The 72,089-nt window shown below is 35.2% G+C and overlaps 3 protein-coding genes and 1 pseudogene across 4 annotated transcripts in view; all 4 read left to right on the forward strand.

The window, feature by feature from the left end:
* Positions 1-3,588, forward strand: part of LOC115963751 (histone deacetylase 14-like) — a 22,301-nt gene extending 18,713 nt beyond the window's left edge. For both annotated transcript variants that reach the window (XM_031082892.1, XM_031082891.1), the window contains 4 exons: positions 410-466; positions 646-897; positions 1,611-1,792; positions 3,104-3,588. In XM_031082892.1, the coding sequence (XP_030938752.1) occupies positions 410-466; positions 646-897; positions 1,611-1,792; positions 3,104-3,404 (792 nt within the window). In that variant the 3' untranslated portion in view covers positions 3,405-3,588. The remainder of the gene's footprint in view (positions 1-409; positions 467-645; positions 898-1,610; positions 1,793-3,103) is intronic.
* Positions 3,589-7,468: 3,880 nt separating this feature from the next.
* Positions 7,469-11,098, forward strand: LOC115963748 (receptor kinase-like protein Xa21). Its single transcript, XM_031082885.1, has 3 exons — positions 7,469-10,186; positions 10,311-10,709; positions 10,813-11,098. The coding sequence occupies exons 1-2, from the start codon at positions 7,531-7,533 to the stop codon at positions 10,682-10,684; spliced, it is 3,030 nt and encodes a 1,009-aa protein (XP_030938745.1). The 5' UTR covers positions 7,469-7,530; the 3' UTR covers positions 10,685-10,709; positions 10,813-11,098.
* A 16,929-nt stretch (positions 11,099-28,027) lies between these two features.
* LOC115963750 lies at positions 28,028-59,688 on the forward strand (annotated as a pseudogene).
* Positions 48,382-52,965, forward strand: LOC115963747 (probable LRR receptor-like serine/threonine-protein kinase At3g47570). Its single transcript, XM_031082884.1, has 5 exons — positions 48,382-49,077; positions 49,222-51,273; positions 51,398-51,796; positions 51,899-52,826; positions 52,919-52,965. The coding sequence occupies exons 1-3, from the start codon at positions 48,402-48,404 to the stop codon at positions 51,769-51,771; spliced, it is 3,102 nt and encodes a 1,033-aa protein (XP_030938744.1). The 5' UTR covers positions 48,382-48,401; the 3' UTR covers positions 51,772-51,796; positions 51,899-52,826; positions 52,919-52,965.
* Positions 59,689-72,089: the final 12,401 nt, after the last annotated feature.

Below are 72,089 nucleotides of genomic sequence, written 5' to 3' on the forward strand. Positions count from 1 at the left end.
TCTTAGTGTGCTCCAATGGATATATATTCAGCTGATGAAAAGAAACGCACATATTGTTAAACCTTTGCATAGAAGGGGTATGTGACCCAGAAAACATTTTTTTTGATTCCGACATTCTAATTGAGGACATTGTTAATGTCAATGTTTCTACAACTAGTTGAGTCATGTATGTATTAGTTTAACTGACTGGTAAAGAAAGGTTTTCCAGTTGATCTGAATGTAAATATGGGGCATGTCTCTCATTTTTATTGTCCTTTTATTGAATTTGAAATGTGATATCAATGGTTTTATGTGATTTTTATCTTACCATATACTCATATAGTGTATGTTTGAGTTGGATCTTGATGCTTCAATTTGCAAGCTATATCTTGTACATTCCACTCTTTCTTATCATGGGATATTGATGCAGACATTTCATGAGTCACTAGTTGCAGCTGGAGCAGGAATCACCTTAGTTGATTCAGTGGTGATGTCTCGACCTAGCACGTCAGTCTCTTATGATTATTCTTATTTGTCATATTTTATGTGCTGTGCTGAAACAATTTCATTTCTTTTTTGACACCGCTAAATGTTCATAATTGCACTGAATTTGGTAGAAGTAGATTCTAGTTTATATTATCCAACATTTTCTACTTTGTATTTCAGGTTGCAGCATCAAAAAATTGCCTGGATCCACCTGTGGGCTTTGCTTTGATAAGACCTCCAGGACATCATGCTATTCCAAAGGGGCCTATGGGGTTCTGTGTTTTTGGAAATGTGGCCATTGCAGCTCGTTATGCCCAACGTGTACATGGGTTGAAGCGTGTGTTTATCATTGATTTTGATGTTCACCATGGAAATGGGACAAACGACGCTTTTTATGATGATCCAGATATATTTTTCCTTTCAACTCACCAAGTATTAATTTGGTCCAGTCCTGTCTTATATGTTTTACCTTGCAATTTAATCAAAAACTTTTTATCCAGCTTAATATTCAAGGCCTTAATCTCTCTCATCAATTATATGAATTTTATCTTCTCCTGCATTTAAAGAATGTTAGATATGACTTAAAAGTGTGAATATACATACATACATACATACTTACGTGTATAAGGGATCATTGTCTGGTACTCTATTGCAATGGTAAAGTCTTGGGTTGTCAAGTGCAAATGTGTTGGAAAAGGACCATATCTAAGCCACCTCTTCTAGGACCTTATTTAGGTGGAACCAAATGCTGTCGCCAAGTAATGACCCATATATATGTATGTATGTATGTATAGGTGAGAATCAGGAATTCAGTGTCAAGTTCTTGTTTGACCTAGATTGAAAAGGAACATACCTCTACTTTTCAAATTATTATTTTTAAATATTTTTATTTAGTTGAGGCAAGATGATGTGCAATTGTATGTGATCTTATGGTGTACTCTAGCTGTTGTAGTATCTAGAATCTAGATGCCAATAAGCATGCGTAAAGATGTTCTATTATCAATAGTCCAGTATCTTTTTTCTAATAACTGATTTGTCCAACTGATTTGTCCGGTTTATTGTTTTTGATCACTGCATGAATGTTCATCTTAGAAGTTCATTTTGCAGCAATCAATCTGATGCTATTTAGTCTTCTTTTGAATTAGGATGGAAGCTACCCTGGTACTGGTAAAGTTGATGAGGTAGGTCATGGAGATGGTGAAGGAACAACATTAAATTTGCCTCTACCTGGAGGATCAGGTGATATTGCCATGACAGCTGTGTTTGATGAAGTTATTGTACCCTGTGCTCAAAGTTTTAAGCCGGATATAATTCTTGTTTCTGCTGGGTGAGTATCCCATTTCTATAAATGGCATTGCATACATTCTTGCCATGACAATGTTTGCTGAATTAATTAGCTTCACTGTGCAATTTATTTCTGTCTCTGGTGAGAGTTTTAGAATTCTATTTGTAAGTCCGTGAATATCTTAATTATTTCATAGATTGTAAAATAAAATCACATGTAGGTATATATAGGACTAGGAGTAATCCCAAGTGAGGCTCCTATGGGTGGAGCTAGAATTTTTATTGGCAGAGAGAGAGAGAGAAAAAAAGGGGAGGGGGATGTATGTAAATAGCAACAGATCATCGCCCAACTTATAATTACAATGTATGGATGCAATATTAAGAATACTGACCATGACATAAAATACTGAGAATACTATACTAATTAAGAAAAGGTTAAAGGAAAATGATTTTACCATGACTGTATAGAGCTTTTAAATATAAGTTGTCATGAAGAAGGATGAAAATAATGAAACTGAAAAGTTATTTTATAAGGGTTGCAGCTCAATTGTTTTATGGGGTCATCCAATTCCAAGTTGTATGGTTGTGTTGCATCTGCAATTTAACTGCAAATTTTTCTTTCAATAACAGTAAGCACATCTGTCATTTATTAGCTTATTTTTCAAAATATAGCATTTTCTTTCCCTGTTCTTTCTTTTTGAGTTTGCTATTTCTGGGAGGTAGAAATGAATGCAAGGGTTCAACATGGATAGACATTTTAGTGTTTCTCCAGTATTGAAATTTAAATTTGAATTAATCAAATTAACAGACTTATCTATCACATGATTTCAATAATTTAGATATTACTTCGTATGTAAACAAAATTTTGAATATTTAACCCGAAGGGACAACATCATCTGCTGCCAAATGAAACTATGGCATAAAGACATCCTCTATGGGACTGAGGGCAATTCTGCCTCCCACCCCTGGATTTAGATTGCCTTCATCTTTAAGTAGCTTAAAAAATATTATCATTGTCAATCTAGTTATTCAAACGCAAAGAAACATTTTATATTTAACTTTCATCGTCTTTGACCTTAAGATAGGCTCCTGTCAATATTTGGTAATGCTTCCAAATTTCAACAACCAGAAGCGGCAACATCATCTGCTGCCAAATGACTATGGCACAAAGACATCCTCTATGGGTCTGAGGGCAATTCTGCCCCTGCCCCTGCCCCTGCCCCTGGGTTTAGATTGTCTTGATCTTTAAGTAGCTTATAACAAATTATCATTGCCAATCTAGTCATTCACCCACTTGCTCTCTCTCTCTCTCTCTCTCTCTCATACTTTCATATCTTGCAAATGAATGTGTTAGGTATGATGGTCATGTATTGGATCCACTAGCCAGTCTGCAGTTCACAACGGGAACATACTACACGCTAGCGTCCAATATTAAACAACTTGCCAAAGATCTATGTGGGGGTCGATGTGTGTTTTTCTTAGAAGGGGGATACAATCTCGATTCTCTTTCAAACTCAGTGGCAGATTCATTTCGTGCTTTTCTTGGGGAGAGGAGTTTGGCATCTGAGTTTGACAACCCTGCCATTTTGTATGATGAACCATCAACCAAGGTTAAGCAAGTGATTCAGAGGGTGAAGCACATACATTCCCTATGAAGATGTCTAAACCTGTAGTTGTATGTATCAGTAAGTTTTAAGTAGTTCACTTGATTCCATGTACATTTGGAAGTTTTCTATATGCATAACTCCTACAGATATGTCATATGTCCCACTTCAACACAAAATTGGATTTCCAATTAAAAAAAAAAAGTATAGTATGGTTAAGAATTTATGAGTTAAAGTACTTTGTCCAAATATGTAGAACTTTCAAAGTCTCTTTCTTCCTCACATCTTTGACATCACTATGTGTTGCTTGTAAGCTGGAGTTTTATTGGGTCATTTCGGCCTTTGGACCCTTCTTGAACTTTCGGAATTCACAAAATGATTTGTCCCAAAAATATTAAATAGTGGTAAAAGTATCCTTCTCATCGAATTAATTTGTGTCATTTAGATGTTTAAAACCATAAGGGGTGTCCAACTAATTAGGAGGTGCATGAAAAACTGTAAAATTAGTTTAGAATGACCCTAAAATATTACTTTAATTTTGAACCATTTCTGGTTTGTGTAAAATTTGCAGTAATCGATGGATGGTAAATATATGAAGAATAGCAAAGTAAAAGGAAGGAAAAGATAATCGTTTTACTTTAGTGTGTTTGAAAAGGCGATAGAAAAAATGGAAGAATATAGAAACTTAAGGGTCAATTACAAAAACTTTTGTGGAATGTTTCTCCACCCCAAAAGTTCAAGAGAATGACACTTTTCCTTGAGATTTGGAGAAAATTAACATATTAACCATTCCGTTAATAAGAGAAACAAAGTATTTCAAAATTTTGAAAAGTTGGTAAAGTATGTGTGATATTGGAAGAATTGTAAAGGGAAAGAGAGATTACTAGGGGTGTGTTTGGATAGAACTTATTTTGCTGAAATTGAAAACTGAAAACTGAAAACACTATAGCAAAATAATTTTTAAATGTGTGAATAGTACCGTGAGACCCATTTTTAATGAAAAAATTGATAAAAAATGAAATTTGTGGGTCCGTGAACAGTGCATGGATGCACTGTTCACGTAAAATTGGTCAAATGTTGTGGCTACTGTTCATGTACAGTACATGAATAGTAGCCGCTTGTGAGGGGGAAAATGCGTGAAAAAAAAAAGGAAAAAAAAAAAAGGAGAAAACGTAGAAACTGAAACGCAATGCAGCAAACGCCAACCCAAACACACACTAGATATAGCTAGATTTATGGATTTGCCTGGAGTTGCTGTTTGAGGTGCTTTTTCTTTTTTTAGACGTTTGATGAGAAAGACCAATAATATTTAGTGTGCGTTTGGATGTAGATTAAAATTATAAATTATTTAACTATTCAGCTTATTTTTGTTACTATTTTTGGACCTCACTGTACTTTTTGGCACTATTCATGGGGCTCACTATATTATTTTAACTAACTTTTTCCTTTATCTATAGTACTTTCTGCAATAACTTTTCAATTTTAACAAAATAAGTGGTATCCAAACAGACCCTTAACCTAAAAAGTTTTTACTAATCATGATTAGGCCTTCCTTTATCAGTGCTACTAGAATTTGTAAGAAGCTACCTCATCATGGTCTTCATAAACTTAGTCCCTTTGGAGTATGGTGAGGGCCCAACATATATATACTGAAAATTCGAATCAAACGTCCAAGTAAGTGAGCGTTTGGTTTCAGCTGAAACCAACGTTCACGTTTTCATTTCATGTTTCCGTCTCTTTTTTTTTTTTTTTTTTTCCAGCATATGAACAGTAAATTTATTGTGCAGAGACAAAAATTACTGTTCATGCACTGTAGCAGTACTGTTCACATACTATAGCAGTACTGTTCATGCATTAAATATATTAAAAATGGGTCCCACGGTACTTTTCATATATTTAAAAATTATTTTGCTACAGTGTTTTCAGTTTTTAGTTTTCAATTTTCAGTTTCAGTAACAATAAGTTCAATCCAAACGGACCCTAAGTTTTCCAGCTTATGCCAAAGCTAATTCAAATGGAAAAAAGGACAGTTTGACTCTAAATATGTTTGTAGCTTTGGGCTCCAACCACTAATAAGAATATGACATTAGTTCTTGTTATGTGCATATGACTCACTTAATCTTAAAAAATGAGATGCAATCAAGAGTTAAGATATAAATATTTTCTAGGTAATGACACTTTTTTTTAAAATTATTTACTTATTTATGAAAGACGATGACACATTCATATAGCTGGGTTCAGTTTATTCTTGTTCAACTCTCTGTTTTGTGGGAAATGATGAGAGAAATTTCCCAAGAATACCAAAAATATTTCAAGTCAAATGGCCACATGCAAGATGTTACTAATCAACCACTGTCTCTATCATGGGGCACAAACTTCTTTTATACTTCAGAAGACCTGTCTCTATCATGGGTCACAAACTTCTTTTATACTTCAGAAGACCTGTTAACAAGTCTTCTGAAGTATAAAAGAAGTTTTTAGAAGACCTGTTAACAAGTCTTCTGAAGTATAAAAGAAGTTTGAAGCAAGACCAATTTACTAGCATTAAATTGACTCCATGGCAAAGCTGGATCAGCCATTTAGAAAAACCCTTTTTTTTTTTTTTGGTAAGTAGAAAAAAACCCACTTATACTTACACTAATACCATTGAGTCACTGTCAAAAAAAAAAAAAAAAAAACCATCGAGTCATTTCTTCCTTTTCATTCTCACAATCTGTCCTTTTTTCATTGCCCCAGTTTATTTATTTATTAAAAGCAATGAATAAAATAACATCCATGTCTTTTATTTTTTAAAATAAATAAATTTTCTTGAAAATTCGGAACCTGTTGAATAAAATTTGCAATGTCATCTTTCAATGGAAATGTAAGAGAGTTGCTTAATAAGAATCCTTCAAGGAAATTTCAAATCCTTGGTTGTCAAGGTGATCAATCCTATGCTAATAAATTGTTTCATCTTGTTTAGGCATATTGTGAATAACTTCCTCCATCAGTATGTTAGTGTGATAAGTTCTACAATCTTTGCTCCTTTTCAATAATCTCTTTCTATCTAAACATAGGGTAAAAATGAAACAAACCATGAAGCTTTAATAGGTCCAAACTTGAATAGAAAAACAAAATCGCATATAATTACATCTTTATTCTTTGTAGAATCTGAATCAAACAGTAGACGGTTAATAATAATAATAATAATATATAATCTACTAACTTTCATACAATTATCTACTTTCTAGTCACCTACACCTCCACTTTAGTACAAGAAGGATCATGGTTTCTATACAAGATTTGAGGAGGATTAGATTATGTTATTATCAACTCTAGAAAATAGAACTAATTCACTATTGTAGAAAGCATTGAAAAGAGTTGCATATTCTTTTAACTTTTTTTTTTTTTTTTTTTTTGAGAAATAAACTCACACACACACAAGAAGAAGGACATGAATTCTAACAAAAAGACATACAGCAAAATCTATTCAAAAGCCATACATATTCTCATAACCTAGTGATTTTAGAAAATGACATTATATATTGAACAATTACCTACTCATATGATTAGCTGATATACTATTACTTTGACATAGACCAATTATTTATTTTTCTGGTGCAATTCTGAATTTTGAATTCTGTACCATGCAATTGTATACTTCCAAAATCGAAATGTTCTGAATGCACAATGAATTAGTTTTATTTCCATGGGAATCCTAGTGCACCCAATTCCTAATGAATTAATTAGTTAATTATCATCAATAAAACTAGTTACCTACTAAGATTGGAAGAAAATTTTAATAAAAATGGCGATTGCAATTCAACCTCAACAGCTACCTTCAAGATCGGTAATTAACGGCACATGGGTAACAAAATTAGTCATCAGCCAAATACCGCCAAAAGAAGTCTTGGTCTTTGTCTCGTTAGGGGAAAAAATGTATAATTAATTGGTTACCCACAAAGAATAATTGCAGCTCAGCCTCAAAAGTTGACTTCAAGGTCATTATCAACAGCCCAAGGACGAGACTATCTTGTATGTCGTCACAAGTAAGGCATCAACCATACCCACACAAAAAAAGTCTAGGTCTTTGTAGGATTGACACCTATTTTGTCGTCATCAAGAGGCTGGTGCACCCATATTTCTACTTTATAGACGCCTTATTTTGTTAGGCAAACGTAAATTTTGCATATTGGAAATGAAAATGCAAGCAATGAATCTGAGATTATTGTGCTCAATTCAATTCCAAACCATCCTTCTCTTGTTGGTTGTACTTCTACATATTAAAACTCTTTCTGTTTCTGGTAGTAGTATTGCCACCTCAACTTATTTCGGTGGGAATGAGACTGATCATCAAGCTTTGTTGGCCTTCAAGAGACAGATAACACGTGACCCTGAAAACGTTTTCAGCTCTTGGAATGATTCCCTCCATTTCTGCGAGTGGGAAGGTGTTACTTGTGGCCGTAAGCATAGAAGAGTCACTGTATTAGATCTGAGTACCAGAGGTTTGGTGGGTTCCTTGTCTCCATACATAGGCAACCTCAGCTTCATTAGGGAAATCGTGCTGGTAAACAACACCATTGGAGGCAAAATCCCTGATGAAGTTGGCCGTCTATTCAGGTTGCGTGTATTGTGGTTGTCTAATAACTCCTTCCAAGGGGAAATTCCTGCAAACCTTTCCCATTGCTCCAACATTAAGATTCTTAGAGTCGGAATCAATGACCTTTCGGGGTCAATCCCAAAGGAGCTTGCTTCTTTATCAAAGCTGGAGTTTCTAGCCCTTCGCACTAACAATCTCATGGGAGGAATCCCACCTTTCATTGGGAACTTTAGCTCTCTCCAAGTTTTATCTGCGGGCGAAAATAAACTTTCTGGTTTGATCCCTCCATCTTTATATAATCTTTCATCTATTATTCATTTTGCACTGTACAAAAATAAGCTTAGTGGAAGTCTTCCTACAAACTTATTCCTCACCCTTCCGCATCTCCAGTGGTTTCTAATCTTTGAAAACCAATTAACCGGATCTCTTCCAGTCTCATTATCTAATGCTTCAGAGCTACAATACTTAGAAGTTGGCATGAACAATTTTACGGGAAAAATTTCAGACAATTTTGGAGGCCTGCACCGTTTGGAGTTATTATTAATTGAAGATAATAATTTAGGGAGTGGAGATGATGATGATGAAATGAATTTCTTTCAATCTCTAGTCAATTGTAGCAGTTTACGGAAAATAAATCTTTCACAGAATCAACTCAAAGGTACGTTGCCTAATGTTTTAGGTAATCTTTCAACCCAGCTTACCTATTTTTCAATTCACAAAAATCTTATTTTTGGAGAGATCCCTAAAGGGATGGGTAATTTGGTCAACTTGACAGCCTTATTTATGTCTAAGAACAAATTGTCAGGTACAATCCCAGATGATTTTGGCAATCTTCAAAAGTTACAGCGATTATATTTAAATAACAACAGACTCTCTGGAAGGTTACCAATTATCCTTGGAAACCTAACATGGTTAGAAAAACTTCATTTAGGAAGTAACAAATTGCAAGGAACTATCCCAACAAGTATAGAAAATTGCCAAAATTTGCTGTTGTTAGATCTTTCTAAAAACAATCTAAGTGGCATCATTCCAAAGCAACTCTTTGCAATTTCCATGTTGTCAATTGGACTTTATTTAGGTCAAAACCTTTTCGTGGGATCACTACCTTCTGAGGTCGGCAATCTTGTCCATTTAAAAGAGTTAGACTTATCTGAAAACAAGTTGTTTGGTGAAATTCCAAACAGCCTAGCCCTTTGCACAAGCCTTGAGTACCTTTGCCTGGAGGGTAATTTATTTCAAGGAGAAATTCCAACATCCTTGAGTTCTTCGAGGGGTATTCAAGTCATGGATCTTTCTCGAAACAACTTCTCTAGTCAAATTCCAAATTTCTTGGAGAAACTCTCCCTCAAGAATTTGAATTTATCCTTCAATGATTTTCAGGGAGAGGTTCCAACAAAAGGGGTTTTCACAAATGCTAGCACAATATCACTCATTGGAAATAGTAGATTGTGTGGGGGCATATTAGAACTAAAGTTGCCAAGGTGCTTAATAAAAGAAGAGAAGAAAATAAAGTGGCCTTTTGTAGTTAAAGAGGTAATCTCAATGGCATGTTTGATTTCGGTAATAACCATAGTGTCATTTTTCTTATTTTATTGGTGCAAAAATAAAAGAAATGATAATTCTTCAAAATCTTCCTTGAAGCAATCATTTTTTAGTGTGTCTTACCAAATGCTCTTTAAAGCAACTGATGGATTTTCGTTAGCAAATTTGGTTGGTGTTGGTAGTTTTGGCTCAGTGTACAAAGGCATCCTTGGTGAGGATAAATCAATTGGTGCCATTAAGGTACTAAATATTCAACGTCAAGGAGCTTCTAGGAGCTTTATCTCCGAGTGTGAAGCCTTGAAAAATATTCGTCACCGAAATCTTGTGAAGATCATAACTTCTTGCTCAAGTGTGGATTTTCGTGGCAATGATTTTAGGGCTCTAGTTTACGAGTTCATGCCAAATGGAAGTCTAGAAAATTGGTTGCATATGGATCTAGAAACAAATATGATGCAGGTAGAGATACGAAATCTGACCATTCTTCAAAGAACAAACATTGCCATTGATGTTGCTTGCGCACTCGATTACCTACACCACCATTGCCTAATGCCAGTTGTTCATTGTGATATAAAGCCAAGCAACATTCTTTTCGATTGTGATATGATTGCTCATGTTGGAGATTTTGGGCTTGCGAAGTTTCTTTTAAGACATACCAATTCGAAAGAAAGTAGTTCGATTGGAATAAGAGGAACAATTGGGTACACCCCTCCAGGTAAACATGATTTACTGTACTTTTTAATTGTTAACATATGCTTTCCCATATTTACAATGATTTTTTTTGAGCTCCCAAAATATAATGTGAAGACATTATCTATATTAAATATTCTTAATGACAGAGTACGGTCTAGGAAGTGAGGTGTCAACCAAAGGAGATGTGTATAGCTATGGAATTTTATTGTTGGAGATGATAACGGGAAAGAGACCAACAGACAGTGTGTTTGAGGGAGGCCTTAACCTTCACAACTATGCTAGCATGGCCATACCAGACGGTGTAATGGAAGTTATGGATCCAAAACTTTCAAATAATGTTGATGAAGTTCTTGGAAATCACAATGGTTGCCTTGCAAATAAAATAAAGGAGTGTTTGATATCCATGGTCAAGGTCGGAGTGGCATGCTCTATGGAGTTGCCACAAGAACGATGGGACATTAGCAAGGCCATCTCTGAGTTGCATTTGGTTAGGGACATTATTCTTGGTGCTAGGATTTAGCACATCTTGCTTGGCTATATGGAAGGTAAAAATCAAATTTTATCTTTTCTCCATCTTAATGTTGGTATTATGTTGTTTACTTATTTTGATCTTTTCTCTTAATGTTGTTTTCTACTAACTATTCGTAGGTCCAAAAAGTCTTGTGCTCCTTCAAAGTGTTACATTGGATGGAAGACTTTTCTAGCATTCTAGATAGGCTTGCCTATGGTTATTCATTGAATAAGAAGTATTTTTCATGTTTCATGTACCTTGTCTTCTATATGTTTCTTTTATACACGTGAGTAGCTCAAATAATTTCCTACAATCTTGTATTAGTGTATTAAATCTATTGTTATATATTATGCTTGGACAATTAAATACCAACTTTATTTGTAGATGTAAAATAATTTTCTACAAATAATAAGAATTATTTTTCCCTTGCTAATTCCCATTCTTCAAAGCTTGAGCTCATAAAATAGAGGGATGGTCGATTTGGCTTATCAATGTAAATTACATAACATGCTATGTTTGCCTAATTTATGATGATCATGCTTGACAAGATAGGGCACATAGTAGATACCATGCACATAATTTCAAGATCATGTTGGCTAGTCAACTTTATTATGAATTTAATTCTTTTATAAAAGTCGAGCTATAATTGTTAAGATGAAACTAAAAAATTTGGAGTCACCTAATCGTGTTGAAGAACAATAAAATTAAAAAGACAGTTTATTAATTATACAAGACTTATTTTAGAAGCTCCATAAGTAATCAATGCTCTTGTTGGTCAGCTAAGATGGGTTCGTGTTTGACATTGACGAGTACAAAATCATATCGGGTATGGGGTGGTTTTAGAGTATTGTCCCTTGGACCAAATACTTACTGACAGAGATGTGGGTCAAGTCGTCATTCCCATTATTGCTTTCATAGAGGGGAGGAATGACACTTCCCATGGGTAGGACAACCAGGAATTACCTGATTAACCACAAACTAACTCCCCATCAGTGCGCCCCCAATCTATTTAGGGTCCTGGGTTGCGTAGACGCTCTTAACTAGTAGATGGGCTTGGGGCTCACATGGCATGATGTGGTTCACATGTACGAGTGCCACAAGCTCAACAGCGTGGGATACTATCTCAAGTCCCAGTTCGACGTCGTCAGAATGATATCGTGTCTTCCTAAATCAAACAAGGGCAAGAAGGACGACTTCCTTATTGTCTTCGGGGAAAAGAGTGACAGTCTTCATTGCCTAACTCGGGTGGGAGATCCAAGTGGGGTACCCTAGGAGTAGGTCCTTTCGTAAGGATTTCAGTCCTTTCTCATACTATACGTTTTTTATAACTATTTTAACATTTCGTCTTCTCGGATTATAGTTTTTATTTTTCTAACCATAATTTCATCCTCGAATATTTTTGCAGATAAAAATCACGTCGCTCTGAGACTTAGCTATGTTAACGTACTGAGTCTTAACAAACTACTGAGGTCCGAGGTATTCATCAGCGAGGACGAACAATTACGAGCTGCCCATCTAATTTTGGACTACGAACCCTTGTCTCGCATATTCCAAGACGCTGGCTAGGCAATAAGGGTTGGTGACTCTAGGCTGAACCAAATAGACATATCTAAGCCAAGATTTTTAATTCAAAAAAATCTCCCACCCATTGAATTGCCTATTCAACGCGCTCTTCCTCAGGTAGCGGCTTCGAGAGAGGAGTCAACCTCTTCTCGTCACACTCTTGACATTGAGATTGACCAGTTCCGCTTTGAAGAGGTAGAAGGAGCACCAGAAAGACCTGTAGAGCTCTCGGATTTTGAACACAAGTCCAACAGACTCTCTACAGCCCATCCTCCGAAGCTAATCGTAGCTCAAGTTGACACTAGCTCAGAAATCGAAGAAGAAGGAATGGATTTGAAGCCAAGGTCCGACTTAAAGGGGTTACTGACAAACAAGAACAAAAGGTCCACGTTGAAGGAAGTTCCTAAGACCCAAGTTCCTCCCAGTCTTCCTCTTCCTCCTCCTCCTCCTCCTCCACCTACAGACCTCGGATTGAAGGCCATTCCAAACTTGAGGAAGAAGAGGCCAATTGAAGACCTATAAGAAGGAGAGGTGGAGCCTCAAAAGGAGGCCAAGCAACAAAAGAAGGGTAAGGATCCTAAGGACAAAAGGGCCAAATTGGTGGAGAGCTGGGATGAGGCTGAAGTACGTCGAGGGCAATGCTTCTGGGCCCCTCGGCTAAAGGTGGAGGGTGCTCCTATTCCTTGGGATGCCACAATCTGGGAAGCCCAAAGGGGGTACACCACTGTCCTTGTCGAGACTCTAGAGCAACCCCTACTTCTCCCTCGAGATATGGAGGGCCTTAGGTGTACTAGGCAACCCGACCTCTTCATGTCATTAAAGAGTGACCTTGCCATGGTAAGTCAGTCAACACTCTCCTGAGTTTAACGCTGGGATTTTTATTTATTCATATGCATATATTTGACTATTATGCTATTGTCATATAGCTTAGTCAGCAGGTTTACATGGCCAAGGAGTGGGTCAGGAACGCTTATGACAAAGTCAAAGTTGAGGCCCACTCCTGCCTTGAATTTAAGAAGGCCCTCAGGGCCCTTAAAGAAGAATATGCCCAATTGTCTGAGAAATTAAAGGAGGCGAACAAGGCTCACCTAAGCGCTGAGGCGAGCCTAAAAACCATGGAGAGGCAAATAGAGGACCAGCGCCAGCAATTGCATATAACTGAGATAAACCTGGCCACTGAAAAGTAACACGTTTTGGATCTTAAGGCTGAGCTACAGAAAGCTAAAGATGTTGCTCGAGTGTCCAGGGAAGCCGCTGAGGCCACGATGGCCGCATTTTATGAACGTGGGGTGCTAGACACGGAGGCCCGCTTGGCAGAGGAGGTGGCTGCAGTGTCCAGGGACTACTGCACCAAGTCTTGGGGAGTAGCAATGGACTAGGCAGGAGTCCTTGTAGACTTCGAGCTAAGGAGGGCCGAGAGTATCTTCTTCCCAGAGGATATTTGAGAAATTCCGAGTACGGTTCCTCCTTCTGAGCAACTCCCCACCACCCATGCTCCCCATCCTGAAGCTGAAATTTCTAAAGGGTTGGGGTGGGTGAGGAGGCTCAGCCTCCGGTGAAGGCCAGCCCCTCCGAGGATGCCCTTATGATCAGGGATGTGGTCTCCTAAACTAAGGATGCAGAGGCTAAGTCTAAAGCTGATGATGTCCACTATGAGGCTATTGATCCCCAAAAAGACCCTTCTCAAGCCAAGGCATAGGATCTAAGATATAGGACTTTCTTTTATAGTAGTTTGTTTGTTTTTTTTTTTTTTTTAACTTTTTGTAATGGCGTTTTGCCCTTTGACAATGTATTCCCTCTTTTGTTTAATGAAAAATACTTTTCTCTCTTATCTCTCGTACCTTTACCTTTATGTGCTTTGAAATTTATGACTGTCATAAATAGTATTGCACTGTTGCTGTGCTAACTTTAATAAAAACTGTAAACAATTGTGTATTAGTAACAAAGAGATTTTTACCCTATACTTGCGCTGCGAAATGACTTAACACTTGTATAAATAATCAAGGTCATTAATCTGAGGAGTTGTGCATAACCCTGGATCTATTTTAACACTTAGCGAGGATCAAATATTGAATGTTACTTTTGCCCAAGTATGTGGCCTGAGAGACCTGTCATAACGTAGGATCTGTACACTTAAAAAGATGTCATAGTGTGTTAACTTCCCCAAAGTATTTGGTCCGAGGACCCAAACATGACTAAGGTTCTGTTGAAACACTTAAATAGATGTCATAGTATGTTAATTTCCCCAAAGCATTTGGTTCGAGGACCCAGGCATGACTAAGGTTCTGTTTAAACACTTAAATAAATGTCATAGTGTGTTAATTTTACCTAAGTATGTGGTAACATAATTTAGGATCTGTTTAACACTTATATAAAAAAAAGAACAAATAATGGGAAGTGTCATGCCTTTATACAACAAATGAACATATTGATAAAAGAAACTTTCATTAATAATAATACCTTTTCAGGTTGTTTATATTCCAAGAGTGCGATATTACATGTTCATCTAAGTCTTCTAGAAAATATGCTCCTATACCAGCCACCGAGGTGATGCGATATGGTTCTTCCCAATTAGGCCCTAGCTTTCCCCATGCTAGGTTTTTTGTAGTACCCAGAACTTTTCTTGATACCAAGTCACCAGGTACTAATGGCCTCTGCTTTACGTTGGCATCATAACCTTACTTGAGTTTGTGTTGGTAGTATGCCAACTGAACCATTGCACTTTCTATTCTTTCTTCAATAAAATATAAGCTCTTCTAGTAACTCATTGTTACTGCTCGGATTGAATGAGCTAGTCTTTAGCGTTGGGAAACCAGTTTCTAAAGGAATGACAACCTCTGCTCCATAAGTCATTGAAAAGGGGGTCTCCCTTGTTGATCTCCGAGGTGTGGTTTGATATGTCCACAAGACATGTGGCAGTTCTTCCACCCATTTTCCCTTCACATCATCCAACCTCTTCTTGAGTCCGTTCACTATGACCTTGTTCATAGCCTCAGCTTGTCCATTCCCTTGAGGATAAGCCGATGTAGAATATCTGTTCATAATTCCCAAATCACAGCAGTATCTTTTGAAAGATTTGCTATCAAATTAAAGGCCATTGTCCGAGATGAGGGTGCAAGGGACCCCAAACCGAGGAACAATATTTTTCCCTACAAATTTCTTGGCGTCCATGTCTCTGATATTCGTTAAGGGCTCAGTTTCAACCCATTTAGTAAAGTAGTTCGTGCCGACCAGTAAGTGTCTCTTGTTCCCTACGGCCTTGGGGAATGGACCGACAATATCTAAGCCCCACTAAGCAAAAGGCCAGGGGTTGGATAGGGGGTTAAGGATTCCTCTTGATTGATGTATATTTGGTGCAAATCTTTGGCATTGACTACACTTCCTCAAAAAATTCCAAGACTTCCACAATCTATAAGAAGTGTATGTGAAAAGAATTGTTGGTCATTGGATCCACTATCATCGAGTACATTATTGAGTCAAGTTTCTCTCTTTTTCTCTCTCTTTAAGTTATAAAGAAACAAATTTTGTTGTCTTCTCTATTAGGACATATGTGTTTCACATGTTTAGAACATATGTCACAATTTTATGTAATTGGCTAATCCTTTAACAAAACACACTTTACTTGTATTTGGGTAGATCTATGATGTGTTTAATACTTCAAGAAACCTTGTTTCAAGATCAAGCGTTAAAACCATGCAAGTCTTTCTAAGATTCAAGCTGAGAAAATGCCTATCATTAAAGCTCGACAGCTAGCATCTATCAAGCTTTAAGAGCTGTTCCAGCCCCGTGGCTCGACAGCAGCTCGACAGATAGCTATCTGTCGAGGTTTATGAAAAACAGATTTTCAGTTCTATTTTGACTTCAATATGTGATTATGTATTTGGGCTTTCTTTTCTCACAACCCTAGACATATAAAATGATTATTTTAAGGGCCGTCAAAGGTGACATAAATTGCACAAGTGTTGAGCAAAGTTTGTTCAAGCAAATTGTGATCGGAGACAGAATTTGTCCTAGTTCATCTCTCTTATGAAGAAGCTGCTATGTTTATGCACCGTAGGGTTTTGTAACCAAGGAACTTTTCGATCTTCATCGTTTGGATGAACTGAAGAACTTTGTAGCTAACAACCTTCTCTAGTTGGTGATTGAAGTCGCGTACTAGGATCCGCGCAATTGGTTAGTCACGTACTGGGAGCCGTGCATCAAAAGGAGAGATTGTCACCACAAAACAAGTCCAATTAGGTATTGGGGTAAGAGTTCAACTGTAGGTTGGTATAAGGTACTAGGATTCCTTTACTTGTAACTGCTTGTTTTGATAATAGTTGATTCTCAAGAGTGGTAACATTTAAATCACCCGATGGGGTTTTTGCCATGTTGGTTTTCCTTATTCGTAAACAAATCACCGTGTCAATTTAATTTTTGCTGCACTTAGTTTAATTGGTGATTTGTTTGTACTACCATGCGCTTTGCATGTTAATTTGATTAATTAATAAACTTGTCTAATTAATCAATTGATTAATTAATAAACTTGGCCTATCACAAATACTACATTACTATATTTCCTAATGCAGGTTGGGGAAATTATAGGGAATTTGCCAAATAAAGAATGTGAAGGTGCAAAAGGAGACATATTAATGGATATAGGGCCATCAACTCGATTTTCACATCAAGTTCTCTCTCCCTCATTCTCATCATATGAGGATGATGATTGTGAAATTATAGTACTGGGAATTGAGATTCCAAGTTGGTTCAACTTCAACCATTAGAGTGAAAATTCAATATTGTTTTGGGTTGGCTGCGAAATTCCAAAAATTACCATCAGTATTGCTTTTGGACCAGAGGAGGCACATAGAAGTGGACTTTATTATCAGGTTTACCTTTCCATCAATGGTTGTGAAAAGAAACACCATAAGTCAATTTCTAAAGAACAAATTAATGATCATCTATGGTTGTTTTCTATATCTACTCAGAAATTGCAGGAGCAATTGAATAACTCAAATTCGTCTAAACAAAATCACATTGTGGTTACTTGTGAAACCCATCATTGGATTAGTACCCCTTAGGTTATATGTGCGACGATATTGAAATCTAAAAGATCTAGACGTGGGACTGATGCAGCACGTGTTAAAGTTCCCCATATCATAAAAAGGTGGGGGATTCATGTAGAATGCATATGTTGCCCTACGAAATCTGGTGTTATTTGCTTCCCCTTTCCGAGCGCTAGGTGTGGTGGTTGTTCTTCCTCGGTCACTTATGACACTAACTCCCTGCCTTTTCAATCTTTTTTCCCCACTTCTTGTGGCTTGAATATGTATCATGATATTACCAACAATGAAGGAGTTTAGTGGCCTTCAATGGAAAAAACAAAGAACGAGTTTGAATCTGGATTGAAGGGCTTTCATGGTGATTTAAATCTATCATTATCGGTCCCTAATGACCCTGAGCTCCTGCCTTTAATACGTCTTCCTTATGACTCAAATATGGATCATGAGGTTTCTAACACCGTAAGTGATTTGGGGCATCTGAGTTTGTTAGCAAATGTCTCAGAAGCAAAAAAACGTGAGCCTCCTCTGGTCCCTGATATAGCAAATGAGTCTAACTTTGGCTTTGGTCAGCCTGGTTTGGCATTTGGCTTATCCATTAGTGGTGGATTTTATTTGGGTTCATCTTCAATGACCCGTACCTGCAACGAAGCAAATGAGGACATCTTGATCATCTTCAAAGAATTATGCTCCAACTCCAAGTTATCCCCCTTCACTTTTAAGTACTACAACTCCAAACCTTTTTTTTTTCCTTGGGAATTTGAATGGTATTGTTTTTAATATACAATCAGTGCTTGGTCTGTTTCTTGACATATATACATAAATGAAGTGTTTCAGCTTGTGTTATTGAAGTTTTTGTTATGTTGCGAATGCTTGGATTTTGTAGTCACGGCCCTTGTAGTCATGTGCTAATTGTTTTCCATAAAAAACATTTTATCAAGTAGCCTGTGCTGGTTATGTCTGTTTAATTAAGTAATAGCAATAGAAACATTTCCAAAAGCGAATATATATCTCCACAGTGCATAATATGATTATTCATTGATGAAAGCACTAGCAGATCATCCTCTGTTGATGATGAAGATGATGTTCCTACAGTAAAGCCCAAAACGCTGTCGTCCAAGCAATTGGTGAAACGCAGATTTTTTTTTTTTAAATAACTATAAAATCTTTGCTATTTTATTAGTTAGCTAAGGTTTGAAACTATTTTGGTATCTAACAAATCGAGTCCAAAGGAGTCGATTTTGGTGTATAAATCGAGTATATTGCACTCGATTTCCCATTGCACAGCAGCTGAGCTGGATACACTGTCAACGTAGGCTGGAAATCGAGTAGAAAGGACTTGCTTTTCCTCCATGAAAATCGAGCTCAAATGACTCGGTTTTGTTTAATGGAAACTGAGCCCTCTGAACTTGATTTTAGTTCAGCCAAAACATGGATTTTTTTTCTATCTTCCTTTCCTTTCTCTCCAAATGCCATCCCACTCCACTTCCAAGCCCCACAAACCCATGAACAAATCAAATCCAAAACAAAGAATCAAACCCACTCTCCAACGTGTTCTTCTCCTCCACTGGAGCGGCGGCGAGAAACCGTGTGTCCGATCTGATTTCCATCACTTGAGTTTGGTAATTGGCGAGAAACCACCTGGGTTTGGTACTCGGTGCCTGGGTTTTTGCATTGTTGCTTCTTTCTTCCACTGGAGCGGCAGCGAGGAACCACATAGTTGCTGGGTTGCTTCTTTCTTCTACTGGGTTTTTGCTTGGTTGCTGGGTTTGGTAATCGGCACCTAGTTTTGCTTGCTTCTTTCTTCTTGTTCATCGCGTTTTGATCTCTGTTTTTGCGTTACTAAATCGAGTCCATAGGACTTGATTTAAATGTATAAAAACTGAGTCCAATGGACTCGGTTTCCAATGAACTCATTTTCTAGGCTTAGAAACCGAGTCCGTTGGACTCGATTTCTCGCCTACGTGGACATTCTGGCCACCTCAGCTGCTGGCAAAATAATAAATAACAAACCCAGAAATCGAGTTCTCTGAACTCGAATTGCTAGATACCAAATTAGTTTGAAACGTTTCCTAACTAATGATATTGTTTGGGTTTTGTAGTTATTTTCTAAAAAATCCCGTGAAACGCGTGTCTAAGAATAAGAAGAACAGCACCGTTTTTCTCATTAAACAGAATGGTGACGTTTTGATGAACAATGCAGCTGTGCGCTTTAGAGTGTGCCGTGTTAATGAATGGAGTTTGTTATTCTTTAAACTCGCATGTGTATAGGTTAGTTAGATTTTAGCATAACAAACTCATATATATTAGGCTAACAGATTTAGATATTTTCTAATCTCACTCTTTGGTGTGTATATATTGTAACAGATTACACTTTGTAATTAAGTTGATGAATTCCAGTTTTTGTTCATAGTCTTTCTCTCTTTTTCTCTCTCTATTGTATGAGATTTTACAATTGAGGTACCTGTGTTATGTAATTAAATTCTGCAGATTGAAAGACCTTTCACCAAAAACAATATCAAATACTGGAGGACTTCATCAGATGCCTGGTCTGCGTGACTATGGACTTGCAGCTGTAGCAAGGGATTCTTTTCAATACTTCTCGGATGTTTAAAGTCTATTTCAAAATATTTTTTTGATTAATTTGTAAATGTTTATAAATTTAATTGTGTTATTTCAGTTTAAACCTGTAGAATACATGGAAATGTGAACTTCCATGAGGGCAAGCATACGGTGAATCAAATTGTGAGATGGCTTGATGCGCGTGGCCCATAAATAAAGCCCAGTAAGAAATTATAGAGACAGGTTGCAGAGCAAATAGACAGCTAGACTGACTTCTCTTGTAAATCTTGATCACATGCAGAGCTATAGTCTTCAAATTTCTAAATTTTTCTGGGCAATCTTGATCACATGCATTTTCTGCACAGTATAGTGTTACTCATTATTATAGTCTCTGCTGTTTTCTTCAATAGCAATCAAGTCAGATATTTCATATTTCACATACAACGGACTTACAATGACCTCGTCCGTATATTTCTCACTAATAAACTATCATTTGTCCAAAAAGTTAAAGGTAAATTAAATATTTGGCTATCATTATAAATTCACAATGAAAAAAAATGGCCAAGATTGGAATATAATGGAGTGGACTTACTTTTAGAATAGAGAAAAATTGGGTTGGCAAGAACTCATCGGATATGTAAGCATAGTTCCTTTATGTTTAATTTGGCCAATATGGTGGGAACAATCCACGAACTCAAGGTGAGGAAACGCTCTCAGTTTATTTGGAATATGTCTCTGGTGGCTCAATCCATAAATTATTTCAAGAATATTAAAAATTACAACAGGCAGACTGTTTCTGGACTCGCCTAGTTATGTGAAAGGAATACAATGCACAGGTGTAAAAGGAAGAACTGAACTTATACAACCAATGGCCGAATGGCCTTACTTTATATTTCTTTATCCTTTTCTTCCTTCAACGTGTCTCACAAGCTTGACATCACATCTTTGCGACTTGACTTTTGTACATCCCTTTATAAATGTTGCAAGACTTTTGTAGAGCATTAGCATTGGAAAATGCTAATGCTATATCTAAGGGAAATATAGCATTTATAAGCTTAAAACCATCTACATCAGAAAATGGTAAAGGCAAGTATTGTAAATTTTTTACAATACTTGCTACAGTGCAATTCTATCTTTAGAATTGCACTGTAGCAGAATTGTATAAAAAAAATAGTATTTTATCTCTACTCTCTCTCCTCTGTCTCTCATTTCTTTCATTTTGTCTGTGCCCCTCTCTCTCTCGTCTCTGCTCTCCGTCTTCTCTCTCATTTCTGCGCTCTCATCTCTCTCATTTTTTTTTAATGGATTTGGTCCGATGGCTCCAGTGATGTTTTTTTTGAAATGGGTTTGCTCCGGTGGCTCCGGTGATGATGTTTTTTGAATGGGTTTGCTCTCTCATCTCTGCTCTCCATCTTCTCTCTCATCTCTGCTCTCTCATCTCTCTCATTTTTTTGAATGGATTTTCTCCGATGGCTTTGGTGATGATTTTATTGGATGGGTTTGCTCTGGTGGCTCCGGTGATGATGTTTTTTTGAATAGGTTTGAATGGGTTTGCTCCGGTAATGATTTTATTTGAATGGGTTTGAATGGGTTTGCTCCGGTGATGATTTTTTTGAATGGGTTTGCTCCGGTGATGATTTTTTTGAATGGGTTTGCTCCGGTGATGATGTTTTTTGAATGGGTTTGAATGGGTTTACTCCGGTGATGTTTTTTTTTTTTAATGGGTTTGCTTCGGTTTTTGATCGGTGGCTTGGGTTTCAAATCGGCTGTGTGGATTGGTTGATCGACGGCATGGATCGGTGGCCTGGCCTGGGTTTTTGATCGGTGGCCTGGTTTTTGAATGGGTTTGTGTTTGTGTGTGTGGCTTGGCTTTGTTGCTGGGTTGTGTTTGTGTGTGGCTTTGTTGCTGGGTTGTGTTTGTGCGTGGCTTTGTTGCTGGTTTGATGTTTGTGTTTGTGTGTGTGTGGGTGTGATGATGGGTTTGGATAGGTTGATCGTTGTATAATGGGTGTGTGTTGTGTGTTGAATCGGTGCTGGGAGAGAGGAATAAAAATGGCTGTTGAAAAGCCCAGGAAAATAAGCTGAACGGTTGGGAAGAAATAATAAAAAATGGGTTAAAAAATAATATTTTAATAAAAATAGAGTTTTGGGATGTAGAGGAATTGTAAAATGGTATAGTATATTGATAAAGTGGTGTTTTAGAATGGTAAAATAGAATAGCATTAGAATTTTTCAATGCTAATGCTCTAAAGGTTGCTGGACTTTTGTACATAAAGAAAAAAGGATCACTTCAATTATTCTTTTTGGAAAGGCGAAAAAAGGATCACTTTTGGTTAAATTACCTTTTTTTTAAAAAAAAATTATAAAAAGTTAAAACCCTTCAAAGGCCTAAGGGTAAAAACGTAATAATAGGCCCTCATTATGACCCAGCAGAAATGCGTTTACTCGACAAAATTTTTCTTTACAAAAGCACTGTTTAAACCTCCATTTGCACTTATTTATATATATATATATATATATATATATATATATATTCCCTTGAGAAGATTGCACATTTTATGTAGACTAATAGATTTTGTGTAAAATATATTGAAATGCCATGAAAAAAAAGAAAGAAAAAAAAAAGGATAAACACTTGAAAAATTAAAATTTTCGTGAATGGTAAAAAGGTGAAAACTTGGACAAGATAAAAGAATACTAAAGGTGAGTTTGGTTCAAATTTTTGATATTGTACTTTTTGAAAAGTGACGGTTTTAAAATTTACGATATAAAATTGGATTATTTTAAAAAGTTAAGAGTTTGATAAGAACGGTTAAAAATTGCTTTTTGAAAAAATTGAGTGTTTTAAAAATACGTATTAAAATTGTAGTTTTAGGTGTAAATTATTAAAAATGACAAAACATATATATATAAGATAAACTTTCACCTTCTTATCAGTAATAATGTTAGAGATATATATTGGACATATTAGCCCAATGTAATAGGCCCAAGCCCAGTCTTGCTTGTACTAGTAGTCTAGGGTTTTGTCGCCTATATATACTTATGTTATGGTTCATTGTAATACAAGTTATTGTACTACACTCTTATACATAATAAAGATGTAGCCCTTAAGAGATTCCTCCGTGGATGTAGGCCGATAAGGCTGAACCACGTAACCTTCGTGTTCTCAGTATTCCTATCCTATGTTTCTCCTTTCGCATCCACTCTAGCATACACAACATGGTATAACACATCGCATTGCTAATATTCATACATTTAACATTGTATCAGAGCCAAAATTCGTTCTTGGCATCAAACAAAATATCTCTAGCAAGCAAAGAAGAATATCACGTACACACCATCATCAGAAGTCACACATGCTTCTCTGCTGGATCTTGACTCCACAGCATCTTGCAGCCACCATGGCTCTGTGCTGTGTCAAAATCCAACAAACCAAGCAAGCCATGACTTAACTTATCAGATTGGCGCAAATACAAGCTTCGCCTGACGAAACCAACACCATAGACATGCTCCACGACCTCTCGCGACCAAAATGTAGAAATCTGGTCACCCAAAGCCCTGCCACGTGCCTCCACGCGCCTCAGTTGTCTTCTGAAAATCTACCACGTGCCGCCTCAGATTCCTGACTTCTAGATCGTGTTCTTGGCACATGCGCCACCATGACGGCCTCCTCGTCCACCGATCTACAAAACCTAAGATTCCGACCCTCATCCGAGCTTACACGCGCTTTCATGCGCTACCAGGATTTTTGGCATATACTTCACACGCTGGTGGACTTTGCATGCGCTTTCCACGCGCCGAAACTGTTGCTGATGTCACCTGATGACGTCATCACTACACGTCAGCATAACACGTCATCAAACATGCAAGCCCTAGTACACGTCAGTGGCTCTACTGCTCAATCCGTGACCCAACCCAGAAACCCGGAACCGACCTGGACCAATATCCGTTGACTTTAGCTGGACTAGTTGACTTTGACTTTTTGCGTTGAGTTTTGACCAAAAATCAAAATTTCTAAAAGGGCCTATCTTACTTAGTTTTTCACGTAGATTCCAATTTCGAACTCCGTTTTATCATTTGAAACTCTGAAATTGGTCAATTGGCACATTCTTCATTGTGGTTTCTTTAAAAACATTCTTCACGGTATCTTCAAGTGATCTTCTCATGCTTATCCAATCTCAAACCTTCATCGAGCTTCTGCCTTGAGTTTGAGGGAGGGTGTTAGAGATATATATTAGACATATTAGCCCAATGTAATAGGCCCAAGCTCAGTCTTGCTTGTACTAGTAGTCTAAGGTTTAGTTGCCTATATATACTCATGTTATGGTTCATTGTAACACAGGTTATTGTACTATACTCATATACAATAAAGATGTAGCCCTTAAGAGATTCCTCCTTGGATGTAAGCCGACAAGGCTGAACCACGTAATCTTCGTATTATCGGTGTCCTATTTTATGCTTCTCCTTCCGCATCTATTTTAGCATATACAATGTGGTATAACACATTGCGTTGCTAATAATAATTATATATAACAAATAATAACTAGCATCTTTGTCCCAGTTAGCTCAACTAGTAAAATTACTGATGGTTAAATAAGAGATTTGTGGTTTAATCCCCACCTACATCAAAAACCAATTGGTGTCTTAACTTGATGATAAAAAGCTATTATCAAGAGTAGACGCTATAAGTTGAAATTCTTTCAAAAAGATAACTAGAATAGACGCTATAAGTTGAAATTCTTTCAAAAAGATAACTAGCCTCTTTGTCCCATCAAAATATAAAATAAAATAACTAGCCGCAATGTGCATGCTCGAAAACTCTTCTATCTTTTTTTTGTTGGAGGCTTTATAATTCTAATTAAAATTCATAGAAGAAAAAACACACAAATATGTCATACAATAGAGAGTTGAAAGATTTTCGATTCAGCTCTGTATAAGTGAAAAACTAAGTTGACAAAAGAAGAGGGAAAATCATTACTCTCTTTGTGAAGAAATTATTGTATTATATATTTCTCTTGAGAAAATATGGTTTTTATGTGTGGGACACTCATATGAAGGATTTACTTTTATGTAAAAAGAGAATATAAAATACTGAAAGTACACCAAACAGATTAACTTAGTTTTGATGATTTTGTAGCATTATAACAATATTAGTTTTGGGCCAATATTAATTAGTATTGCTTGTTCGTTTATTTAAACCATTGGACTTGAATAAATCCTAGTTACATAGCATTTTGTGACCTTGTTAACATTTTCTTCTAATTACTCAAAAATTAAATTGAAAATTTGCATTATCGTGCAAAGGAAACATTCTAATGCTTATATATATCCACCCCCCCCCCCCCCAAAAAAAAGAGGAAGAGAAACATTCATATATATATATATATATATATATATCATGTAATCCTGCGTCAGATAAAATGAATGAAAATATAGACCTACCAAAGCAAACAAAGAATAAAAGGAAGAAAGGGTTAATGGCAATTATCTATTGTAAATTATGGTTAATTTGCAATGTTTACCTTTAACTAAATTAATTTTTACAATTTGAGATTTGAGATTTGAGAATAATTCGCAATATCTACTCTACCATCTAAATTACTTAACAAGTTGATTGGTGGTACACACTTACAAAATAACATATTAGTTCACAATATTTTTATTTCCCTTCAGTCACCTAATGATATATTTTGCTAAGGCTCAAATGTATTTCACAGCCTTTAAGTTTGGAACTGCTTTTCAATCGGTCACTCTACTTATTAAACTTATAATTTAAACTCTCAAATACTACAATAATGTCAATATGGCATTACGTCACCTCTCGTTATATCTTTGTTGTAAACCGTACAAAACAACGTTGTTTTAAAAGCAAAATAGGGGGAAAAAATAAATTGTAAAAAAGAGTAAATTATTTTAGAAAGTTTTAAAAAAAAAATCACTCCTCTCTCCCTATCTTCCTCCATCCCATTACCCACAACAGCCATCACCACCCGTCGCGAGTACAGCACCACTCCCTCCCCTCAAGTCCAACAACAAGTTTAGTGACAAAAACAACCTTCACAATAAAACCCAAAACCAGATGGCACATCACCACTCTCCACTTGCAAGTTTAGCTTAGGGTACAATGGTGATGTGCCTACATTTTTCATCTTGATTTGGGATTGTGGAGAGAGAAGTGTCGATGGTTTTGAGTTAGGAGTAGTGGTGTGGATAATGGGGGAGAGAAAGGATGAGATCATATTTTGTGTAACGGTTGCATACAAAATCCTTCTCACATAAATATGGACCGCACAAGTGTAGGACTAGTCTCCATGTAATAAATATGTTGTATACAACCATTACACAAAATGATATTTGGAATGAGAAGTAACTAAAGGCATATTGACATGATCCTAATACTTGAGGGTTTAAATTGCAATTTCAAAAAAATTGAGGGATCCAATTAGAAGCCACCATAAACTTAGAGTATTTAAAGTAAATTTTGACTTTTGTTAGTTTTTACTCTAATTTGGAGTGTTTGGTAATTAAATATTATAAATAAATTTCAAATGATGGTATTAAATATAAAATTTTAATAATTGAGAGTAGAGGGATATGAATTCATTGGAAACATCAACATGTACTAGTTGAACTATAAGACTCTTGGCTATTAATTACAAATTTCAAATTAATAGAAATATTGTAAATAATAACATAGTATTTGTGTTGAAGTGTAATTAAGCAAATATAAAAAATCACTTTGAACCTTTACTCTTGGCTATAACACTCTCTCTTGATGTTTGTATAAATGACAACCTCCTTTGAGATTTAGTGATGGCACATGTAAGAGGGCATGAACTTCTCTATTACATTTATACAAACTTAAGAAAAAATAATGTTATTTTGGGAAACTTTTTGAGTTGTTGTTGTTGTTGTAATTTATCCTAGGATAAATTACAACAACAACAACTAATTGTAACATTCATTATATACTTATATGTGAAAGAGATTAAAATTTGTCCAATCAATTATTGTGAAAACTGTTGTGTTCATAATATTTCTCATGCAATTATTATCTTCAAAAATGAAAGACTTTGCTTTTTATAGGGGAAGACTTCTAAATTACAAGCTTTTGATAGTGGAAGGCTTCTTTCTTGTAGTGGAAGACAATTCAAATGGGTTGATGTTTTGTGATTTGTGAGAAAGATGACTATATTGCTTTTTGTAGTCTAGACTCTATGAACGTGGATCACGAACTGATTGAAAATTTTGAATGTTTTCGATAAGAAGAAATTATTATTATTATTTATATATTTAGTGGAAGATAGGCCTTTTGATTTATTTTATTTTTAATAAAAAAAATTATAAAAAAGGCTTGGCCTCAAGGAAGGGAAAAGGGAAGCGCACAACTTTTCTTTTTTTGATCAAAAGACAAAACTTTTTAAAGTGGAAGATTTTAGGAGATTCGCTTTTTTATTATTTATTTTATGTGAAACATGCCTTTGTTTTTTGTTTTTTGTTTTTTTTTTTTTGAGATAATATAAACAGAATACATAGAGGATGGGGAAGGAGGGAATGGGAAGACAAGACTAACAACACTAGTACTTACAAAAAGGCCTAACATTTGTAAGTACTAGCGAGGCTTATGAGAAACATGCTATATTTTATATTTTATTCATCATCATATTAATCCTAAGGGAAAAAAACCATCGGCACAAGACTGTCGTCAGTCTCCTATAAATTAGCACCCAATTCTAAACGAAAATAAAATTCTTAGGGAAGAAGGGTAAAAATGGGTTTAGGGAAAAAATGTAAGGGTAATTAAAGAAAATAAGAGAAAGTTTACAATGATAGCCTATTGGGTGTTTGCTACATTATTTTTCCAAGAGTCCAATGCAAAATAGTAAATTTTCACATTTGGGGGCTGAAAACGCAACATGGAAAATCCTTACCAAACGCAAAATTTACCATTTGAAAATGCACCTGTACTATCTAACTTTGGAAATGAAAATGTAAAAACGTTGGACAAGATCAAATATTTGGGATAAACACTGTAAAGTCTGCGACTATAGTGAAAGTGTGAATGGTTCATTGGTGCAAAAATTTAAAAAAAAAAAAGAAAAAAAAAAAGGAAAAAGAAAAGGAATGAAAAAGTTATATAGTTTGAAAAAGTGGCCTATTAACTATATTGTTTGGAAACCGAAATTGGTTTCCCATTTTCGCCAAGAAACGAGTGTTCACAATATTGTTCATTATCTCAAACCCGTTTCTCCCAACGCAAATAGATGCGCCCAAAGAAGTTTTTATTCTCATTTCTTAACTCATGATGCCCACACACAAAGACCACTCCACTCCTATGGGATTTCCTAAGGTTGGTTTGTCTCTGTTTTCGACTTTCTTCCATTTTTCCAGAGATACCCATTTGTTTTTATTTATTTATTTATTCTTGTGGGTTTTGTGCAGCTTGATGATTCATTATTTGTGGGAATTGAGATTGTTTTATCCTCAGGTTTGTCTCTGTTTTCCACTTTCACTGTCACGGCTTTTGATGCCAATTCACAATAATCCTGCAAGCTCCAATTAATGAATGAAAATTACAATGAGAGATAAATCCCCCATGTTCCAAGCCCACCCCACAGTTACAGTGCTACTACATTTTCTGTTCTTTAGGTCATGCAACACTATGACATTCATTGCAGTATCCACTGCAATTCTATGCTATGTTTAGAATAGCATACAAGATCCTTCACTGGTCTCTCTCTCTTTATCAATTCTTGAACTAAGCCCTTCTTAGTGATAAAAACAAGCCACAGTAATGCCAATTTTTATCAATAAAGCTTTTCATAGGAGTATTACCTTAAATGTTATGTAACAAAGCCTTACCTAATGTTCTTCATTGGAAATAGTTGATTGAGTCACATTAGTGACATTTCTATTATTTGATATGTGGGGAAAAATGACAGCCACATGAAATCTTGTCCAGATGTGATTCCTGTTAAAAAAAGAGACTGCATAGTCCAACCGACAACCTACACAGAAACCAGACTTCATGGAGAGAGAGAGAGAGAGAGAGATGGTAAATTTACTAACAACATAAAAAAAATTGAAGGGGTTCACATCCTATAGTCAGAAAATTACATCAACACTGTCTGTTATGATTTCTAAGTAAAAATATTATCAAGACAACTTGGAGAGAAAATTGACAGCCAGTCTAAGTTCTCTTGAAAATGAACATAATGGAGTGTACTTAGTTTGAGAATTGAGAAATTCAATGAACGACCCAACCAATCTTTTGTTTGGGTGGAAAAATTGGGTTGGCAAGCACTCGTTGGATTGCTAGAAATATAGTTCCTTTATGTATAATGTGGCCAATATGGTGGGAACAAAATTGGCGAATGTTTTAAGATTTACCACTAGCTCTATTTACTAGTTCTTCATGTCAATTGTAGTAATCTTTTTGCAATAAATATTTCTTTAAAAAAAAAAAAAAAAAAAAAAAAAAAAAAAAAGGAATAATCCAACCAATCAATGGCCTTGTACCCTACTGGTACTTCCCCTCTTTACAGAGGTGTAATGGGCATAGGAGAAGTGACGTTAGCAATTATTCTATTGCCTATCTAAAACCCAAAAAAAAGACTTTAATGAATAATTCCAATTATGCTTCTAGAATGGTAACTGGTGTTGTATCTTGGTTGCAGAGGACATGGTAATACCATGTTCAACGTGAGATCAAGAAGCTTAGGTCCAGGTGGTCAAGGGGGCCCACAAGCCCCACATCACCTCTTCTCCCACATTATGGCTTGAGCCTGGAGTCTCCAATTGGAAAGCAAGAAGATGGAAAGAGTCAATGCCATTGTCTGCCTTTTCCTCCTGGTTCTCCTACCAGCCCTTCTGCCTTGCCCAACACAAGAACGAGTGTCATTAAAAACTGAACTTCTACACAGAACAAATGGAACAAAGGAAGGGTGAATTTGGGGCACATCAATCACACTGATTTCATAAAATAGATAGGGGTCCATGTAGAATGCATCTGTTGTGGTTGTGGGTCTTCCTTGGTTCCACATAGATGTGCCGGAATCTGACGCCAATGGCAAAGATGAAACCATCGACCAACCCATGCCAAACGTCCCCAAAAACCCCACTTCCCCCTCTTCCATTGGCTCCAACTCATATCGAAGAGGCCGAGCAGAAAGCAAGGTTCCATTGGTTACCACAAATGGATTAGAATTAGGCTTGAGTCAGCCAGATTTGGGATTTAAAAATGGCTTTGATGGTTCGTCTTCGGTGGTCCATACCTTTGTCAATGATGATTCCAACACCAGTCTGTATCCACCATCAAAGAAGACAAGATTGAACTTCAAAGAAATATGATTCCATATGAAAAACAAACTTGATGCCAAGGCATGCCTCCTTTATCAACATCTTTGGCTGCCTTTGTTACTCTCTCTCTCTCTCTCTATAAATTTATAGGCTTATTCATAGAATGAGTATTTATAGAGAAATCAACTTGCTGGACTTTGTAATTTTTATTTATGAGATAATTATTAAATTTCTTTAATTTATTTATTTTAATACAATTGGCCCAGTTTTTGTTTTGATGCATATCAATGTGCTCTTCAATAACTCAAGACCTTTGCAGATGACCATATGGCCCCATTTCTTTATTGTTTTTAATGTTTTGGTTCTATACCTTACCTTAGATATTCAAATTTTGCTTTCGTTTTTCAAAATGCATTTCTCAATATTGAAATGTTGTGGACTTTATGATGGTTTTTAACTATACATTTGCTATCTATGTTAAATGTGAGTATTGTCACTTTTCAAATGGAAAAATGAAAAATGAGAGTTCAAACTCAAGTTATATATAGAATTTAAGTGAACCATAAGTCAACTTGTAAATCAACCATGTTATTTATTTTTTTTTTTTTTTTGCAGTTCTCTTTCTGAAGTGAAGTTGAGGAAATTGATCCGGCATTCATATAGTATTCTTAACATTCCATTAGTTGCTGACTTCCTTTGAGGATTAGACTCTCCACTCAAGACGAGCTGTTAAAATGGGGGGTTATCTAGGGATGTGTTATGTCATGCGTGTCTTCTGTTTAATACCCTGCTTTCTTGCAGCTCATCTTTTTCTCATTGGAAACCCTTGGGCTTCAAGGTATGGAAAGATTCACAATGTCTTTCTTTTTCCAATGCCTTTTTTGAAAACATGTATACTTTGAATGTGAAACTTAAGTTTTTACCGAATAATGAGATGTTTGATCATTGTTTGAAAGTGAAATTTAAGTCAAGAACACAAGTTGTTTGATGAAATGCTTCTTCAGAATATTGAACCTGCTTTCTTAGATGTTTCTGACCTATGCAACTCATTGCAGCAATTGTTAAGTTTTTATTGTTAATTTCTAAAAAAATAATTTTATTTGATTACTTCTTCTTTTCTTGTGTTTTAAAAATTTTGATTATCCTTTCTCAAAGAGCCTATAGCAGCAAGTTAAGTCATATTGTGTAATAAAATCCTAGGTATATAATTGGCACCAAGTAGTTCTCTGATGTAAAAATAAGTTAAAGGGCAGAAGTTTAAAAGCACCATAAGCAAACTTGCTAGGTTTGCAGGGGTTTATTATGGTTGGCTTAAAAGAAATGCTGGTGTATTCTGCTGCAATTTCAAGTCTGAGAAAGCATTAGGGCCAATGAGTTTGTAAAGAGAGTTTTTTTTTTTTTTTTTTTAGTGTATAGAGTCATTTTGTAATTTATTTTTTAGGGGATTTGTGGTGTGTGCGCCGGGGGGGGGGGGGGGGGGCATGTGGAGGTCCATATCTATGATTTTGATGGTAGCCATAATTGAGGGATTTAGTTTGATTCAATGCAAGTTAGTCGCAGCTTCTATTTAATTTCCTGCTTGCTTTGTTTTTGTTGTTAGGTGTTGCAGCTATTAGCTACTGGTGTTTTTCGTTTGTAAAGTCTGTTTCTTTAATAAATTTATTTTTTCATCCAAAAAAAAATTATGATTACCTATGATTTTCCTTGAGGACCATGACCATTTTCACTTATTTTCTACATTGCCAAACAAACTACAAAGAAAGTGTGCATGCAAACCTGAATTCCTTTGCATTCAAACCTCATTGTTCTAAGTAGCTTTTTTGTATTGATTGCATTGCTCCTATGGTTACTATACTTTGCCATTTACTATATGTATATATATTGGTTTAATCATTGAGAACATGCAACATTTGAGAAATATCTGTGTTGTGCAATCCGTTTTTTTTTTTTTTTTTTTTTTTGGGGTGGGGGGGGGGTGTCAGTTTCTCTTTTTGCTTTCCTCCTCTTCTTCTTCTTCTTCTTCTTCTTTTTGATGTGTCTTATTGTTAAGATATTAAATTTAATGATAACAGATGAAGGTGTTTCAAAATCAACTCTCAGAGACCTAAATGCTAGAGATCTATCCAAGCAAGTTGAATCATATAATACTCAGTGTGGTAAAATATTGAAAGTTCCTAGTAGTCTAAAGGTTTAGCTTTGTTGATTCTTTTTACTTTTAGATTTAAGTTGTTAGTGGGAATTCTAAACCCTTGAGTTAGTATGATAAAAATGTTATTTTGTGGATCTCCATCTTTAGTGATCGATAATTTGGTGAATATTCTAGGATGGGAGGATCAAAACATGGTCAATGAGATAAATTGCAATCTTTTCATAATAATTCACTGGTATCGAACTCTCTTCTATTCTTTAAAAATCTCGTAAAGCAATTTCCCCTTTCATTAAATTGCTCAAAAATACATAATTCCCCCCCCCCCCCCCCATTTTGGTGCCTAGATTATGCTTCAAGAGCTAAGGAGTCATATTGGAAGAGAGGAAAGGAGTAAACACCTTTGCTATGGTATTTTCTATCACTTATGATATAGGGATTTAATTATTTTTTATACAAATTAACTGATTTAAATCTTTATTTGTGTCTTTGTCTAGGAATGTGAAGTAGCCTTTAAAGGACTAGATCCTATGTTAAAGTCATCAAGATGTACTATTCTACCACTAAAAAGGTAGGAGATCTAAATGAGGATCTTTGGTTAGTTTTCATGGGAAAACACATAAAGCTATTTGCTGAGATTTTGGTTTTGTTTAATACTGAGTGATTTGCACTAAAAAAAGAATTGGGCATAAAAGTTTTCATAAGAATACTCGAAACCCCAAAATAATTTTGGAGGTTCTAAAATTGTTGCAAATTTGGGAGGAATTGCCAAAGGAGGGTATTTGCAGTTGAGATATTACTTCAAATGTAAATAAATTTTTCAATATTTAACCAGATGGGGCAACATCATCTGTTGCTAAATGAAACTATGGCATAAAGACATCCACTACGAGTCTGAGAGCAATTCTGCCCCCCACCCCTAGGTTTAGATTGCCTTCATCTTTAATTAGCTTAAAACAAATTATCATTGCCAATCTAGTCATTCACCCACTTGCAGCTCTCTCATACTTTCATATCTTGCAAATGAATTGTTAGGTATGATGGTCATGTATTGGATCCACTAGCCAGTCTTCAGTTCACAACGGGAACATACTACATGCTGGCATTCAACATTAAACAACTTGCGCCAAAGATCTATGTGGGGGTCCATGTGTGTTTTTCTTAGAAGGAGGATGCAATCTCAATTCTCTTTCATACTCAGTGGTAGATTCATTTTGTGCTTTTCTTGGGGAGCAGAGCTTGGCATCTGAGTTGGACAACCCTGCCGTTTTGTATAACTAACTATCAACCAAGGAGCAAGTGATTTAGAGGGTGAAGCACACACATTCCCTGTGAAGATGTCTAAACCTGTGGTCATATTAGATAGGACTGTGCCAAAAATGCAAATATCATACAACTGTATGTACATATTAGCATTTGGCTTAATCAAAATATATTTTTATAGCTGCCTACCTTTGATATGATCTATCTTGCTTCTATGTAGATTTAGCTTGTTTTGCATCAAGGTATTCTCTGAAAATTTGTGTTGACAATATTCTGCATCTGTAATTTATGAGTCTTGATAATTTTTGTGTAGATAGCATATGCTTAGAATCCTAATCTTGAACCTCATCAATGATTAATTTATGAGTCAAGTCAATCTCTCTCTCTCTCTCTTTCTTCTTGTTGGAGCGAGGGCATGTGTCCTTGTGTGATTGGTGTTCTCTACAGTTTTATCTTAAATTTTCTCTCCTAAATTCCTCTTTCATTACTCAATTCTGTGATCAAGTTTAAAAGTGTAAAAGAGTTCAACCTTGGTTTTCGTTCTGTGGATGTTGCAGCCATAGCCATCAAGTATTGTGAGGAGTCATTTGATGGGTCTTTCAGTTATTGCTCTAATGAGCTCCCAAATTCTTGAATTTCTTCAAGGATAATGGCTATGGTTACAGATGGCAACCCTCTCAGTATTATGAGCAGTAGTTCCTCATTGTCTATAGTTACTCCTACTATCGCAAGCCTATAGTGAGTGAGCTCCTTCATCAAGCTTCACAGAAACAAGATTGGAGTTTTTGGATTGAAGGTAGATTGGTGCTTCAGGATAACTCAATAGAGCGTTTGAGGCTATTCATGAATTTCAATAGGTCAATATTATCTTGTATTTGGTCACAAGGAAGTCATCAACTTTACCCAAAATAATATTTAGTCATCATCAAATCTATATTATCATATATCATATCATATCATATATCATATACTATATATAATAGCAGAAGCTGAGAGAAAGTTAATTCCTACGATTAAGGAGGTGCTGCCATGTAGGAAAATTGCCTATCTAAAATTCAGCCACGTATAAGTAAAAAAGCGATATATTATACTGTTTCCCAAGCTTAGCACCGTTGGATAGCATTTGCGTACATATATATAAAACGGTTAAAGTAAAATAAAAATAAAAAAAGCCTTGCAACTAAAAAAACCTAGCAATATAGAAAAGGGGAAGGAGAAGAAAAAACACGTGCGATCCAGAGGAGATGGAGAGAACTACCATCGGTCACGATGAAAGGTCCAAGAGGTATTGAGATACGGAGATAGAGAGAGGCAGATACAAAGAAATAGAGAGACAGACCATCAGATCCATATCCTCCGTCGATTAGTCTCTTTTTTTTTTTTTTTTTTTTTTTTTTTTTTTTCTCTTTTCTTCTTTAAAGTTGGGTTTAAATATGATTTAGGTCTAGGTATTCTGATTGGATTGGATTGGATTGGATTGTATTGGATTGCATTTAGGTCTTCTTCTTCTTCTTCTCAAAAATATTATGTATCATTTTTAAAGGATGCCAACAATATTGATCTTATGTGAAAAGTTACATAAAATATTGAGAAAAAAAAATGTTTTATATTACAATCTAATAAAAATGTTTTTTAAATATTTAAATCTTTCTATTTTTTATATCACTAATGTATTTTACAACTACCACATGTATTAACTTAAGTCTTAATATTCTTAAGTTGTTTCGGTAAAAAGAAAAAGAAAAAAAAGGTTGTAACAAAAGAGGAGTTAATGTAAAGTTTTTTGCAAAATGGAATATCTGTTTTGTAAAGCCACCAAATTTCATAATTTGCAAATGATGGAACCACTCGCAACAATATTTGCATAGTTATATAGTTCTAGCTAAAGCAATTGTGTATACTTTTAGTCATCAAGAAACACACATCTACAAGTGGTTAAACGTTCATCTTGGGTAGTTTTAACATTTCATATAATTTTAACTTTACATATTCATCTATTTTAATTTAGATTTTTTTCCCAAAAAAAAAGACGTTAATTTAGATATTTATAAGTAAACAATGAAATAATGATTCATGGATAATATTTTTTTTTAAAAATTATCTATACATATTTATCTTGTGCGGTTGTAACTTTACATAAAATTTTGCATTTATGCATTCATCTACTATAATTTAGATGTTTATAACTTAATAATGAAATCTATAAATAAGGTAATTAAAACAATAATATTTCTATAATTCAAAAAGTCACAATTTCTTTTTACAAAACAAGGCCTTTTACATTTCCTTGGAATTATTTTTAAAATTTTTTTATAAAACGTTTGACATACCACTAACCTAACCACATCATACATTAAAAAAATTTAAGGCTCATTATTACTTCCGTTAATGTAATATGGATATCTTAATTGATTGAGACCAAATTAGAGAAATGCCATTCATATTTCCTTGAAAATAAAGAAGGGGGAAAAAAAAAATTCTTTGACATACTACTAATGTAACTACATCTATAACTATTTAAGCCATACATAATATCTATTTCTTATTGATAACCATAAAATTTACAACTAGCAAGGGAATATACAAAGTAATAAAGAATAAATGAAGGAAGGAAAAAAATAAATGAAATTAAACGTCATAATAACCCTTTTTTGGAAAATAAAAAGGTGGTCAAGAGGAGTAAGAAATAAAATAGAGATGGCTATATAGAGGACATTGAAAACTTTATAGTGCAATAAAATCAACAATTAAATATAATAATAATAAATTTAAACTTAAAACTAATCAAACTCTAACTAGGGAAATTATATATATATATATATATATATAATCATAATCTTCATACACCGTGACTTGAAAAAATTTAATATATAGTTCTACCTCTTATTTAATGTCTATGTTATCCAAATCAACCAATAAATATATAATAATGGTAAAAAATGTTATAAACAAGATTATGAAAAATATGATAAAACTATTTAAAAAAAAAAAAAAAACTCTTTATAAAGTCTAGGGACTAAAATAGTATTTTATCTAAAAAAATTATTACGCACAATGCGTGGGTCTGCGATTAATTGATAATTAAAAATAGTACTTATTAAGATGGTGGTTTGATGTGTCAACAATCCCGTTTTATTGAATTAGACCAAAGGAAAGGTGGGAACCATGATGACAACTTGAATTTAAAAGAAAATTATTAAATGCCCATTGAACAAAGAAGGAACCATTAAAAATTCATCAAGATTTGTACAAAAAAGATCATTTCGGACCATTTAGCAGCATTCAATGAATAAAACTGATGCAAAATTCAAATCTAAAATTGAGTAAGGAAGACCAGTTTCGTCAATTGGTTTAGCATTAGTTCATGGTGTATGATTTTGCATATACCAGCACTACGCAAGAAATCATTGTTCATACCAATATTTCAAGCTAGACTTTGAAAATTTTCCCCACTGAGACTGTTAGAAGTGGATCTCTATCCACTTCACTATCCCCACTTAGACTAATTCAAGATACTAAGAGACAGTTAGAAGTGGATCTCTATCCACTTCACTATCCCCACTTAGACTAATTCAAGATACTAAGATGCTACTACCATTATTGAAAAAATAGACTTTTTAAAAATAAAAAATAAAACAATCCAAGGACTGCTCAACTCTTTCGTTGAAGCACCACAACACATTCATTGAAGCGCCATAGCACAAACTGCTCAACTCATTCTAAGCAACATGCAAAACGATACGAGGACTTCTACTACTAAATTACAGCCATGGTGTTATTGAAAAACTAGATAGCATTTCTCATATTTTATTCTCTTGCTAGTATCTATTATGAACAAATTTGTAATAAGGAAATCACGAAGACCGCAAGATTTTTTTTATAAAAAAAATACATCTTCTTACTGACCCCTCTAAAAATATATCCTAGAGTCGCCACTAATTTACAAATTTTTAGAAACTCGAGTTTATTGTATAACTCAAGTTCCAGAAACTTGAGTTTTCAGAAGACCTGTTAACAAGTCTTCTGAAGTATAAAAGAAGTTTGAAGCAAGACCAATCTACTAGAATTAAATTGACTCCATTTAAATTGACCAATCTACATATTTAATGTTTCTACGTTCACGTTGAGCCACATCAGCAGCCATGTTATCATTTTTTGTTTCCAATTTTTCTTATATATTTTTTAAAACATTTTCTCATTTAAGGAGACTTAAAAGCTCCATTATTTAAAAATTAAAATATCTTTTAACCATTATTTTTATTATTAATTTTCCATAACTCTCCCTCTCTTTTACCTCTTCATCTCCCCACTACATTCTACCTTAATATCATTCTTTCTCTACCTTTTTATCTTCCTTTATTTTGACTCTTCTTATTATCAACATTTTACTATAAATTTGACATTTTCTTTTTCATTCTATGCATAGTTTTCTCAAACAAGGAAATGTTACTTCTCTCTCTCTCTGTCATTTTTTGTTTTATTTTTTTTATTGCATCAATTCTTTAGGTTAATGAATTTTTGTGTTAATTAGAATTCTATTTTGGGTTGATGCAATTTAGTTTTGTGTTTTAAGTTGTTATCTTTTATATTCTCTTTGATCAAATATTATCCTACTACATTATACATATAGTATATAATAATATAATGTTATTATGGTAATGTTTGGATAGCGTTTGTGTCTGAAATTCTGCGTTTTCCTTTTTTTTTTTTTTTTTTTCACGCGTTTTTCCCACAAGCGGCTACTGTTCATGCAACAGTAGCCGCAACTTTTGACCGGTCTGCTATGAACAGTGCACGGATGCACTATTCACGGACCCATAAATTTCATTTTTTATTAATTTTTTCATTAAAAATGGGTCCCACGGTACTATTCACATATTTAAAAATTATTTTGCTACAGTGTTTTCAGTTTCAGCAAAATAAGTTCTATCCAAACAGACCCTATATTACATAAAATGACTTGGATAATTTGATGTTTATTGCTATATATTTTATTTTTACTCTTTTTTCCTCTCATCTTATTTTATTCAACATTTAAATTCAGTCACATCCTCCATACTATTAAATTATGCAGCACAAATCAAGAAAATGGCTAGATACAAACCTGCCTTCCTTTACCATACATTGGGGGAATCAATATATTTATGTGATAAAGGGTCATATAATTTATAATTTAGATAGCACCCTTTGAATGTGTCTAGGCCCATAGATTGAGCAATTTGTAGACTTAAATGGCTATTGAGAATGAACTTTTTGAATCAAGTCTAAAAAAAATGAACTACTATATATCATTTAGATGAAAACTTTCATGATAAATACATTAATATTTTTTTTGCCAAAAATTTAAATCACGCAAACTAAATAATTTTATATTATGTGTTAGCATCGTCTCTGCTTCTTCTTCTTCTTCTTCTTCTCAAAAATATTATGTATCATCTTTAAAGAATGCCAACAGTATTGATATTATGTGAAAAGTTACATAAAATATTGAGAAAAAAAAATTATATTACAATCTACTAATTAAAAATGTTTTTTAAATATTTAACTCTTTCGATTTTTATATCACTGATGTGTTTTACAACTACCACATGTGTTAACTTAAGTCTTAATATTCTTAAGTTGTTTCGGCAGAAAGAAAAAGAAAAAAAAAAAGGTTGTCACAAAAGAGGAGTTCATGTAAAGTTTTTTGCAAAATGAAATATCTGTTTTGTAAAGCCACCAAATTTGATAATTTGCAAATGATGGAACCACTCGCAACAATATTTGCATAGTTATATAGTTCCAGCTAAAGCAATTGTGTATACTTTTAGTCGTCAAAAAACACACATCTACAAGTGGTTAAACATTCATCTTGGATAGTTTTAACTTTTCATATAATTTTACCTTTACATATTCATCTATTTTAATTTAGATATTTATAACTTTTTTTTTTTTTGCAACCAAACGATAGAAATTTTATTCCAATAGCCAATATACAGTAATAACTAGATCAGATCATCTAGTCCTTGGGTGGACCATCAGCGAACAAAATATGTTGCGATGACCCACAAGAGTTACTTATACATTCTATCCAAAAAATAAGATCTGCTGCACTACGTCCCTGCTAAACCCGTTGAGCACCATTGAGACGTTGATATTCCTCCAACCATTTGTGAGCACTCTCAAAGATGACCTTCGGATGGAGCTGCACCTTCTCAAAGTAGACTTTATTGCGAGCTTGCCAAATCATCCAAGCTGTAGTTGCCCACTTCTCTAACTCCACAAGACTAATCCTCTGCTGCATCTTCTGAAAAAGGAGGAGGAAATCAATTGGCTCGTTGCTGCATTTCTGGACAGTTCCCTTAAATAAAGCCCATACATTCTGCGCCAACGGACATTCCCACAACACATGGCTGACCGTCTCGGTCTGGTGACCACACAGTTCACAACATTCTTCTATTCTGAGTCGTTTCTTGTGCAGATTCTGCCTTGTTGGTAGACATCCTGAGCAGGCCCTCCAAATAAACAGACGGACTTTAGGTGGCACGTTCAGCTTCCATATTTTCTTCCAAATATTTCCTTGGGCTTGCACCGCTGAATGTTCTGCTCGATTTGGCTGCTGTAGGCGTAGAGCAACCTGGTACGCTGAACTAACCGTGAAGGTGTGAGCTTTATTCTCCATCCATACCAATCTGTCTTGTGTGGCTTGGTGGTTTAGAGGCATATTGAGTATGGTCTCACAGGTGTGTCTGTCAAATGTAGCAAAAAACTTCCCCCTATCCCATTGCTTAGATTCCTCATTCATCAAGTCATGTATTGTCATATTCACTGGTGGTGCATTGATGAATACAGGGGAGTGAGGTAGCCAATTATGGGTGGCCACACGTATTTTCCTACCGTCCCCAATCTCCCATCGAGAGCCAGCATATATGATATCTCTTGCAGCCAGTAAGGAGCGCCATACAAAGGATGGGTTATTTCCCAGCTCGGCATCCAAAAAGGAGGTGCTTGGAAAATACCTTTCCTTGTAAACTCTATAAAATAGGGACCCGTTATTGTGAATTAGACGCCATGCTTGTTTGGCTAGCATAGCAAGATTGAAGGCATGGATGTCTTTAAATCCCATTCCTCCTCTTGTTTTTGATGTACATAACTTATTCCAACTAAGCCAATGGATTTTTCTTTCCGCCCCGGTTTGGCCCCACCAATATCTAGCCAAAAGGGAATTTATGCTGTCACATATGGATTTAGGGATCTTGAATAAGCTCATGGAATAGGTTGGGATAGCTTGAGCCACCGTTTTGATGAGGATTTCACGACCCGCATTTGAGATAAACTTTTCCTTCCATCCCAATACCCTCTTTGTGATCCTTTCTTGTAACTCCTTGAACATTCCCACTTTTGACTTTCCATTGGGCATTGGGAGGCCCAAATACTTTTCACATTCCGTCATGACTCGTGCCCCCAACAGTTGTTGAATTTCATTTCTCACTTCCCTCTTCGTATTTTTGCTAAAGAAAACTGATGTCTTCTGTCTGTTGATTGCTTGTCCAGATGCACCCTCATATTTGCCCAGTAATTCCAGCAGTCTATGACATTCATCAACTGTTGCTTGGCAAAACAGTAGACTATCGTCGGCAAACAAAAGGTGTGAAATGCATACCCCATGTTTGCTAGACAACACTCCCTTGAGAGATCGGTTTTCTTTAGCTTTTCTTAGTAAGGCAGATAGTCCTTCTGCACATAGTAGGAACAAATATGGCGAAAGTGGGTCCCCTTGCTTTATTCCCCTAGAAGGAGAGATAAAGCCCTTAGGCTCCCCATTGATAATAATTGAATAAGATGCTGTGGTGATCGTTTCCATAGCCATATTCACCCATCTGCGATCCAAGCCCAATTTTATCATTATGTTCCGCAAGAAACTCCATTCAACTCGGTCATAAGCTTTGCTAATGTCAAGCTTCACCGCCATTTGGCCCACCTTGCCCTTTCTCTTATTCCGCATCCTGTGTAACAGTTCATATGCCACTGTGGTATTGTCCGTAATCAACCGATTTGGAACAAATGCGCTTTGAGTCTCCGATATAATGGTTGGTAAAATAATCTTCAACCTGTTCGCCAAGACTTTAGAGAGAACTCTAGATACCACATTTCCCAAACTAATGGGCCTGTAGTCAGACATCTGCTTAGGGTCATTCTTTTTTGGGATTAGTACAATGTGAGTATAATTCATTTTACGCAACATATGGCCAGAATTTAAAACTGACAGGATAGCCTCAGTTACATCAGATCCAACTATATTCCAATATTTTTGAAAAAAGAAAGGTGACATACCATCAGGACCAGGAGATTTTGAAGGATGCATTTGAAAGAGGGCTTGTCTAACCTCATCTGGTGTGTACCTTTGTAATAATGCATTGTTCATGTTTGGGGTGACACGCCTCTCCACCGCCTCCAGTACATTCCCCATTTCTGTGGGGTTTGCTGTGGTAAAAAGCTCTTTGAAGTATTGCTCAGCTACTTGGGCAATATCCTCATCTGATGTATGCCAATCACCATCCATATCCTGAACACCTGATATATGGTTTTTTCGACGCCGTTGACTTGCCCGTTGGTGAAAAAATTTTGTATTCTTGTCCCCTGCAGGTAGCCAAATGGAACGGGACCTTTGTCTCCACGAAAGCTCATCATGATGCAGGATTGTATTTATTTCGGATTTCAAGGTACTAATGCGTTGGGCATTATTGGCATTATTTTGCAATGAAAGATCTTCAAGTTCTGCTTGCTTTGCCTGTAGTTTGGTTTTAGAGTTCCCAAAAATGTCTTTGCTCCACTCCACTAATGCAACCCGGCACTGTTTGATTTTCTCAAAGAGCTTAAACATTGGACTCCCGTTTTGAGTACCCCTTCCCCAAACTTCACGGATCAAGCCTTCACAATCCGGATGGGTGGACCATTTTTCTTCAAACCGCCTAAGGTGCCTTTTCCTTCTCATATGACCTGTAGATGGGTGAGTTGATATAAGAATGGGTACATGGTCCGAATATGTTACCTGGAGATGATTGACTTTCACATGTGGAAAAAGAGCCCTCCACTCAATGGTTCCACAAGCCCTATCCAATCTTTCTTGGACAAAACCCTCGCCTTCACGTCCATTGCTCCATGTAAAAATGTTACCTTGAAATCCCAAATCCACCAACCCACATTGCAGAAGTGCTTCTCTAAATTCCTGCATCGGTCTTAGGGGTCTTAAGAGCCCTCCTTGCTTTTCCTCCATGGTTAAAATCTCATTGAAATCTCCACAGCACAGCCATGGTGCCGTACTCCTCGAATGGAGATGTTTGAGTAAATTCCATGACTCATGTTTTCTTTGCATCTCTGGCCGCCCGTAAAAGCCGGTAAATCTCCAAAATGAATTGTCTGACTTTATCAAGGAATCAATGTGATTGGGTGAGTAGGTTTGGACATGCAACTCCACCTCTTTCATCCATAAGAGAGCCAAACCACCACTTCTATGAACACTTGGGACCGCCACCATACACCGGTAAGGTAATTCATTTTGTACGTTTCGCATTTCGCCTACAGATAGTTTTGTCTCCATTAGGAACAAAACTTTAGGAGCTTTCTCCCTCACTAAATGAGAGAGGACTTCAACTGCCGTCTGGTTCCCAAGCCCACGGCAGTTCCAGCTTAGGAGATTCATTGTGCTCGGCGGGGCTGCTCATCAGCCTCCGCCGTTTGGATAACGTTTTCATTGTCTGCCACCACTAACCTTCCCTGCTTACCACCCCTACTCTGCCCATTCACTTGCTCGTCCTCAAGGTCAGATTCAGACCCATGGAATTGCCGTTTTGAACCCACCAAGATAGGCGCCTCAGTTTGTGTTTGCGTAGTAGTGTTTTGGGCACGAAAGATTTTTTTCCATGTTTTGGCCGTGTTGGGTGTTATTGACTCACGTGTACTCCCACGTGATGGCTTAAGTGATGTGTCTTGGTTCACTTCCTGAGCTGCATAATTTACTGGAACATTAAACAGCTGGTCCGTTGCATGTTGTGTGTCCGTTTTCATCCCTTCAGTTACGTGATTACTTGGTTTTGTGCTCACCGCCAATTCATCATTGATTAATTCAGTTTCCATATGCGGAATGATTGTTTCCGGATTGAGGAGCATTGATTCCGTGTTAATTATTTCCATAATTGCAGTGCTGGCATCATGATTAGCGGCTTCCGTTACGTTCGCACTTGGAGTTTCCGTAACGTATGGCTGCCTCGTTCCAGCACCAGCTGTGTTACCATCTCCCTTCCCTGCCGACGGCGACTTGGTGGACGTTGGAACATTCATGCTCTGGCGCCCCCCTGTATCAGGTCCCATGTTTCTTCCTCTACCCTTTGTCGCCAACCCCTTCCAACCCGCCTTCAGCCACTCTCCGTAAGGAAGTTCACCATTGCCATGTGATTTCGGACCAATGCATTCCTTTGCTTCGTGCCCCATTATGCCGCATTGATAACAGAAGCCCACCAGCCGTTCATATTTGAAGCCCACCCGAACCTTGTCTCCCTCCGGATTGACAACTACGGCACTCCGACGTACCGGTTTATCAATAGGTAGTTCAACTCGTATTCTAACGAAGCGGGCTTGTTCAGATGAGAACACCTTGTTATCAATCTCTATCACTCTACCCAGTCCTCCACCAATGTCCTTACTTGCATCCTCAGATATGAGATCGAACGGTAGACCCCATACTTGCACCCACAATGGGATGTGTTTGAAGGTCACTGTTCTAGCCGTCATACCCCTCTCCCACCTCCGAAGGGCCAAAAGGTGATTTTCAAAACTCCATGGACCGTTGTTGAGAACCCAATTCAGCTGACTTTCTAGTGTAAATTTGAATTGAAACAAGCCTTCTCCCACGTCCACAATCCTTAGATCAGATCCCATCTTCCATACCGATCTTAGAAGTGATTTCGCGGCAGTTTGGTTGTAGGGACGGGATGTAAGAAACCGACCCAGCAAACTAAGTGAACATTCTTCAAGAGTTTTGCTCCTGTGTGCTCCCCCTACCTTGATCTCTTCCCCTTCTTCTTCTGTCAGAGCCATATTTTGTACCCTTTCTATGAAGTCTAAATCCATGCTTCCCGTGGTAGAAGACTAGACTTTAAGGAATAAAATAGCGTACTAGCAGCACAAAAATTGTTTCAGAAATGAAAGAAAGAAAAGCCCCTGTCTCACCTAAAGTGAGAAGTAGTAACCTCACCAGAAACGTGAGAGAGAGAGCTCACCCTACGTGAGAGAGAAAAATATTAGATATTTATAACTAAACAATGAAATAATGATCCATGAATAATAATTAAAAAAAAAATTATCTATACATATTTATCTTGTGCGGTTGTAACTTTACATATAATTTCGCATTTATGTATTCATCTACTATAATTTAGATGTATATAACTTAATAATGAAATCTATAAATAAGGTAATCAAAACAATCATATTTCTATAATTCAAAAAGTCACAATTTTTTTTTTTAAAAAAAAGGCCGTTTACATTTCCTGGGAATTATTTTTAAAATTTTTTTATAAAACCTTTGACATACCACTAACCTAACCACTTCATACATTAAAAAAATTTAAGGCTCATTATTACTTCTGTTGATGTCTTATGGATATCTTAATTGATTGAGACCAAATTAGAGAAATGCCTTTCATATTTCTTTGAAAATTCAGAAGGAAAAAAACAAAAAAAAAAATCTTTGTCATAATACTAACGTAACTACATTTATAACTATTTAAGCCATCCATGATATCTATTTCTTATTGATAACCATAAAATTTACAACAAGCAAGGGAATATATAAAGTAATAAAGAATAAATGAAGGAAGAAAAAAAAAAAGAAATTAAACGTCATAAAAACCGTTTTTTCAAAAATAAAAAGGTGGTCAAGAGGAGTAAGAAATAAAATAGAGATGGCTATACAAAGGACATTGAAAAACTTTATAGTGCAATAAAATCAACAATTAAATATAATAATAAAAAATTTAAACTTAAAACTAATCAAACTCTAACTAGGGAAATTATATTTATATATATATATATATATATAATCATAATCTTCATACACCATGACTTGAAAAAATTTAATATATAGTTCTACCTCTTATTTAATGTCTATGTTATCCAAATCAACCAATAAATATATAATAATGGTAAAAAAATGTTATAAACAAGATTATGAAAAATATGATAAAACTATTTAAAAAAAAAAAAACTCTTTATAAAGTCTAGGAACTAAAATAGTATTTTATCTAAAAAATTATCACGCACAATGCGCAGGTCTGCAATTAGTTGATAATTAAAAACAGTACTTATTAAGATGGTGGGTTGATGTGTCAACAATCCCGTTTTATGGAATTAGACCAAAGGAAAGGTGGGAACCATGATGACAACTTGAATTTAAAAGAAAATTATTAAATGCCCATTGAACAAAGAAGGAACCATTAAAAATTCATCAAGTTTATACAAAAAGATCATTTCGGACCATTTAGCTGCATTCGATGAATAAAACTGATGCAAAATTCAAATCTAAAATTGAGTAAGGAAGACCAGTATCATCAATTGGTTTAGCATTAGTTCATGGTGTATGATTTTGCATATACTAGCACTACGCAAGAAATCATTGTTCATACCAATATTTCAAGCTAGACTTCGAAAATTTTCCCCACTAAGACTGTTAGAAGTGGATCTCTACCCACTTCACTATCCCCACTTAGACTAATTCAAGATACTAAGATGCTACTACCATTATTGAAAAAATAGACTTTTTAAAAATAAAAAATAAAACAATCCGAGGACTTCTCAACTCTTTCGTTGAAGCACCACAACACATTTATTGAAGCGCCATAGCACAAACTGCTCAACTCATTCTAAGCAACATGCAAAATGATACGAGGACTTCTACCACTAAATTACAGCCATGGTGTTATTGAAAAACTAGATAGCATTTCTCATCTTTTATTCTCTTGCTAGTATCTATTATGAACAAATTTGTAATAAGGAAATCACGTAGACCGCAAGATTCATTTTTTTATAAAAAAATACATCTTCTTACTTACCCCTCTAAAAAATATATCTTAGAGTCGCCACTAATTTACAAATTTTTAAAAACTCAAGTTTACTGTATAACTCAAATTCTAGAAACTCGAGTTTTCAGAAGACCTGTTAACAAGTCTTCTGAAGTATAAAAGAAGTTTGAAGCAAGACCAATCTACTAGCATTAAATTGACTCCATGGCAAAGCTGGATTAGCCATATAGAACAACTTTTTATTATTATTTTTTTTGGTAAGTAGAAAAAAACCCACTTATACTATACCATTGAGTCACTGTCCAAAAAAAAAAAAAAAACCATTGATTCATTTCTTCCTTTTCACTCTCACAATCTGACCTTTTTTCATTGTTCCAATTTATTTATTTATTAAAAGCAATGAATAAAAATAACATCCATGTCTTTTAATTTTTTAAAATAAATAAATTTTCTTGAAAATTCGGAACCTGTTGAAATGTAAGAGAGCTACTTAATAAGAATCCTTCACGAAAATTTCAAATCCTGGTTGTCAAGGTGATCAATCCTATGCTAATAAATTGTTTCATCTTGTTTAGGCATTCTGTGAATAACTTCCTCCATTAGTATGTTTAGGGTGATAAGTTCTACAATCTTTGCTCCTTTTCAATAATTTCTTTCTATCTAAACATAGAGTAAAAATGAAACAAACCATAAAGCTTTAAAAGGTCCAAACTTGAATAGAAAAACAAAATCGCATATAATTACATCTTTATTCTTTGTAGAATCTGAATCAAACATTAGACGGTTAATAATAATAATATATAACCTACTAAATTTCATACCATTATCTACTTTCTAGTCACCTACACCTCCACTCCAGTACAAGAAGGATCAAGGTTTCTATACAAGATTTGAGGAGGATTAGATTATATTATTATCAACTCTACGTTGAACTCCTTTGAAAATAGAACTAATTCACTATTGTAGAAAGCATTGAAAAGAGTTGCATATTCTTTTAACTTTTTTTTTTTTTTTTTTTTTTGAGAAATAAACTCACGCACACACAAGAAGGACAAAAATTCTAACAAAAAGACATACAACAAAATCTATTCAAAAGCCATACATATTCTCATAATCTAGTGATTTCAGAAAATGACATTATATATTGAACAATTACCTACTCATATGATTAGCTGATATACTATTACTTTGACACAGGCCAATTATTTATTTTTCTGGTGCAACTCTGAATTTTGAATTCTGTACCATGCAATTATGTACTTCCAAAATCCAAATGTTCTGAATGCACAAACAATGAATTAGTTTTATTTCCATGGGAATCCTAGTGCACCCAATTCCTAATGAATTAATTAGTTAATTATCATCAATAAAACTGGTTACCTACTAAGATTGGAAGAAAATTTTAATAAAAATGGCGATTGCAGTTCAACCTCAACAGCCACCTCCAAGGGCAAATGGGTAATCAAAGTTAGTCATCAACTAAATACTGCCAAAAGAAGTCTTGGTCTTGGTCTTTGTCTCAGTAGGGGAAAAAATGTATAATTAATTGGTTACCCACAAAGAATAATTGTAGCTCAGCCTCAAAAGTTGACTTCTAGATCAATATCAACGACCCATGGACGAGAATATCTTGTATGTCGTCACAAGTAAGGCATCAACCATACCCCACACCAAAAGAGTCTAGGTCTTTGTAGGATTGACGCCTATTTTGTCATCATCAAGAGGCTGGTGCACCCATATTTCTACTTTATAAACGCCTTATTTTGTTAGGCAAACGTAAATTTTGCATACTGGAAATGAAAATGCAAGCAATGAATCTGAGATTATTGTGCTCAATTCAATTCCAAACCATCCTTCTCTTGTTGGTTGTACTTCTACATATTAAAACTCTTTCTGTTTCTGGTAGTAGTATTGCCACCTCAACTTATTTCGGTGGGAATGAGACTGATCATCAAGCTTTGTTGGCCTTCAAGAGACAGATAACACGTGACCCTGAAAACGTTTTCAGCTCGTGGAATGATTCCTTCCATTTCTGCGATTGGGAAGGTGTTACTTGCGGCCGCAAGCATAGAAGAGTCACTGTATTACATCTTCGGTCCAAAGGTTTGGTGGGTTCCTTGTCTCCATGCATTGGCAACCTCAGCTTCATTAGGGAAATAGTGCTGGCAAACAACACCATTGGAGGCAAAATCCCTGATGAAGTTGGCCGTCTATTCAGGTTGCATGTATTGTGGTTGTCTAATAACTCCTTCCAAGGGGAAATTCCTGCAAACCTTTCCCATTGCTCCAACATTAAGTTTCTAGCTCTTAGCACTAACAATCTCAGGGGAGAAATCCCATCTTTCTTTGGGAACTTTAGCTCTCTCCAAGTTTTATCTGCAATCGAAAATGTCTTTGGAGGACACATTCTAGATGCCTTAGGTCAATTACGAAGCTTAAATTTACTTGCACTGTCTGACAATAAACTCTCTGGTTTGATCCCTCTATCTTTATATAATCTTTCGTCTATTACTGAATTATACTTGTACAGAAATAACCTCTAGGGAAAAATTCCAGCTTTTATTGTGAATCTTAGCTCTCTACAATTATTAAATGTATTCGACAATGTTCTTGCAGGACATATTCCAGATACCTTGGGTCAATTAAGAAGCTTAACGTACCTTGGACTGCATGAGAATAAACTCTCTGGTTTGATCCCTCCATCTTTATATAATCTTTCGTCTATTACTGATTTTTATCTCTCTAAAAATAAGCTTAGTGGAAGTCTTCCTACAAACTTATTCCTCACCCTTCCGCATCTCCAGTGGTTTCTAATCTATGAAAACCAATTTACCGGATCTCTTCCAGTCTCATTATCCAATGCTTCAGAGCTACAGTATTTCCAAGCTGCCACGAACAATTTTACGGGAAAAATTTCAGTCAATTTTGGAGGCCTGCACCGTTTGGAGATATTATTAATTGAAGATAATAATTTAGGAAGTGAAGATGATGATGATGAAATGAATTTCTTTCAATCTCTAGTCAATTGTAGCAGTTTACGAAAAATAAATCTTTCAGGGAATCAACTAAAAGGTACGTTGCCTAATGTTTTGGGCAATCTTTCAACCCAGCTTACCTATTTTGTAATTGCAGATACTCTTCTTTTTGGAGAGATCCCTATAGGATTGGGTAATTTGGTCAACTTGAGAACCTTATGGATGAGTGATAACAAGTTTTCAGGGACAATCCCGGATGATATTACTGGTCTTAAAAAGTTACAGCGATTATATTTAAATAACAATAGGCTCTCAGGAATGTTACCAATTACCCTCGGAAACCTAACATCGATAAATGAACTGGATTTATATAATAACAAATTGCAAGGAACTATCCCATCAAGTATAGAAAATTGCCAAAATTTGTTGTTGTTAGATCTTTCACAAAACAATCTCACTGGCATCATTCCAAAGCAACTCTTTGCAGTTTCCATGCTATCAATTAGACTTAGTTTAGCTCAAAACTTTTTCTTAGGATCACTACCTTTTGAGGTCGGCAATCTTGTCCATTTATATAAGCTGGACTTATCTGAAAACAAGTTGTTTGGTAAAATTCCAAGCAGCCTAGCCTCTTGCACAAGTCTTGAGTACCTTTACTTGGAGGGTAATTTATTTCAAGGAGAAATTCCAACATCCTTGAGTTCTTCGAGGGGTATTGAAGTCATGGATCTTTCCCGGAACAACTTCTCTAGTCAAATTCCAAATTTCTTGGAGAAACTCTCCCTCAAGAATTTGAATTTATCCTTCAATGATTTTCAAGGAGAGGTTCCAACAAAAGGGGTTTTCGCAAATGCTAGCGCAATATCACTCATTGGAAATAGTAGATTGTGTGGGGGCATATCGGAACTAAACTTGCGGAGGTGCTTAGCAAAAGAAGAGAAGAAAATAAAGTGGCCTTTTTCAGTCAAAGTGGTAATCTCAATGGCATGTGTGATTTTGGTAATAACCATAGTGTCATTTTTCTTATTTTATTGGCGCAAAAATAAAAGAAATGATAATTCTTTAGAATCTTCCTTGAAGCAATCATTTTTGAGAGTGTCTTACCAAATGCTCCTTAAGGCAACTGATGGATTTTCATTAGCAAATTTGATTGGTGTTGGTAGTTTTGGCTCAGTGTATAAAGGCATCCTTGGTGACGATAGATCAATTGTTGCAATTAAGGTACTAAATATTCAACGTCAAGGAGCTTCCAGGAGCTTCGTCTCCGAGTGTGAAGCCTTGAAAAATATTCGTCACCGAAATCTTGTGAAGATCATAACTTGTTGCTCAAGTGTGGATTTTCATGGCAATGATTTTAGGGCTCTAGTTTACGAGTTCATGCCAAATGGAAGTCTAGAAAATTGGTTGCATATGGATCTAGAAACAAATATCATGCAGGTAGAGATCCGAAATCTGAACATTCTTCAAAGAACAAACATTGCCATTGATGTCGCTTGTGCACTTGATTACCTACACAACCATTGCCCAATGCCAGTTGTTCATTGTGATATAAAGCCAAGCAACATTCTTTTCGATTGTGATATGATTGCTCATGTTGGAGATTTTGGGCTTGCGAAGTTTCTTTTAAGACTTACCGATTCGAAAGAAAGTAGTTCGATTGGAATAAGAGGAACAATTGGGTATACCCCTCCAGGTAAACATGATTTACTGTACTTTTTAATTGTTAACATATACTTTCTCATATTTACAATGATTATTTTTGAGCTCCCAAAATATAATGTGAATACATTATCTATATTAAATATTCTTAATGACAGAGTACGGTTTAGGAAGTGAGGTGTCAACCAAAGGAGATGTGTACAGCTATGGAATTTTATTGTTGGAGATGATAACAGGAAAGAGACCCACAGATAGTATGTTTGAGGGAGGCCTTAACCTTCACAACTATGCTAGCATGGCCGTACCAGACGGTGTAATGGAAGTTGTGGATCCAAAACTTTTAAATAATGTTGATGAAGTTCTTGGAAATCACAACGGTTGCCTTGCAAATAAAATAAAGGAGTGTTTGATATCCACGGTCAAGGTCGGAGTGGCATGCTCTATGGAGTTGCCACAAGAACGATGGGACATTAGCAAGGCCATCTCTGAGTTGCATTTGGTTAGGGACATTATTCTTGGTGCTAGGATTTAGCACATCATGCTTGGCTATATGGAAGGTAAAAATCAAATTTAGCTTCTCACCATCTTAATGTTGGTATTAAGTTGTTTACTTATTTTGATCTTTTCTCTTAATGTTGTTTACTACTAACCATTCGCAGGTCCAAAAAGTCTTGTGCTCCTTCAAAGTGTTACATTGGATGGAAAGACTTTTCTGGCATTCTAGATAGGCTTGCCTATGGTTATTCATTGAATAAGAAGTATTTTGCATGTTTCATATACCTTGTCTTCTATATGTTTCTTTTATACACCTGAGTAGCTCAAATAATTTCCTACAATCTTGTATTAGTGTATTAAATCTATTGTTATATATTATGCTTGGACAATTAAATATCAACTTTATTTGTAGATGTAAAATAATTTTCTACAAATAAGAAGAATTATTTTTCCCTTGCTAATTCCCATTCTTCAAAGCTTGAGCCCATAAAATAGAGGGATGGTCGATTTGGCTTATCAGTGTAAATTACATAACATGCTATGTTTGCCTAATTTTCAATAACAAAAGTAATTTGATGATCATGCTTGACAAGATAGGGCACACAGTAGATACCATACACATAATTTCAAGATCCTGTTGGCTAGTCAACTCTATTATGGATTTAATTCTATTATAAAAGTCGAGCTATAATTGTTAAGATGAAACTAAAAAATTTGGAGTCACCTAATCGTGTTGAATAACAGTTAAATTAAAAAGACAGTTTATTAATTATACAGGACTTTTTTTAGAAGCTCCACAAGTAATTAATGCTCTTGTTGTTCAGCTAAGATGGCTTCGTGTTTGACCTTGACGAGTACAAAATCATATCGGGTATGAGCAACAAGTGTATTAGATTAAGATAAGTTGTTATTCTGATAGCCTTTACTTGGTATTTGACGTGAATGACAAGAAAAAGCCAATAGATGTGCTCAAAGGATTTTTGATTCTTAGTGGAGTCTTTCTTCAAAGAGAAAGTGGTATCATTCCTTAACACATCATGCCCACAAAGACCACCACTCCACTCCTATGGGATTTCCTCCCACTATCCTCAGGTTGGTTTGTCTCTGTTTTCCACTTTCTTCCATTTTTCCAAAGATGCCCATTTGTTTTAATTAATTAATTTATTTTTGTGGGTTTTGTGCAGCTTGATGATTCATTATTTGTGGGAATTGAGATTGTTTTATCCTCAGGTTTGTCTCTGTTTTCTACTTTCACTGTCACAGTTTTTGATGTCAATCAGTGCCTTGGTAGTCTAATTAATCACGGCTTTGTGTTGTATTTTGCTCATCTAGGTTTTGTAGAAATTGTCTTATTGTTGGATATTGCATATTACACGTATGATTCTTTGGTTATACAGGTTTGATTTTATTATATGTATGATTTTTTGTTTTTCGTCCAAGTTATTTTTTGGAGGAAAAATTCTTACCATTAGCAAGAGGGTCAAAGGCAAGTTTAATAAATACTAGCTTATAACTATAATAAATAAATAAAAACCTATAAAAATCACAAGGATAAAAGTATCTGATTGTATATGAATTTGTCCAAAAAAAAAAAAAAAATGATCGAGAAGCCCTTCTCCATCAGTGCTCTGCAGCTTTGTTAATTTCTTTATGGTTATTAAATAATGTGGCTTTGCTGGCAGGGACATCGACATGGCTAAACATGTACATTTATCAAGGTATTGAAAGATTCACATAGTAAGTATACTCTGAATTTGAAACTTTCTAATAAATTTGTGTTTCAGTTTTACCAAATAACGACTATGTTTGATGATTGTTTTAAATTGAAATTTAAGTCAAGCACACAGGTTGTTTGACGAAATGCTTCTTCAGAATATTGAACTTGCTTGCTAAGATGTTTCTAACCTATGCAACTCATTGCACCAATTGTTAAGTTTTGATTGTTAATTTTTACAAAAGAATTCCTTCTTCTTTTCTTGTGTGTTTTAAATTTTGATATTGTTTATTGTCATAGATGTTTCTTTACTTTGATTGATTCACTGAATAATATTACTTAGATTGTTTATTATTTTATTGAAAGGTAAATGACAACCATACAAGAATGCATTGAACTTGTTGTCAAGAAAAGTGAAAATCAAATTGGCACTAAACTATGGCTTCAAAATGGGCCACTTGTTCTTTGGTTATCCTTTCTCAAAGAAGCTATTGCAGCAAGTTAAGTCATATTGTGTAATAAAATCCAAGATATATAACTGGTACTAAGTAGTTCTTTGATGTAAAAATAAGTTGAAGGGCAGAAGTTTTAGAAGCACCATAAGCAAACTTGCTAGGTTTGCAATGGTTTATTATGGTTGGCTTAACATAAATGCTTGTGTATTCTTCAGCAATGTCAAGTCTAAGGAAGCATTAAGGCCAATGAGTTTGTAAAGAGAAAAGTTTTTGTTACTGTATAGAGTCATGTTGTAATTTGTTTTTTAGGGGGTGGGGGCAGTGGGGAGGTCCATTTCTATGATTTTGATGGTAGCATAATTGATCGATTTAGTTTGATTCTTTGCACGTTAATTGCAGCTTCTATTTAATTTCCTGCTTGCTCTGTTTTTGTTGTTAGGTGTTTGCTGTTTGTATAGTTTGTTTCGTTAATAAATTTAATTTTTCATCAAAAAAAAAACTTATGGTTACCTATGATTTTCCTTGAGGACCTTGGCCTTTTTCTTTTTCAGTTACATATTTTCTACGTTGCTAAACAAATCAAAGAAGGTGTGCATGCAAACCTGAATTCTCTTGCAGCCAAACCTCAATTTTAAGTAACTTTTTGTATTGATTGCATTGCTCCTATGGTTACTGTATTTTTCCATTTACTGTCTTTTTTTCTTTTTTCTTTTTGGTTTAGCTGTTAAGAACATGCAACATTTGAGAAATATGTGTTGTGCAATCCTTTTTTTTTTTTGGGCGGGGGGGTCAATTTCTATATTTTCCTTTCTTTTCTTCTTCTTTTTCTTTTTAATGTATCTTATTGTTAAGATATTAAATTTAATGATGAACAGATGGTGTTTCAAGATCAACTCTCAGAGACCAAAATGCTTTAGATCTATCCAAGCAAGCTGAATCACGTAATGCTCTGTGTGGTAAAATGTTGAAAGGTCCTATTAGTCTAAAAGTTTAGCTTTATTGCTTCTTTTTACTTTTAGGTTTGAATTGTTAGCGGGAATTCCAAACCCCTGAGTTAATACCAATTTTTTTATTTTGTGGATCTCCATCTTTAGTGATTGATGTTTTGGTGAATATTCTTGGATGGGAGGATCAAAACATGGTTGATGAGATAAATTGCAATCTTCTCTTAATAATTCACTGGTATTGAACTCTCTTCTTTTCTTTGAAAATCTCTTATACCAATTTCCCCTTTCATTCAATTGCATAACAATTAACAATACATAATTTATTTCCCCGTTTTGGTTCCTAGATTCTACTTCAAGAGCTAAGGAGTCATATTGAAAGAGAGGTAAAGAGTAAACTCCTTTGCTATGGTACTTTCTATCACTTATGATTTAGGGATTAAATTATTTTTTATACAAATTAATTGTTTTAAATTTTCGTTTGCCTGTTTGTCTAGGAATGTGGAGCAGCCTTTAAAGGACAAGATCCTATGTCAAGGTCATCAAGATGTACTTTTCTACAACTAAAAGGTAGGTGATTCAATTAGAAACTTTTAAAAAGGCATCTTTCAAAGTGCACCTTGCTCTTAAGGTTCTAAAAAGTTAATAGAGTTTTTGGATCACAAAATAAGACAATAAATTGATTGTTAATCTAAATGACGATCTTTGGTTAGTTTTCATGGGAAAACACAGAAAGGTGTTGTTGAGATTTTGGTTTTGTTTAATACTGAGTGATTTGCACTAAAAAAGAGTTGGGCATAAAAATTTTCATAAGAATACTCAAACACCAAAACAAAATTTTGGAGGTTCTAAAATTGCTGCAAATTTGGGAGGAGCTTCCCAAGGAGGGTATTTGCAGTTGAGAATAATTGGGATTACTGAGTCTGTTCAAAAATTTGGATGTTCCAAGTTCTAGACCATTAAAATTATTATTCAAGTTTATGTTCTGTATGTATTTTAAACTATTCAATTAGAATGCGGAGTCATAGATTGGTTTATTCATTTATTTAGTTTATTTGATATTCATTAATATGTATTACAGTATGTTTCCTGGTCATATTTATTTGATGTTGATATACATTCAGATTTAGATATGTTGATTTCCATAATCAGTGTATAATGCATTTCGACATTTTTCAGGTGTGTGTGTATGATCAGGGCAAGCTTTTTTGCACCAATGGTCCATTCTTGTTGCATTATGTGGTGTTAAAGAAGTGTTTTTTCTAAAAACTGGATCCAAAGATGTGTTTTTAATAAGTTGAGGGTGGGGGGGAATTTTTAAAAAATCAGTGCTTTTTAACTTGCAACAGCCAGGTACAAAATTGTTTGAGATGGGCTTTTCCTTTCTTTTTCCGTTTTCCCTAGGCAAATTGGGGGAGTGGGGCTGGTGGGGTTTGAACCATCATGACCAAACACCATAAAAGGTGTTGGAACACTATGGTACCTCTTGAATACCAGGGTTTATTGAATGATTGGTATTTTAGCATCTTACCTTTCAAGCCTATGAAAATTTACTGTTAGCTGGTAATTTCATACATGCTGGCCAAAAATTAAGTTGTTGGGCCGCCTAAATGCCTTTGTTTGGGATCTCTGGAAGAATATATTTCTATGATCATAACATAAAAACATATGATTTTATTTGCTTGTTTCTTTCCTTGTTAATTAGGAATATTTGAATTAGTAAAGATGGAAAGACCACAAATTCATCATTGTTGGGATAACAACTATACCTACTGGCTAATGATAAAACTCCTTTATCCCTTAAGTTTTTATGTTTTTGTGCTTAAAATGATCCTTCCATTCTATAGGATCCTCTGTTTGCATTTGTTGGACCATTCTCTAAAGCTTTAAATTAAATTCTTTTGAGTAGTTTCAAGTCAAGCTGTTTCCTTTGGAAACAAGACAATCAGTAAGCGTTAATGCTAGCTTTTGAAGTCCAAAGTCATAGTGCTTTCCTTTCTGGTATTTGTAGGGACACAGCAAACACATGGGAAGTGGACACTCCAGTTAAACCACCGGATGTACTTTTCAGCATATTTCTTGGCAGTGTAACACATGATCAGATATTGAAGGTATGGATCTCTCTATCTTTTCATGATATGTCCATACGATGGTGTAAAACCTTTAGAGAATTTGGCAAATATGATTATTTTTTGGATGCTTTGTTCAATTGTATATAGTACATGAGGTGTATGAATATGAGAAGATAAGGGATTAACTCCATTAGATATTTCGTAATTGGAAACTCATATGTTGGGGGCAGTTTCTTCAGTTAGTGATTTGGGGAAAAATGGGCAGTTTTTTGAGACCATGCAAGTGCTTTGACTGAATGGGTTTGCATATGCACTCATCAAATTTGTTGTCATGAACTGTGTAGTTATTTTTGCATGATTTTTAATAAAAAAAAATTATGTCAAAGTAGAATTTGCATCATTTAATTGCAAGCTTCCATCTTTTAACTTTAATAAATATATAGATAGAGGGTTCAAAAGTCAAGACACATCTATTACATTTATCTTGCTTAAATGATCCTTGGGTATCTTCTTTAAAATTATTTCACTAGGAATGCTTTTAAATCAATTCATTTGAAGATATGTTTAAAACTATTTCTGGTTTTGAGAAAAAGAAGGTTTTCTTGAATAATTATGTTGTTGTTATTATATAGGGTGTAGGGGTGGGGCTGCAGTTTAAATGCTTTGTACATCCTAGTATTCCTTTGGCTGTATAAAACACTCAATGAATGCCCATATTAGGGGTTGGTTCCTAGCCACTAGTTCAATCAATTTGGCTGGCTCAGGTGTTCTTACGTTGAGATACAGTGCTTAAGGCTAGCTAATAAAGATGCATATGTGACTGCTTTAAAAGCAAACCAAAAGTACACACCAAGAATTAGCATTTGATTGTGCAATAATTGTAAGTAGCACATGCTTTATAATTTGGATTTCAGGTTATTGTGTTTTTACATTGCATTTGATTTGCTCTCAAATTTTTCTTAATGTTTGTTTGGATTATGGACATTGTAATTGATCCCCATAAATGACCGATTTTTTCATCATCTTTCAGATGATCTTTTTATGTTGTATTTCAAATGCTATATGGACCATTTATCTCTTTCTATATCCTTTGCACATTTATTATTTTAAAGGAATATGATCAACTTTTTATTAGTAAGACAACGATGGCCCTGCCTTATTAAATGGGATCTATGTGAGTGTTTCATTTTAATGTTTCAATATTTCAGGTATCAAGAGAAGGAAAAAAAAAAATGCAAGTAAAAGAACTGATTTTATCAGTTCAAACAAGTTTCTTTGCTGATTTTTAGCTTGATGGCGGTGTAGATTATTTCAGTTTCATCTCAATTCTGATATGAAGATTTGCTTTAGATTTCTTTCATAAACCAACCCATGACCCTTCATTTGGAAGTGTAATGTTTAGCATGCCATTGCATGGTAGCGTTGGTTGATCTTTTATGAGAGGATCTATGCAGCTTTATTTATTTTTAGTTTTGTTTCCTTGGAGGACTTGGGATTATTATAAAGTATTTGATTGTCGTGTATCATGTTTCCTCTTTTGGAAGATTGGAAACTTTCACGGAAAATTGGGTACTTTGGATTACCAGTGCTGTATATAAAACTTTTGCTTGGAAATATTTTCCTTTAATTATTGTTGGTGGGCTTGAGAATATTATCCTTTTTGTATATCATGATGCTAAAACTTTATTAATTCTGATGGATAAATTATTCAGCAGATGGAAAGAAAGGCACATTGGATATGAAGAAAAATTGTTAAACCTTGATGTATTTGCAAAAAAGGGGTTTGTTATATTTTATGTTCATATTTTCACTGAAGTTAGCAGAAGTAGATTCTAGTTTTAAGTTATTCTATGCTGTAAGTGAGTTTACTTCTTGTTTGCACTATCTATTTTCTAAAATTTTCTATGTCATCTTTCAGGTTTTAGCATCTAGAAACCGCCTGGATCCACCTGTGGGCTTTGCTTTGATAATACCTCCAGGACATTGTCCTATTCCAAAGGGGCCTACGGGGTTGTGTTTTAGGAAATGTGGCCATTGTAGCTCGTTATGCCCAACTTTCACATGGGCTAAGGGTGTGTTTATCATTGATTTTGATGCTCACCATGGAAATGGGACAAATGATGCTTTTTATGATGATCCAGATATATTTATCATTTCAACTCACCAAGTAAGAATTAATTTGGTCCAGGCCTGTGTTATATGTTTTCCCCTGCAATTTAATCACAAACTGCTTCTCCTGCTTAATATTCAAGGCCTTTATATTATTGATTTTGATCCATTAAATGGATGTACATCTTAGAAGTTCATTTCTCGGCAACCAATCTAATTCTATTTCATCTTGTTTGTTATAGGATGGAAGCTACCCTGGTACTGGTAAAGTTGATGAGGTAGGTCATGGAGATGGTGACGGAACAGAAATTAAATTTGCCTATACTTGGAGGGTCAGATGATATTGCCATGACAACTGTGCTTGATGAAAGTATATTGTACCCTGTGCTCAAAGATTTAAGATTAAGGCAGATATAATTCTTGTCTCTGCTAGGTGAGTATTCCATTTCAATAAAAAGCAATTCATACTTCCTGTGAAAAACAATCTATGCTCTATTAAGCAACTTCACTGTGCAATTTATTTGTGTCTCTGATGAAGAGTTGTATATAGGTCAAGCAAGTCTATGGATATCCTAATTATTTCGTAGATTATGAAATAAACTCATTTAGGTGTATATAGGACTAGGAGAAATCCTAAAATGAGGCTCCTATGGGTGGAGCTAGAAATCTTTATGGTGGGGTTGGGGTTGGGAGAGGGATTTAAGTGAATAGCCACAGATCATCGCCCAACTTCTAATTTAAACAATGTATAGATGCAAATATTAGGAATACTACCATGACATAAAATAGTAACAATACTATCTATACTAAATATGACAAGGTTAGAGGAATTTTTTATTTTTTTTAATAAATAAAACTTTTAAATATTAGTTGGCCTTTAATGAAAAAGGATGAAATATAATGTAATTATTGGAAAGTTATTTTACAAGGCTTTCGACAAAGTTGTTTGGGGTCATCCAATTTCAAGTTGTATGGTTGTGCACTTGTGCTGCATCTGCAATTTAATTGTTAGTGTTTCTTTCAATGACAATAGTGCATCTGTCACTAATTAGCTTATTTTTCAAAATATAAATTTTCTTTTTCCTGTTCTTTTCTTTTTAGGTTTGCTCTATTTGGGTGGCAGAAATGAAGGCATGAATTCAAAATGGATAGACATTTAAGAGTTTCTCCAGTATTGAAATTTAATTTCAACTAATCAAATTAAACACACTTATCTATCACAGGATTTGAATCAATTAGTTATTGCACGTAAAATGTAAAGAATCTTTTTAATATTCAGCCTCATAGTCTTTCACCTTTTTTTTGAGAGATTTTCAACCTATAACGTCCGATAGATATTTGGTAATGCTTCCAAATTTGAACAACCAGAAGGGGTAACATCCTCTGCTATCAAATGAAATTATGGCATAAAGACATCCTATATGGTTCTAAAGGCAATTCTGCTGCCCGCCATCCCCTACCTGCTGGTTTAGATTGTCATCATCTTTAAGTAGCTTATAACAAATTTTCATAGTCAATCTAGTCATTAGCCTGCTTGCCTCTCTCTCTCTGCCTCTCTGTGTGTGTTGGTAAAAGTGTGCTTAAGTGCGAAGTGCAAAAGCTCCGGCGCTTTTGGCGCCTAAAGTGAGGTGCATTCAAAGAAGTGTGCTTTATTGTGATTTTTTAAAAAGCTCGAACACGGTTTTTAGTGCTTTTTATATTTTTCAAAAAAAAAAAAACCAAAATTTAATTGCAGTCACAGAATCTTAACACTATTGATTTAAAAAATTAATTTGGTGTATAAAATGCAATTTATGGTGTAATGCTACACACCTCTATAAGAACTATTTGGGATCGTAATCACTCTACAGTCCACTATTGAACTTATATTGACTAGTTCTTATTTTCATATACTTATTAAGTTAATAATTATTAACTAATATTAGTAATTAGTCATAGCACATTATGGCTACTGGAGATTCAAGAATGGATATTGATGGAAGTACTCATCTAGTTGATCCAAAAAATTGCATAAGGACGGGCTTATATAAATGTTATATGAATTTTTATAAAATATTTTATTTCAATTTTTATATGTTTTTTTATCATTTGATTGTTGTATTGCCCATTGATAATTATTTTCAAATTTATCAAATCATTTTTAAAAAAAATGTGCATCTCACTTCAATCAAGTGCGTGCTTTGAGCCTAGGCTCTTGGAGGACCTTGCGCTTAAGTGCGCCCGGTGCTTTTACTCTCTCTCAAGAATTTGTTAGGTATGATGGTCTTGTATTGGATCCATTAGCCAGTTTACAGCTCACGAGGAGAACATACTACACGCCAGTGTCCAAATATTAAACAACTTGCCAAAGATCTATGCGGGGGTTGATGTGTGCTTTTCCTAGAAGGGGGATACAATCTCGAATTTGTCATACTTAGTGGCAGATTCATTCAGTGCTTTTCTTGGGGAGCAGAGTTTGGCATCTAAGTATGACAACCCTCCCATTTTGTATGAAACACCATTTGCCGAGGTTAAGCAAGTGATTTAGAGGGTGAAACACATACATTCCCTGTGAAAATGTACAAACCTGCGTTATATGTATTAGTAAGTTTAATGCAGTTCACCTGATTCCATGTATATTTGGAAGGTTTCTATGAGTCTTTATGCCTAACTCCTATAGAAATGTCTCACTTCAATGCTAACTTGGTATACAAGTATTGGGGAAAAAAAATCCCTTATACTATGGTTAAGAATTTATGAGTTGAAGTATATTGTCCTCTATGTAATACTTTCAAAGTCTGCATTTTGGGACATCAATCTCTCTTTTTTCTTTTCTATTACAATTTTGTGACCATCAATCTATATTGCTTGTACTTTGGAGTGTTTATTGGTTCTATATGACCTTTGGAGTTTGGACCCTAATTCTTGAACTACCCGGAATTCCCAAAATGATTTGTTCCAAAAATATTAAATAGAGGAAAAGGTTATCCTCCTCATCCAATTAATTTGTTACAGTTTAGATGTTTGAAATCATAAGGGGTGTCCAACTAATTAGGGGTACCCGAAAAATTGTAAAATTAGTCTAGTATGATTATGAACCAACCCTAAAATAAAATTTGCTTTATATTCTGAACTATTTTTGTTTCATGTAAAACTTGCAATAAATTGATGAATGGAAATTTATGAAGAATGGAAAAGTAAGAGGAAAGAAAAGATTATTGTTTTTCTTTTGCGTGTTCCGAAGGGAATAAAAAAGTGGAATAATAGAAATTTATTAGGGTAAATTACAAAAAGTTCCTTTGAAGTTTGGACTTTGGAGGAAATCAATATATTAGCCATTTTGTTAATAACAGTAGAAAAATATTCCAAAATTTGAAAATTTTATAAAGTGTGTGTGGTACCTCCGCTGTAAGAATTGCAAAGGAAAAAAGAGAATTACCAGAGGTAGCTAGATTTGCGGAGTTACAGTATTGGAAGTGCTTTCTTAGAAGTTTTATGACAAGGAGCAGTAATATTTAACCTACAAAGTTGTCTCTAATCATGATTAGTTATATTTCCATGGGAATCCCAGTGCACCCCTCAAGAATTTCTCTTATGGATGGTAGAAAATTATCATCAACAAACCTGGTTAGCTACTAATTAAGAACGGTAGAAAAATTTAATAAAAATGGTGATTGCACAACTCATTGCAGTTCAACCTCAACAGTAGCTTCAAGGTCAATAATCAGCGGCACATGGCAACACTAGTATCTTGTCTTGTACCCTATTTACCAATTTGCGTGGCAACTGGCAACTTCACCGCAACAATGTATACCTTTAGAAATGGTCATTCTCATTGATACTTGAAAGAGTAATTCATGTCGGCACTATCGAGAAACTGTGCACATCATGTAGAAAAACAAAGTCATGCATTAATAGAGGTGAAGAACATGTCAACACGGCAACACCTCTATTAAATTGCTTGCAAATAAGTCATGATAGGCATGCAAAAAATCAAACCACCAAAGTCAGGCTTGCGAAAAATCAAGACATACACTTAATGTTATCTTGTATGTGGTCACAAAGTTAGTCATCAGCCAAATACCCACGAAAAAAGTCTAGGTCTTTGTCTCATCAGGGAAAAAAATGACTAATTAGTAATCTACAAAGAATAATTGCAATTCAGCCTCAAAAGTTAACTTCACGATCAATATCAATGATCAATATCAATGGCACAAGAACAAGACTAGCTAGAAGCTAAAACTTATTTATTGTTGCTACATTCCTATTGAGCCAACTCATCCGCCACATCATTATTCTTTTTCTTATTTATTTTTCACCTTTAATTTTGTTGACAATATAAAATATATATAAATATATTGGCTTTACAAATTTATTTTAGACGATTTTAACTTTACATATTCATCTACTATAATTTTGATTCTATAACTAAATAATAAATCAATGAAAAATTAAAACATAGTAATGAATGATGTTTGTTGTTGACCTGATTTGATGTCATATTTTGAACTATTTTTGGTTTGTGTAAAATTCACAGTAATCGATGGATGATAAATATACGATGGATAGAAAAGTAAAAGGAAAGAAAAGATAATTGTTTTACTTTTGTGTGTTTGAAAAGGAAATAGAAAAATTGGAAGACTATAGAAAATTAATAGGGTAAATTACAAAAACTTTTGGGGAATGTTACTCCACCCCAAAAGTTTAAGAGAATGACACTTTCCCTTGAGATTTGTTGGAAATTAACATATTAATCATTTCGTTAATAACAGTAACAAAATATTTCAAAATTTTGAAAAACTAGTAAAGTATGTATGATATTGTAAGAATTGTAAAGGGAAAGAGCGAATTACTAGAGGCGGCTAGATCTATGTACTTGCTAGGAGTTGCTGTTGGAAGTGCTTTTTCTTTTTTAGAAGTTTGATGAGAAAGAAAAATAATATATATATATATATTTGGAGTGTGTAAAGAACTACCTCATCATGGTCTTCATAAATTTAGTCCCTTTGTAGTATGGTGAAGGCCCAACAGATAGATACTGAAAATTCGAATCAAACATTTAAGTATTCCAGCTTATGCCAAGGCCAAAATTGGGAATTAACACTGTTTTTCAAACAATATGATTATTAGGCACTGTTTTCAAACTATATATAATACTAACATCTCGAGTCTCTAAGACTCGATTTAGACCTATAAATCAAGTCTCAAAGACTCGATTTCCATGGTCTGATCACGTCTGATGTGACATTTTTTCCATGTGGCATCTACTTGAAAATTGAGTCTTAGAGACTTGATTTATAAGCCAACCATTTAAAAATCAAGTAAACGGTATCCCAACCTAAGTATTTAGGCCAAAATTGGAAATTAACACCGTTTCCTGAACAATATAATTAGTAGGCATTGTTTTTGTGGGGCAAAGAGCTTATGACCCCGGCCCACTTTGCTTTAGGGCCCAAGGCCCGAGCCGAGAAGAGGCATTGCTGAGGACATACAATGAAAGTCTAAATAGCCTTGAGACATAGCCGAGGATGATTCTGTCCTCGGCATCCCAAAGCACTCCTAAAAGAAAGGGCAAGAACGGTATAGGAACAGTCTAGGGAAAAATCGAACACATCCACGTTGATAGAGAAATGACTCCTGGACAATTTGGCGACAAAGAACAAAGGAAAGGCTGCCATTATTGCAATTAAATACTCTGCGCTAGACAGAGCAATGCTTTTCAGATTTTACAACCACCCCCAACCACTTTGGGTATGGGCTGATGGGACAAGTATCAGCCCTGGAAAGCTGAACCTACACGTGGACGTTGGAGGAAGAGTAAAGGCTAGTATAAAAAGAGAAGTAAGCGATCCAAAGAAAAGGCTGGGAAAAAAGGCCAAGAACCAGAGCCTCCCAGGCCATGCCGAGGAGAAAGACTTCTTGAGCAAACATGGTTCATTTCCTTACAAATACCATGACCACCCACCGCACGGTAACCAAGGCCTAGCCTTTCAAACCCACGCTCTACAAATTATATTGTTTGGGCCCTTAACGTACGAACCCAACATCATATTGGGGTCGTTACAAATCGAGTCCCTACAGTTTTCAAACTATATTTTTTACTAACATTTTAAGTTTAAAAGACTCGATTTAAGGCCTATAAGTCGAGTCTCAAAGACTCGGTTTCCATGGTCTGATCACGTCTGATGTGGCATTTTTTCCACGTGGTGACCACCTGGAAATTAAGTCTCTAAGACTCGATTCATAAGCCCACTTAACCCTGCATATTCAGCCTCCTAACACTTTAGCTCTTTCATGTACAACCTATTCCCCCCACCTCACCCCACCTTCTCATCAGACCATGGCAAACCCCCATGCCACCACATTCTCATACACAAAGCCTTACAACACAGAGCACACAAACACAGGGACATAACACTTACCCTCTATTTTGCACACACTAGCTCATGTGCTTATCTCCGCGTCCACGCGCCACCGCGTGTAGGTCCACGCTCCACCACTGCTATAGATTGTGGTTAACCCATCAGGCTTTTAGCCTCTACATCCACCTTTTGTGGTTCACGCACCATTCAAGGCACTCTTAGCTTGTAAATCAAAGAGTGGTTGTTGGGTTTGAGAGTAGAGAGACTCAATGACACCTTGGTTCGGGTTTAGAGCTAGGTTTGGGTTACGGCTCGGAGTTGGATGACATGCAGAGAGATTGAGAAGCCACCCTCGTGGTGATGATGGCCATTTGTCTCGACGGAGCAAGGAAGCTCTGCATCTTTAGATCGGAGAGAGGGCTTGGGTTTAAATGGAAAGCTTGAGCTTGTATGAGAAGGGTCTAGGCCAAGATAGTATTGAGGAACCGAATCACCACCATCTATGGTGGTGATGTGGATCAGAGATGGTGAAGCTTGAGCTTCGGCCATGAGAGATTCAGGGGTTAGAAAGAGCTAGAGGAGTTTAGATGAATATGCAGGGTTAAGTGGGCTTATAAATCGAGTCTTAGAGACTCGATTTCCAAGTGGTCACATGTGGAAAAAATGCCACATCAAACGTGATCAGACCATGGAAACTGAGTCTTTGAGACTCGATTTATAGGCCCTAAATCGAGTCTTTTAAATTCGAGATGTTAGTAAAAAATATAGTGCCTACTAATTATATTGTTTGGGAAATAGTGTTAATTTCGAATTTTGACCTGAGTATTTACATTGGTGAAGTATCTAGAAAACATAAAAGCTTAAAAAGGACAAAATATAGGCTCCACCTTTTACATTTTGTTTGTTCTTTTGTGCTTATTATTGCCTTACCTTTAATAATTTTCCTTCCTTAACTATAAAGTATTAGGTCCTCTCTCACTGCTCTCTCTTTTCTTTCCTTTTCACCATTCTCCCCCTCTCCTCTCTTACCTGATCTGCAATCCTTTTTTTTTTTTTTTAAATCTTTGTTTGCGGACTGCATGTAGGTGGTGGTGGTGGTGGATTCAGGCGGTAGTGGTTGCTAATCGGTGGTTTTGATGGGTGGGTGGCTAGGTGGGTTTTGATTTTGGGTAGGTGGGTTGGGAGTGGTGGCTGGTTGGGCTTGGAGGAAATCGGTGGCTAGGTTGGGAGTGGTAGACAGAGTGGTGGCCGGATCATTTTTGGGTTTGCCATCGTGGGCCTACGTTTTGCTCGCTGTAGATTTGCCACCGTGGATTTGGGTTTTGCTCTCCGTGGATCTGGGCTTGCTCGCCTTGGGTTTTTTTTTTTTTTGGGTGGGTTTTGCTCAGTCATGATCTTCTACTAACCCCATGGTAGTGGGTGGATTTTGATGTGGGATAGGCAAAATGTGGGTTTTGGTGATTGTTGATGTTTGTGGTGAATGGTGATGGTGAGAGAGCTGAACATGTGTGTAAGGAGGTTTCATTGTGTTGGGATTGTTGTGTTGATTCCTTAAATTTTTTTTTTTTTTCGGTATTTCTGGGAATGGCTTGTACATGAGAGACTTAGACTTAATTTTTTTTTTGGCTTATAAATCGAGTCTTAGAGATTCAATTTCCAGGTGGACGCCACATGGAAAATGTGCCAAACTAGATCACTAAAATTGAGTCTTTGAGACTTGATTTATAAGCTCAAAATTGAGTCTTTTAAACTCGAGATGTTAGTAAAAAATATAGTTTGAAAATAGTGCTTACTAATTATATTGTTTGAAAAATAGTGTTAATTCCCAATTTTGGCCTTATGCTAATGCTAAGTACAATAAGTCAGGCCAAAATTGGGAATTAACATTAGTTTTCAAATAATATAATTAGTAGGCACTGTTTTCAAACTATATTTTTTACTAACATCTTGAGTCTAAGAAGCTCGATTTTGGGCTTATAAACCGAGTCTTTGAGACTTGGTTTTCATGTTCTGATCTATCTGATTTGGCATTTCTTCCACGTGGTGTCCACGTGGAAATCGAGTCTCTAAGACTCGATTTATAAGCCGAAAAAAATTTTAGTCTATGTCTCTACAAGCCATTCCCAAAAATACCCAAAAAAATATTTAAGAAATCCCAGAAACACAACAATCCCAACAGAGTGAACTTGAAGAGAGAAAGAATTAGATCAGATCAGAGACCCAAAACTGAACTTGAAAACCCAAATCAGATCAGAGAGAGAATCTGAGGAGACCTAGATTAGATAGGAGAGAGAGCTCACCTCACCTCGCTGGGTTGTTCGCCAAATCCAAAGAATCTAGAAACCCAAACCCAGATCGTCGTTGGCTGTGCGATTGAACCTAGATTATTGTTGGTTGTGTGATTGAACTGAGAGGAAAGCGATGTTGGGGTTTAATCGGGGGCAACCATTGTTATCGGAGAAAGGGAAAGAGAGGCGGCAGATTGTGGAGGAGGTAGCAGAACAACGGTGGAGGAGGTAGTCGTTCTCGATCTTCGACTGATCTGGGTCTAAAATGGGGATATTTAGCTTTTCTCTCTCTCTCTCTCTCTCTCTCTCTCTCTCTCTCTCTCTCTCTCTCTCTCTCTCTCTCTCTTCTCTGATGAGAAGGTGTAAAGGGTGTGCAATATTATACTTGTTTATAAATCAAGTTTCTAAGACTCGATTTCCAGGTGGACACCACGTGGAAAAAACATCACATCAGACGTGATCAGATCATGAAAATCGAATCTTTGAGACTCGATTTATAGGCCCTAAATCGAGTCTTTTAGACTCGAGATGTTAGTAAAAAAATATAGTTTGAAAACAGTGCCTACTAATTATATTATTTGAAAACCAGTGTGAATTCCCAATTTTGGCCCAATAAGTCAAATTCAAAGGGAGAGCTTTCGACTCTAACCACTAAAAACAAAAGAAAAAACTAATGCCTCGTCACTATTAGTGGTTGGAGCCTTGGGCTCCAAACACGTTGGGAGTGCCTTTTCTAAAGAAGGGGGTGCGATCAAAGCTAAGATATAAATATTGTCTAGGTCGCACATTCATATCGCTGAGTTCTTTTTTTTTTAATAATTCAACTCTTTTCTTTGTAGGAAATGATGAGAGAAATTTTAGAAGAATACCAAAAATATTCCGAGTCAAGTCTTACGCTCTGTTTGTTTCGTTAGAAAACCTTCTTTAAAGATAGTTTTCCACATTTTCCAGTGTTTGGTAGTACAAAAAAAACCTGGTCAATGGAAAACTATCTTTGGTCAACGGAAAACTTTAATAAAAATAAGGCTTAGTTTCTATAAGCTGTTTTCCAAAATTTTTTTTTGGAAAACAATCTTTCTCTCATGCGTTGCATCTCCTATAAATATTATCTTCGTCTATAACCGTGGGAAACATAATTTTTTGGCGCCTTCTCTCTCTCATGGTAAGTTTTCTCACTTTTTCTCTCTTCCCTTTGCTTTTTCTCTCCTCACACCCTCACCGTCACTAACTCTGGTCTCTCCTCTTCCCATAGATCTCTCTCTTTAATTGTCTCTCTTATCTCTTTTCTCAATGTTTCTCTTCTCCTCTATAACACAATTCTCTGATTAGATTTTTATTTAATTCACTCATCAATCAATAGCTCCAACTTGCAAAGGAGAACAAATTTTCAGCGATAATTATTTCATTCCTCTCTACCAAAATCCCAATTTTTTGCTTTGAATTTCAAGCTCGATTTTCTTTTTTCTCTAAGAAATTTTCGATTTGATGGATTCTAGGCAAAAGTTACTTCTTTTTTGTACATAAAGTGCAAAAAAATAAAATAAAATAAAAAAATAATAGAAGAAGAAGAAGAAAGAATGAAAGAAGTAAAATACGAAAATTTTAAACATAGTACCTATATTGCTCTAAATTGCTTTTACATGAGACAATCTTTACCGTGGACTAATAATATTGTTATATAATGAATGATAATTGTTTAGGAGAATTGCATTTGCTGGCAAATACATTTTTTATTGGCAGATATTATGTAGTGATGATATATTATGTAGTACATTATGTAAATACATAATTTAGAGTAATATTGAAGACTTGTGGTTGATCATAGTAGACAAATGGTTGATATGTGTGTGTGTGTGTGTATGTACATTACTGTCTATATATATGAGCAAGATGAGTGGTAGAGATCATGAAATTTGACAACTAATTAATTTTGATTGTATCTATTGTCAAAATTTTAGATTAATTAGTATGAAAACCAAATTCATTCTTGGTTTTTTATTTATAATGATTACATTAGTTAGTTTACATAATATACATGTTTTAAATTATACAAGAAATATTTTAAAAAAATTGTATACCAAACACTAGAAAACATTCTTAAGCGCATTTTCAAGGTCGTTACCAAACACTGGAAAATAAGACAATTTTCTAGAAAATGTTATTTGGAAAATGAATCATTTTCCAGAAAACGTTAATGCTGAAACAAACAGAGCGTTAAGTAGAAAAGAAGTTTGAAGCAAGACCAAGCATTAAATTGACTCCATAGCAAAGCTGGATAAGCCATATTGGAAAAACTTTTTTTTTTTTGGTAAGTAGAAAAAACCCACTTATACTTACACTAATACCATTGTGTCATTTCTTCCTTTTCACTTTCACAATTTGACCTTTCTTCACTGCCCCAATTTATTTATATATTAAAAGCAATGAATAAAAAGAACATCCATGTCTTTTTAATTTTTTAAAATAAATAAATTTTCTTGAAAATTCGGAACTCGACGAATAAAATTTGCAATGTCATCATTCAATTGAAATGTAAGAGAGCTTCTTAATAAGAATCCTTCAAGAAAATCCCAAATCCCGGTTGTCAAGGTGATCAATCCTATGCTAATAAATTGTTTCGTCTTGTTTAGGCATTCTGTGAATAACTTCCTACATCAATATGTTTAGGGTGATAAGTTCTACAATCTTCACTCCTTTTCAATTATCTCTTTCTGTCTAAACATAAGGTAAAAATGAAACAAACCATGAAGCTCAAATAGGTCCAAACTTGAATAGAAAAACAAAATCACTTATAATTACATCTTTATTCTCTGTAGAATCTGAATCAAATAGTTAACAGTTAATAATAATAATAATAATAATAATAATAATATATTCTGCTCACTTTCATTCCGTTATCTACTTTCTAGTCACCAACACCTCCACTCCAGTACAAGAAGCATCATGGTTTCTATACAAGATTTGAGGAGGATTAGATTATATTATTATCAACTCTATGTTGAACTCCCTTAATACTATTACTTTGACACCGACCAATTATTTATTTGTCAGGTGTAACTCTGAATTTTGAATTTTGTACCATGCAATTGTGTACTTCCAAAATCTAAATGTTCTGAAAGCATAAACAATGAATTAGTTCTATTTCCATGGGAATCCTAGTGCACCCATTTCCTAATGAATTAATTGGTTAATTATCATCAATAAAACTGGTAACCTACTAAGAATGGAAGAAAATTTTAGTAAAAATGGTGATTGTAGTTCAAGACTTCCAAGTTCAACCACAACAGCTACCTTCAAGGTCGATAATCAACAGCACATGGGTAACAAAGTTAGTCATCAACCAAATACCTCCAAAAGAAGTCTTGGTCTTTGTCTCATTAAGGGAAAAAAAATTATAATTAATTGGTTAACCACAAAGAATAATTGCAGCTCAGCCTCAAAAGTTAACTTCAAGATCAATATCAATGGCCCAAGGACGAGACTATCTTGTATATCGTCACAAGTAAGGCATCAACCATACCCACAAAAAAGAGTCTAGGCCTTTGTAGAAATGACGCCTATTTTGTCATCGTCAAGAATCTGGTGCGCCCATATTTCCACCGTATAGGCATGCAAAAAATCAAACCACCAAAATCAGGCTTGCAAAAAATCAGGACATACATTTAATGCTATCTTGTATGTGGTACAAAATTAGTCAAAGTCTAGGTCTTTGTCTCCTCAGGGAAAGAAAATGACTGATTGGTTATCTACAAAGAATAATTGCAATTCAGCCTCAAATGTTAACATCACGACCAATATCAATGGCACAAGAACAATATCAAATTTCTCTCTAAACACCTCTCCCCCTCTTTCTGACTCAAGCATCGGAGTATTTTTGGCAAACACCACACCGGTGTATCTCATTTCTTTTCAAGCTTTATTGTAGGTCTACCTTGGAGACATGAACAATCCACAAGGTCGGCCATCAACTGAGACGAGGAACTCAACTATTGATTTTTTGCATCATCAAACCCCATAAACTATGAGTTTTAAAATGTTATTTTCCCCAGAAATTAAACGTCGGAAAATTATTTTTCTAGTACTCTACAAGTTTTCTGCAATCAAGCACAACTTTTTTCTTCCGAAAATTTTTCTTTAAATTAAATTGTTTGTCTTCATGTCTATTGTCTAAAGACATTGAAAGAACCATCTGAAAAATCCATTAGCTTATCTAATAATCACTTTCATTGGAATTTTATCGGAAGGGATCATCGGGGAAAAGATGAACATTTGGTTTACGCACAAAAGGTATCACTTCAAGAGTTAACTACACGTTCAATATAAAAGGAGAAGACTATCATGTATTTGGTCACAAGGTTAGGAAGTCATCAACTATACCCATAATAATATTTAGTCATCACCATCAAATTGAGAATTAGAAATAGTATAAGGT

The sequence above is a fragment of the Quercus lobata genome, chromosome 10, assembly GCF_001633185.2.
Source record: "Quercus lobata isolate SW786 chromosome 10, ValleyOak3.0 Primary Assembly, whole genome shotgun sequence".
NCBI lineage: Eukaryota > Viridiplantae > Streptophyta > Magnoliopsida > Fagales > Fagaceae > Quercus > Quercus lobata.

Coding starts and splice junctions, on each gene's coding strand:
- LOC115963747 (XM_031082884.1), top strand. CDS start 48,402: ATGAAAATGCAAGCAATGAATCTGAGATTATTGTGCTCAATTCAATTC. Junction 49,078..49,221: donor GTCTGACAATAAACTCTCTG/GTTTGATCCCTC, acceptor ATGTTCTTGCAG/GACATATTCCAGATACCTTG. Junction 51,274..51,397: donor AATTGGGTATACCCCTCCAG/GTAAACATGATT, acceptor TCTTAATGACAG/AGTACGGTTTAGGAAGTGAG.
- LOC115963748 (XM_031082885.1), top strand. CDS start 7,531: ATGAAAATGCAAGCAATGAATCTGAGATTATTGTGCTCAATTCAATTC. Junction 10,187..10,310: donor AATTGGGTACACCCCTCCAG/GTAAACATGATT, acceptor TCTTAATGACAG/AGTACGGTCTAGGAAGTGAG.